Below are 72,089 nucleotides of genomic sequence, written 5' to 3' on the forward strand. Positions count from 1 at the left end.
CAACTGATACACAAGTGCTGTTGGATCAACGTAAAGTGAACACTCATCAACATAAATTTCTAAAAATAAAAATAAATTTCTAAAATTTTACGCTACCGTAGTGTTTAGGGAAAAAATTTATTTTTTTATTTTACTAAAATAAAAATAAATAAATTTTAAAAATTAAACCCTAAACCCTAAAATAAAAAAAATAAAATTTATCCCTAAATACTAAGGTAGCGTTTGGTAACGTTTACGTTTTTTGTTTATATTTATGAAAATTTTATAAACTGATTTTTATTTATTTTTAGAAAAACATAAACTACAAACGCGTTTGGTTTGAACAAAATGTTTAAAAAAAATTTAAAACATAAAATAAAAAATATGTTTGTTCCAGCCTAAAATATTTGTATTTATTTTTATTATTTATGATAATGGGATCACACATATTATAATTGAAAAAAATTTAATTTAAAAAAAATAAAAAAATAATTAAAAAATAATTGAAAAAAATTAATTTAAAAAAAATTAATTGATGTGTGATCCCATTACCATAAATTAATTTTTTTTATTTTTTTTAAATTAAATTTTTTTCAATTATAATATGTGTGATTATCATAAATAATAAAAATAAATATAAATATTTTAGGCTCGAACAAACATATTTTTTATTTTATGTTTTTAAAATTTTTTGAACATTTTGTTCAAACCAAACGCATTTGTAATTTACGTTTTTCTAAAAATAAATAAAAATCAGTTTATAAAATTTTCATAAATATAAACAAAAAACGTAAACGTTACCAAACACTTCCTTAGTTTTTAGGGATAAATTTTATTTTTTTTATTTTAGGGTTTATGGTTTAATTTTTAAAATTTATTTATTTTTATTTTAGTAAAATAAAAAAATAAATTTTATCCCTAAACACTAAGGTAGCGTAAAATTTTATAAATTTATTTTTATTTTTAGAAATTTATGTTGATGAATGTTCACTTTACGTTGGTCCAATAGCACTTGTGTATCAGTTGGTCCAATAGCACTTGGTTCACTTTACTTTATTTTTTATCAGCTATTGCATTTGTGTATTGAAAGCGTGGTTCACAACCACGCTTTCAGAAGAAAAAAAAAATGGTAAAAATCGTGGTTCAGAACAGCGATTTCAGAAGAAATTTTTTTTTAATAAAAGTATGGTTCAGAACAGCGATTTCAGAAGAAAAAAAAATTTAATTAAAAGCGCCTTTTATAACCGCGATTTCTTAATCAAAATCGCGTTTTGTAACTACGATTTTAAGACTTCCCAAATTTCACGCGAGACAGGCGCATACATGTTGAAATCGTGGTTGTGAACCACGATTTAGCCTATTTTAGGAATTCTTTCAAAACTAGGCTTAGTTTGGAAATTGATTTAGTATTTTGACTTATTTAGGGAAATGGCCCTCCTATTTGTCCTATACAGTCTGGTTCATTCACATTATTTAATCTTAGAGTTAGCAGTTTTTCTTAGGTGGAAAAGCTTTTGGTTGGTAAAAATGAGAGAAAAATAATGCAAATCCCAATATTATAAATCTTATTGTTAATAATAAAATTGCAATTCAAATTAACCTACTGCAATTTTACTGTTGGTAATAAAATTTTAAAAATAATGAAAGTTGATTTCAACTTTGTTCCAAATTAAGCAGAAAATTTAAATTCGTAATGTGAGGCCCACACGCTCGAATTGTTATTGGGTTTCTTCTAAGATTTTTTTTACATGTAAATCTTGTTTGGTGTATCTTATTGAGCCGTTTATAATTTGTTTATAATAAAAAAAAAAACAAGCATGTGTTAAAGTGTTTGCTGTAGGTTTTGCTTGTAGCTTATGAGATAAAATAACTTAAATAAATTAAAAAAATAATTATCTAGAAACTAAAAAGATAGTATTTTTATTTTTTTATTTTCTAATTATCAACTTTTCAATTAAAAAAAAAAAAAAAACATCATAAACATTAGTTGAGACTGGCTATTCAAATAGCCTAATGGCCTTTTTATGCATAATTTCAAGTGTGGATGGACTTTCCAGACAAAGAAAGAAGTCAGTTGAGCAAGGCAACCCAAACACCCAACCTAATATATATACATATATATATATATATATATGTATATATAAACTAGTCTGTTTATTCATATAATTGTTTTAGTCAATACCTGCTAAATTCACATGATGATGAGGGCATTCAATCCAACACATTAATTAAGGTTCTAATATATCAATGAAGGTTCTAACATTTTGGTAAAAAAAAAAAAAATCCAACACATTAATTATATATATAGTAATCATCATAATTTGAATAATTTAACTTACATATTTTGAACACCCAACTCAGCTACTCCAAACTTTGCACACCCACCTTATAACAGAAAAGGGTCCATGATTAGTTAAAAGTGATTATTAATATTCAATCAATTTAATTTTTTACATAAATAATCTTCTCAGCAAACTTTATAATATAAATGGTTTAAATTATTAAAGAGGGTGTGAGGTGGAGCCACCTAAGGGGCACAACACGAACTCTTTCTTTCTTATAATCCATTCACATTATTTTTTAATTTTGAATAAAGTACTCTCGTAAAAATAAAAAAAAAAATAAAAAAAAATTAAAAAAAAGTGTCCATAAAATGAAGTGTATGATATATGATGCGATACTTTAAATATAATATCTAAACTCTTTTGATAAATATAACTTATGCTAAATTAGAACACAAAATTAAAAATAAAATAAAATAATTTCAGGCTATGAGGATGTTATTGTCTTCTTCATAAGGTGTCCTTGGTAATTGATATAAAAATGGACACATGACACACAAAAACGAAATGATTTTTTTATTTTAAATACAGCAATTTTTTTTTTTTTTTTTAAATATAGCACACTACATGAGAACACATGTGAAATATGTAATTATATATATTGATTATATAACATATAAATATAAATAATTATTACATAATATACATATAAATATTTAATTTAATCAAATCTTATTTCTACCATTGAATCAAATGAATTAAACAACAATATCGGTTGTGGTGTTCATTTTTCAGACTGCACATATACACTAATACAACCTATTTTAAATATATAGAAGTAACATTTGACTGTAATTTAACCTTTCCAATACTGATACTAATGCCCAACATGTCTAACATTCTTCAGAAGTCTCTTCTTTTGTCTTGAGAAAGCAATGGAGAGCCAAGCTTTCTTCATCTTCTTCTTCTCCTCCTTTGCTTCACTACTTTCCTCAACCTTCTTGAAATTCTCCATTGCAGGTGATACCTTAGCTTCAAACCAATCCCTCCGGGACGGCGACACTTTAGTTTCCACCAGCCAAAGGTTTGAGCTCGGCTTCTTCTCTCCCGGCAGCTCCAAATTCCGGTACTTGGGAATATGGTACAAAGCCACCCCAGATACAGTTGTGTGGGTCGCCAATCGAAACAATCCAATAACAGGTTTACAAGGAGTCTTGACTATCAGTGGTAATAGATCACTGGTTCTTCTCAATGGAACACAGAGCATTGTCTGGTCATCTAACCTGTCAAGAGTCGAAGAAAGTCCAGTGGCACAGCTCTTAGATTCTGGAAATCTTGTTCTGTTTGGCAAGACAGAAACAAATTCTGATAGTATCCTATGGCAGAGCTTTGATTTCCCGTGCAATATGCGGATACCTGACCTGAAGATGGGAGAGAACAACAGAACAAGTCTAGATCAGTACTTGACATCATGGAAAAGCGCTGACGATCCATCTCCGGGAGAGTTTACTTACAGAGTTGATAATCATGGGTTGCCTCAACTAGTACTTAGAATGGGATCAAGAAAAAAGTACCGGACCTGGGTAAAACCCACATTCATTAATCTTCCCTTGCACAACAATCCGGCATTTAAAACAATGTTGGAGTTCAACAACAATAGATTGATATATATCTATGAACCATACAACAGCTCTGTCTTCACAAGATTAACACTAAACGAGTCGGGGTTGCTTCAACGCTATATACTGAACAAAAAGAACACTTGGGATCTTATGTTCACGGTTCCACGTGATCTGTGTGACAGTTATGGATATTGTGGTCCTAATGGTATTTGCAAAATCTACAAATCACCGTTGTGCGAGTGTTTGAAGGGGTTCATTCCAAAATCCCAACAAGAATGGGATGTTCTTGATTGGTCCAGTGGATGCGTAAGAAGTGTGCCATTAGATTGCCAGAATGGAGAAGGGTTTGTGAAGGTTGTACAGGTCAAGTTGCCTGACCTGTTGGAGTTTCGGTTAAACATAGGTATGAGCATCAAGGAATGTGAGGAGGAGTGTTTGAAGAACTGTTCTTGTATAGCTTATGCTAATTCAAACATTAGTGGAGGTGGCAGTGGTTGTTTGATGTGGTTTGGGGATCTGATTGATATCCGGGAGAGCTTCCAAGACAATAGTGAGCAAGATATCTACATACGCTTGCCAGCTTCAGCAATAGGTTAGTACATGGCTATGATCTACCAGGTTTCTCTAAACCTTCTAAACTCCTCAATACTTCAGCCCTTTGTTACTTGGAACGTGAATCATTTTGGTATTCTCTGTTTCAGAATTTACCTAGTACTTCAGTTCTTCATATTCTCTGTTTCAGATTCAATTCATGATTCAAATAATAAGAAAAGACTTGTGAAGATCCTACTGCTATCAGCAACTTTAGGAATACTTACCTTGGGCACAGTATGTGGCTGCATAATAATGAAGGTAAAAGCAAAGAGAAGAGGTAAGCATTCCTTATCCACTAAATATTCTTCTAATAATCGTTTCTGAGTTAAATCATAGATCCCAAGCATTAAACTATTACATAAAAATCATGTATAAAGCATTTCCCCAAAAAAAAGGTTAACCCGACTAGCCCTGTTACCAGCTCTAAACGGGAACAAAGAAAGCTTGGAATTACCTTTATTTGATTTCACAACTATTGCTGCTGCTACAAGCAACTTCTCCGATGCAAATACGATTGGAGAAGGTGGCTTTGGTCCTGTTTATAAGGTAAGATATGTTCAGTCGTGTAGTTAAGAATAGATCATATTGTATTGTTGTGCACCTTATATATGACACCTACAGGGCAAATTATCCACAGAACAAGAAATAGCAGTGAAAAGGCTGTCAAAAGGTTCGGGACAAGGTCTAGAAGAGTTCAAGAATGAAGTTACCTCAATTGCCAAACTTCAACATAGGAACCTTGTCAGGCTTCTTGGATGCTGCATTCAAGGAGAAGAAAGGATGTTGATCTATGAGTACATGTGCAACAAAAGTTTAAATTATTTTATTTATGGTTTGTGCCTTAACCCTTCAAATTTTGGATTTGTTTGGTCACCTGAATATCACTTTCCTACATGGTCACTAATGCATCTTAAAATTTACAAAGGGTCAACATGATGTGCAGACCAGAATAGAAGTACATTACTGGCTTGGCAAAAGAGGTTTGACATTGTTATGGGGATTGCACGGGGACTTCTATATCTCCACCAAGATTCTAGATTAAGAATAATTCACAGGGATCTCAAAGCAAGCAATATTCTACTAGATAATGATCTGATTCCAAAAATTTCAGATTTTGGCTTGGCAAGAATTTTTGAAGGAGAACAAATTTGTGCAAAAACAAAAAGAGTCATTGGAACATAGTAAGTTCTATTTACTTAAAATTAAATCAAAATTTTCTATCATTCAAAAGACTTTATGGTTGCAAATTCTTGCAGTGGCTATATGTCTCCAGAGTACGCAATTGACGGGAAATTCTCTGTGAAATCTGATGTATTCAGTTTGGGTGTGCTTTTGCTAGAAATAGTGAGTGGCAAAAGGAACAGAGGTTTTCATCATCCTGATCACCACCACAATCTTCTAGGGCATGTAAGTACTAGAAACAATAAAATAGTTATCTCTCTCTATAGATATCTGTGTATATCAATCTATCTATCCCTGTGGCTATCTAACTTGATGCATATCTACTGTTTCTTGAGGATGACAAAATATATGTTCTGTGAAGAAAATAAATAAACTAAGTGCATGGTTTGCAATTACTTTAGGCATGGTTGCTGTGGAATGAAGACAGGGCTTTGGAACTAATGGATGCATGTTTGAAGGATTCATGTGTGGAATCTCAAGTACAGAGATGTATTCAAGTGGGCCTATTATGTGTTCAGAAACTCCCACAAGACAGGCCGGCAATGTCATCTGTAGTGTTCATGTTGGGAAATGAGGAAGCAATATTGCCTCAGCCTAAACAACCTGGTTTCTTCATTGAAAGAAGTTCCATTGATGCAGATACTGCAACAAGAAGTGAAGAATTTTATAGGAATGGTGAAGTACCCATAACAATATTGGATGCTAGATAGAGTATTCATCACAGTTGTTAATATGATTTTAGAAATAGATGTTATTTCAACTTCAGTATTTTTGTAGACTTCATTTTATTTCTTAAAACCACGGAGCTCAAAAGTCTTAAATTTTCTATTTATTTATAATTTGGTTTCAAATATCAAAGCACTCTCCTCTACAATAAGCTGCAGTAAGTCCCATGGACTTTCGGCAAGTAAATTAAACATCAAAACATGATATGAGAAGCATCTAGATTTTCTGATGAGCCTAATTTATAACGTGACTGCGTCAATAACTAAAATGTAGGGCAAAGACTGATCAAGTATTGGCTCAGCACAAGCATTTCCAGTACCCAACTTTACATAAAGACTGTTCCATGGCCAAAAACATTGTGATTGGTTTTTGGCATGGTTTCAGTTCTTAAGTCTTGTAAAGTGGGCCAAAATCAAATCTAGACAAGCTTGTCAAGACAGCTCTTCTAGAAAATTCAAGGATAGTGTTCTACTAGTTCAAAAATGAAATTTTTAGGGAGGAAGATCCCCCTAGTATCATCAGATTAAAAAAGATTCCACTTCAACCAACCTCGAACAATCTTCATAGAAATTAATCAAGTTGCTACTAAAGCAACATAAATCATAGCTCAAATCACCTGAACAAAGGCTTGATTCCAATTATTTGGGGTTTATAACTACATAAAACAAAAATGACAAAAAAAGATCAGGAGAATAAAGAATTTCTTATAACTATATACCAAAACTAAGTAATATTTCAGTTTGAAATTAGTGGTATACCAATGTCACTTCCATCAGATGTGAATAAGTGGTTATGCTTCTGTAGTTAAAAACATCTTGACAAGTCACACTAATTTCCATTGCATACAAATATAAATACATATTCACAGTGATTTCTTGAACATCAATTTTATACCATGATATTTTTACAAACATCAATTGTGCAAAAGACAACTAAATATTTGATGACAATGCAGAGCTACAGGAATGAGGCTAATTAGCAATATCAACAGGTTTCCAGAAATTAAAATGGTCGAGAGAGAGAGTAGACAACATATGTATGTATATGTGCGCGCACACACACACATACACAAATGTCAACACACATACATAAGCACATTATGAGAAATTATATTTGAGAGTTCAAGAAAAGGATGGCAAACCGTAATTGCAGAATCAAAGCATTCACTTCTGCAATTTGCAGTCTGTGCGGAATCAAAGCGTCCAGTTCTGCAATTTGCAGTCTGTGAGGAATCAAAGCGTCCACTTCTGCAATTTCCAGTCTGTTTGGTCAATCTACATTTTTCCTTTTAGTTTGGTTACCAAGAAACTAGCAAGAAAAGGAGAGTGGAAACCTTTCATCGGCTGGCCCAATGAATCCAACAAACGGTGTTGTGTCAACTGTGTTGCCAATGCAGGAACAGCATCCTGTTTTGGGTTGGGCATTAATATTTTGAGGAGAAAATTGTTTTCGTTTTTTTTTTTTTTTTTTTTTTTTTTTTTTTTGTAACCAAACCAAACCAAACCAAGCCTTAAGTCTCATCAAATGGGATCGGTTATATAAATCCTTCTCTACTCGACTCTATCAAAGGCCATTTGGTTAGTCAAATTAAGGAGATTCATATATCTATTTACTACACTAACCCATATCAATCTAAGTTTGCTTCTTCCCCTAACACTTCCCTCTACCGTCTTTGTATCACATATCTTCATTACTGACTCTGTTGGTCTCTGTTGTATATGACCAAACCATCTCTCTTAGCTTACCTTCTATCATTCTTAACTATGTCTTTTCTAGTCTTGCCACACATCTACCTTAATATCTTCATTTCAGTAACACTCATCTTATCTAAATGTTGCTTTTTAGTTGCCCAACTTTAGATTTTTTTTTTTTTCTTTCTGTAATTTCAGAAATAAAAATAATGAAAATTTCATAATTGCCTATGATTTTTATTTTTTGCACAAACAAAGTTCCAAAAATTTTAGAAAATATCTTTTATATGTATCACACAAAATTTTATTAATTATGATGATAATCAATGAAGTTTTGCAAGCCCAAGTAAACAAGAAACAATGACTAATCATAGCATCCACCTTGTAGATGGGTATAAAATCTAACTAAATCCACCTAAACTCCAATGATTACAGGACTTTCCAAACTGATCCCAGATGTAATTCAAGTGAAAATTACAAAAAAGGGGAACTGGTTTATACAACTTAAACTGTCTTTGAATGCAGTAAAGATTTTCATTTTATTTAGTAGGTTTCGGGGCAAATAGTTTACATCAACACAATGTATGTTTCTATCGAGCATTTAATAGAGTAATGGTGATTTCATTGGCCGAAACTGTTGCATTCTTGCTTGACGAACAACCAGCCTCATGAACATTCCTTTCAGTAAAGAAGCCAGGCTGTTTGACTTGAGGCAATGCACCTTCACTATCTAACATCAGAACCACAGATGACATGCTTGGCCTATCCTCTGGACATTATTGCACACATAAAAGACCCACATGGATTGATCGCAACACTTCATTTAGGTAGCATGAGTCCCATAGAGCCTCATCAGTCAATTCCAACGACCTACCTTCTTTATAGAGTCTCCATACCTGAACAATCCATTACAATATTAATAGTACTTATTGGAAAACATACATATGCAAAAATAGCTTTAAGCTTCGTACACTTACATGCCCAAGCAGGTTGAGGCGGTGACTTGGATGATAGAAACCTCTGTTTCTCTTCCCACTCACAATCTCCAACACCAAAACACCAAAGCTGAATACATCAGATTTTACTGAAAATAGTCCATCCACTGCATACTCTGGAGCTATGTAGCCACTGCAGAGAAATGCTGAATGAAGAACCAAATTTTGAAGCAATATAAGTGAATTAGACTAAACATGTTATGGAGATTCTTACCGTGTTCCAACCACTATGTTTGTATTTGCTTGTGTCTCATTTCCTCCTAAACTTCTAGCCACTCCGAAGTCAGATATTTTTGGGTTCATGTCAATATCCAACAAAATATTACTAGCTTTGAGATCTCTATGAATAATTCTCAGTGTGGAATCTTGATGAAGATATGAAAGTCCTCGAGCAATCCCATTAATAATGTGGAAGCCCTTCGACCACTCTAGTAATGTGCTTCGAGTTCGATCTGGATTTTTTTGGGTCTAATTTAGTCCTTGCTCTTGCTAATTACATGCATGAATTTTTTTAAAAATCCCAATTTGATTTTTAAAAAAATCCCAGTTCATGCAAATGCACATGTAATAACAACCACATACAATTTTGGTCCCATAAAAAAGAAAGAAAGAAAGAAAGAAAGATTGTTGGTTGGTCCAAGGGTGGAAGAGATGTGCTGTACCAAAAATTGAAGTATTATAGTTTCAAGAAAGCCATACCAAAAATAAAGAAGTCCAGGCTTTTGTTGGGCATGTATTCATAGATCAGCATCTTTTCTTCTCCTTGAATGCAGCATCCTAGAAGCTTCACGAGATTTCGGTGCTGGAGTTTAGCAATACAAATGACTTCATTCTTAAACTCATTAAGTCCTTGGCTAGAATTCTTTGAGAGCCGCTTCACAGCTATTTCTTGTCCTCCTTCCAGTATACCCTAGGAATTACCAATATAATTTATAGAATGTTCTTCCCTTAGAATTGAAAAGGACCCACTTTTTTTCCCATTCTTATTATTTATATCTTTTACTTTTTTGTGTCTCGTTGGTTGACATTGGTACAACAGGAACAGTCATGACCAGTGATTTATGTAACAACATTACCAAACACATACTTCAAAGACATAATTACAGAGATTTATAAAGTTTCATATGTGAGAAAAGATGCATAAAGCCAATTGTAAACTTTGAAAATTGAAGGAAAAATGTACTATGTGATGCCAAATAACACCTAGGTTGTGTGATAAGGAAAGGGCAGATGATGCATTACTTTGCATGAGTGAGTGTGAACAGGTGGAGGGGAATTACAAAGTTAGAACTTCTCTACAAGATTTTAAAGGTCAGTCTCAATAATTTTTCACATATAAATATATAAATTAGAATAAACAATCATTTTTCCATATTTTTCATATAGAATACTTAACTAGATAATGACATTTTTGAAATAAATGCTCATCTATAGGCATTTTGATTTGAATTTTCAACAACCACATCATTTGTATAGCTTTTGAATATAATTTTTATGCATTTATGACATTACTCAAAAATAAATAAATAAATAAATAAATAATAGAAACAAGAAACGAAGTACCAACCTATAACTGAATAGTCATTCAAAAAAGCAAAAAAAATGAAAGAGTACCCATCTAAATAAGCTTGTTGATGAGCCCATTTCCTTCTTTTGAATAATGATGGTGTTAGTTTGTTAAGAACAATACCTACTCAATTTCTTTTTCTTTTCCTTTTTTTACAAGAACCTGTACCGGTATTTAATTATCTTATTTTATAGAGAGAAGCAATTAATTATTTACCCTTCTTATCTTATGCTACAATATTTAGAAGAGGGATTACTATTTCCCTTATTTGTGACATATAAGCCGTTTAGAATCAGTAGCATGATAAGGTAGAATAGATTCTGAAGGAGTACAACAATTTTAGGTTTATTTAGGCTTCATTTATGAGTGAATTTGAAATGAAAAATAATTAAGGTTAAAATTTATAAAATCGTAGGCAAGTTAATTATTGGACGTAGATGATAATTATAAAGTGTAGGATTGAATAAAAGATAACTTGGAAGAACTAAAAAGAAAGAAAGAACTCACTAGAAAGCAAGCTACTTTCAAAACCTTGAATTAATACCTGGTCCGAACCGGATAGAAAATTCCTTACTAATTTTATTAAGATCCTTGCTTGAGTAAAATAAAATAGAAGGATTTCAAATAACTATATTCAGTATCAAGTTGTTATAGATTGCACAAGTGTGTCTTTACATTGTTACCTTGTAAACGGGTCCAAATCCACCCTCTCCAAGCTTGTTATCGATTGAAAAGTTATTCGTGGAATTAGCTATTACAGCTAAGTCAAACAATGGTAACTCCAGATCTTCCTTCTGGCTTTTGTCATTGTAACCTTGTTCAGAGTTGTGCATCAGATTTCCTGTAATGCAGGGACGAAGTGGATGTAAATGAGATGAGTAGATCTAACAAAGTAATATACCATTACCGGGAAGAACACATCAACACATAATACAGAATATATATATATATATATATATTTGTGTGCATATCTTTTCTTTTTTCCTTCTAAATTAAGTTTACCACATAATAACTCATCTCACATACCTTCTCTGTTCAGCTGTAAATTCTTCTTCTTTTTTCGGAGATACAAGGTTATGCTGATACCCAGCAGAAGAAGTCCAAATAATAATGCCAAGATCACTCCAACTATCTCTTTTTTCTTGCCACTGAAGCCAACTTGTTGAATCCTCAATTAATGGTTAATTCATTCAGGTAATACAACCATGAGAGTACAAACATATGTATAATGTCAATTGCTATACATATAATTAGAAAATAAGTAACAAAATACATTCAACCGAGGCTAGTAACATAATGAGGTCAAGCCAGGCCTTTGAAGATTCTGTGATGCAGTCACTTTTAACCATGATTGGTATTAAGGGAAGCCGCATTTGAAGGAGAAACCTCCCCTTAATTTATGAACATTACTATACACTCAGTAGAAGAGGTTATCAATTTTTCAAAGATCTAGGGCCTCTGCAAGTGGCCAAGCTGTAGTTGCTGCCTCTTGATTTTACAGCTGCTTTGTTGGAAAGTTTGCAAGCCTGGTTTACTTCAATTTATACCCTTCACAGTTAAACTGAAGGAACAGTTTAGGAATAGAACTTTATCTCTGCTTCTGATTCTAGATTTTCCCCTATGAAGTCTTCTCCCAACTGCAGCTGAGTGCATTTTATATGGGTGGTGTCATGGTATGGTGGTGTGTGTAGTGGCAAAAAATAACATGTGGGGCAGAAAATTCAGTGCAGTCATGTGTTCTAATGGTATGCGATGGTATGGTGGTGTGTGTAGTGGCAAAAAATAACATGTGGGGCAGAAAATTCAGTGCAGTCATGTGTTCTAATGGTATGCGATCGTGTGGTTACTTTGTGATGTAACTTGAAAAAATCACAGAAATACAACAATTTGCAGTCTATTTATTTCACTAAAACACAAATTTTAGATACAATAGATAATAACTTCAGGGATGAAGAGACACAAGAGGGGACAAACCGAAGAAGTCCACTAGGGGCCTTGAATTCACAAGGAGAATAGAGAGGAGAAAGAAAAAGGGGGAAACCCTAGAGTCCACCAAGGGGCTTGAACCCACAAGCACAAGGGGAAAGAAGGGGGAAGGATACATGGAGCCACAACTCTAATAAACCCAAGGGTTACTCACATGTTGACCCTGTCTGAACTGACCAAATTGAGCCATATTTATAAAGTCTTCAAAACCTTAAAATGCAAAATTACCAAAATAATCCTCGCACAAAAAATACAATAACAAATAAGGCCATTATAATTTTCCCAATAGACCACATCACATCACTGTCTCTACTTTTCCTTATTAACGGTCGCATGCCTCGCTATTATTAGATGGGCACATGGCCAAGTGGTGTTCCTAGTGCACCAAATAACTGCTCGTGTAGTGGGGATTGCAATAGAGAGTCTTGATATATTCTGTATATGTGGCAGCCAAAAGCTCTGGCACTTGGCAGTGAAGGTAGTGCCTGAAAGGTGCATGAACCTATTTTGGGATAGAATTGATGATGAATTGCATGATTCACGATTCGATTCACATTTTACGATTCATGTGATTCTTAAAACTATCGGATTTGATAGATTCCGACCCCATCTTACCTCTTTTGACAAAAATGAAACTTAAAAGATTAAAATGACATAAAATGCATACTAAAAGAACCATACATATATTTTGTCGTAAAATATAATCCAATTTTATAAGCATCATCATTTGTATGCCTGTAAAATCACTAATGTATGTGTTTGGCAGTCAAAGAGAGCATCAATTAGTTATAATGTAAAACCACTAATCTATGTGTTTGGTAGGAATTCTTACCCAACTCGGAGGAAGCCATCCTTATGTAAATGTCTTGCCCATTTTCATTGAACTCTCTCATGTCAATCAATTAATCAAACCAAAGCAAGCAGCCACTTCCACCTCCTCTTATGTCTAAATTTGTGTAAGCTGTACAAGAGCAGTTTTTCAAGCATACCATCTTGCATTCCGTTAAGGTCATGCTCTTGTTAAACCAGGAATATCTTGTGTCTGGCATTTTACAATGTGAAAACTTGAGAAATCCATCTCCGTTATGGCAATCCAAAGGTGTCCTCTGAACACACCCATCAGACCAATCTCCATTTTCCCATTCCTTCGGATATTTGGGCACAAAGTTACTCAAACAACCGCATACTGGTATGCTTTCAATGTTACAGCTACCATATGGACAACACCGTTTATGCTGGAAATTTGTGTTAATGTATATAATAAGATAGTGGCATGTATAGAATATGATAGTGGTGTTGGTGGAAGATAGTGACATGTATATAATATGATAGTGGTGTTGGTGGAAGATAGTGGCATGTATAGAATATGATAGTGGTGTTGGTGGAAGATAGTGGCATGTATATAATATGATAGTGGTATATAGTGGTAATATATAATATGTAAGTGGCATATAATGGGTTATAATGATGTTTGTAATATCTCCTATATAAGGAGTGTCATTTGGTCTTGTAAGATAAGAAGTTTTTGAATATAACAGAAATATATTCCTTCTTCCCCATATTTTTGGAGTTCTTCTTCCTCATATTTTCTAAGTTGGTATCAGAGCAACAAAAAACACAACAGCCCTAAAACCATCATAGCCATGTCGGAAGTCACGTCTGAAACCACTTCAACCCCTGCCGCTGCCATTCCAGTGAAAACGTTCACCTCTCACTCTGTCCAAATCACCACCATCCGCCTAAATGGTGATAATTTTCTCCACTGGTCACAATCTGTCCGGATGTATATCCGTGGGCAAGGAAAGATCGGTTACATCACTGGTGACAAGAAGGCTCCTGCTGTTAATGATCCGCTGTTCGACAGTTGGGACGCTGAAAACTCCATGGTTATGACATGGTTGGTCAATTCCATGGAGGAGGATATAAGCTCTAATTACATGTGCTATACTATTGCACAAGAGTTGTGGGATAATGTTAGTCAGATGTATTCTGACCTAGGAAATCAATCTCAAGTTTTCGAATTAACTTTGAAGTTGGGAGAGATTCGTCAAGGAGATGATTCCGTCACCAAATATTTCAATTCGTTGAAAAGGTTGTGGCAGGATCTTGACATCTTCAACACATACGAATGGAAATCGGTTGACGACTGCAACCGCCACAAGAAAACTGTGGAAGACAGCCGTATTTACAAGTTTCTTGCCGGCCTCAACATTGAGTTCGATGAAGTGCGAGGAAGAATTATTGGCAGACCTCCTCTCCCATCCATTGGCGAAGTATTTGCCGAAGTCAGAAGGGAAGAGAGCCGAAGGAGCGTCATGCTTAAGAAAAAAGGTACTGGTGAATCAATTGAAATTTCTGCTTTAATTTGCGATGCTGCGGCCAACAAGGCTGCAAATTACCAGCGCAGGTTTGATGATAAGCCACGGGTCTGGTGTGATTTTTGCAACAAGCCTCGCCATACAAGCGAAACGTGTTGGAAGATCCATGGCAAACCTGTCAACTGGAAAAGCAGCAAACAAGGAGAGAAGAATCGTGGCTTTCCTACCGCTAATGAAGCCGATTCAGGTCCCTTCAACGAAGAGCAGATTGATCAACTCTTAAAGCTGATAAAATCCAACTCCTCATCCGGTACTCCTAGTGTTTTGTTGGCACAAACAGGTAGAAATCCTAAAGCCTTCTCTTGCCTAAACTTCTCTCCGTGGATCATAGATTCCGGTGCCTCCGATCACATGACTAGTTTTTCCCATTTATTTAGTACCTATTTCCCTTGTTCTGGTCATGACAAAATCAGAATAGCCGATGGTAGTTTTTCACCTATTGCAGGAAAAGGATTTATTAAACTAACTGAGAAAATTAATCTCAATGCTGTACTTCATGTACCCAACTTAGCCTGTAACCTTTTGTCTGTCAGTAAACTATCTAAGGATTCTAATTGTCGTGTTACATTTTTTCAATCCCATTGTGAATTTCAGGACCAAAACTCGGGGATGATGATTGGGCGTGCTAGGATGCTTGAAGGTCTTTACTACTTTGATGAAGTACCTGTTAGTAATAAAAAAGCTCAGAGCTTTAATAGTACTAGTTCAATCTCTGTTCGAGAAAAAATAATGCTATGGCACTATAGGCTAGGACATCCTAGTTTTCTTTATCTGAAACATTTATTTCCAGAATTATTTAAAGGGATTGATTGTTCTTCTTTTCATTGTGAAAGTTGCATTTTTGCAAAATTTCATCACTCTACTTATTTGCCAAAACCTTACCAGGCTTCCAAACCTTTTTATTTGATTCATAGTGATGTTTGGGGCCCTTCTAAAATCACTACTCTTTCTGGTAAAAGATGGTTTGTTACATTTATTGATGACCATACCCGCTTATGTTGGATTTATTTGATGAATAAAAAATCTGACGTGAAAAATTTATTCACAAATTTTTACAATATGATTGAAAACCAATTTCAAACCAAAATTGGTATTTTACATTCTGATAATGGAACAGAATATTTCAATGAGCAGTTGGGTGAGTTTTTGGGAAAAAAGGGAATTTTTCATCAATCTACATGTCGGGATACCCCTCAACAAAATGGCATTGCAGAACGAAAAAATAAACATCTACTTGAAGTAGCACGTGCTATAATGTTTTACATGCATGTTCCTAAATATTTATGGGGTGAAGCAATTTTAACAGCCTCTTATTTGATAAACAGGATGCCTACAAAGGTGTTAACATACAAAACACCTTTTGATTGTCTCAAAACTTTTTTTCCTGACACGAGGTTGTTTTCTGATTTACTCGCCAAAGTTTTTGGATGTACTGCCTATGTTCATGTTCCCAGTCAATTTCGTTCAAAACTTGACCCCCGTGCTATAAAATGTGTTTTTTTGGGTTATTCCTCAAACAAAAAGGGGTATAAGTGTTTCGATCCTCAAACCAAGAAATTTCATGTGAGTATGGATGTGTCATTTGTGGAAACAAAATCCTATTTCCCCAACACTTCTCTTCAGGGGGAGACACGTGGAGTAGAAGACCGTTTTTGGGATATTTCTATCCCGCTCCCCAATGTCATTTATCCTACACAAAAACCACATCTGTCTGATAATGATCACTTAGGAAAACCAAGTTCTATGGTGCCTAGTCAAGAAGATTCTTGTTTAGGGGGAGAAGTACTACAAAATGATCTAAATCCTGAGCTTCAGGTTTATACTAGGAAGCGATTTCATCTGAGGAATAATGACCCGAATGTCCATCCTAATGACCCGAATGTCCACCCGAGTTCTGGCATCGAAATTTTAGGTAATCCTATTCCTTCTATTTCCGACCTTGATGTTCCTATAGCAATTAGGAAAGGTGTCCGAAATTGCATTAAACATCCTATTGCAAATTACCTCTCCTATCAAAGACTGTCTAAAAACCATAGAGCTTTCACATCTAGGATTTCACACTTGTTTGTTCCAAGGAATATACAGGAAGCATTGGATGATCCGAATTGGAAATTAGCAGTCATGGAGGAGATGAATGCTTTAAGGAGAAGTGGTACTTGGGAGATAGTTGATCTACCCAAAGACAAGAAAACAGTTGGGTGTAAATGGGTGTTTACGATAAAATGTAACGCAGATGGAAGCGTTGAGAGATACAAGGCGAGACTGGTGGCTAAAGGCTTCACTCAAACTTATGGGATCGACTATCAGGAGACGTTTGCTCCTGTTGCTAAAATAAATTCCATCAGAGTACTGTTATCTCTTGCAGTAAATTCAGATTGGCCTCTACATCAACTTGACATTAAAAATGCATTTCTCAATGGTGATCTTGAAGAGGAGGTGTTCATGAGCCTACTGCCGGGATTTGAGCAGAGACTTGGAAGCGACAGAGTATGCAGATTGAACAAGTCATTATACGGCCTCAAACAATCACCAAGAGCGTGGTTTGAACGCTTTGGGAAGGCAGTTATCAGTTGTGGCTTCTCGTAGAGTCAAGCAGATCACACAATATTTTATAAACATTCAAAAGACAGTAAAATTGCAATTTTGATTGTTTATGTTGATGACATCATTTTAACTGGTAATGATGAAGCAGAGTTAGCAGCCCTCAAAGAGAAACTCGCAAAAGAATTTCACATTAAGGATCTGGGAGCCCTCAAGTATTTCCTCGGAATGGAATTTGCAAGATCCAAGGAAGGTATATTCGTTAATCAGAGAAAATATGTTCTTGATCTCCTTGGAGAAACAGGTATGCTTGGTTGTAAGATGGTGGAGACTCCAATCGAGCCTAACTTGAAGTTACAAGCTGCTAAGGCTGAAGAAGTCAAAGAGAGGGAACAATATCAGCGACTTGTAGGGAAATTGATTTACTTGTCTCATACGCGGCCTGATATTGCCTTTGCAGTCAGCATGGTAAGTCAGTTCATGCACTCACCAGGGGCAGAGCACTTTGAGGCCGTTTATAAGATCTTAAGATATTTGAAAGGAACTCCAGGGAGAGGCTTACTGTTCAAGAAACATGGACATCTTCAAGTTGAAGTATACACAGATGCAGACTGGGCAGGAAGTGTTGCAGACAGGAGATCAACATCCGGATACTGCTCCTTTGTAGGTGGGAACCTAGTTACATGGCGGAGTAAAAAACAGAATGTGGTAGCTAGAAGTAGTGCAGAAGCAGAGTTCAGAGTTGTTGCCCATGGAATCTGTGAAGTAATGTGGATTAAAAGAATTCTTGAAGAATTAAAGCTTTCTCACCCGACACCTATGAAGGTCTATTGTGACAACAAAGCAGCTATATCTATAGCTCATAATCCAGTTCTACATGATCGCACAAAACATATAGAAGTGGATAAACATTTCATCAAGGAGAAAATCAATGCTGGCATAATCTGTATGACCTACCTTCCAACAGGTGAACAATTAGCTGATGTGCTAACGAAGGGACTACACAAGAAGCAATTTGATAAGCTGACTAGCAAGCTGGCTATGGAAGATATCTTCAAACCAGCTTGAGGGGGAGTGCTGGAAATTTGTGTTAATGTATATAATAAGATAGTGGCATGTATAGAATATGATAGTGGTGTTGGTGGAAGACAGTGGCATGTATATAATATGATAGTGGTGTTGGTGGAAGATAGTGGCATGTATAGAATATGATAGTGGTGTTGGTGGAAGATAGTGGCATGTATATAATATGATAGTGGTAGATAGTGGTAATATATAATATGTAAGTAGCATATAATGGGTTATAATGATGTTTGTAATATCTCCTATATAAGGAGTGTCATTTGGTCTTGTAAGATAAGAAGTTTTTGAATATAACAGAAATATATTCCTTCTTCCCCATATTTTCGGAGTTCTTCTTCCTCATATTTTCTAAGTGTTTATAATAATCACAATTATCTGTCGGTGTAGTCAGGTAAAGGACCCATTCCTGGGTTCGATCAATCCATGTCAAGCGCTGCATAATGCCATTATGACTCAGAGAAAACCTTGAAACAACTGAGTTGTTAATGAGTTCATAACCATAAAACACCTCCTCCTTGGTGAAAACCAATCCATATGTGTAGATGGAATTTGGTTTAAGGTTTGGTCTTCCACTGAATCCAAGACCATTCCATGGCCCAGTTCGGTACAGCTCAATGGAACCATTGCTCAGAATAAGTTGCGGATATCCTTGGGGATCACACCGAAATGCAAAATCACCTTGACCTGGATCATCAGAGCTCTTCCATGATGAAAGGTGCCTCTCTAGGCCACTTACAAAGTTTTTTCCAAGTTTCATGCCTGGTAAAAGAGTATCACATGGATGATCAAAACTTTGCCAGAGAAAATGCTCTGGGTTGTCATCATTGGCATCTCTCACAACAAGATTTCCTGACTCTAAAAGTTCACCAATAGGATCCTTTACTGTGGATCTTGTCACATTGGCAGACCAAATGACACTGCTGGTACCATTGAGAAGGGCCAGAATTCCAGGGTCGATTACCTTCAAGACACCTGATGAAACGATGAGTGGGATTTCTCTGTTGGCAACCCATACAACAGTCCTAGAAGATATTTTCTTGTACCATATTCCCAAGTATTGATTCTGGGAATTGCCCGGGCTGAAAAATCCCATCTCAAAGCTCCCATCAATTGAAACTATGGTCTGGCTGCCTGTAATGAACTGGGTTTTAGTCATTATGTCTACTGCACTGGACATTATTAAGATGGAAAATAAAGAGGCAAACAGAAAAGAAAGTTTGAGGCCTTCCATTGATGGTCTAATGTCCAATTCACGGAATTCATCTGTTTTTCCATTATTTATTCCATTTATAAATGAACACTCAGGAACTCTTGCAGCACAGTGATTCCTCAGTTGGACTTGGAGTCAATAAAGGAGACATGGAATTCCATGGCGAGTCAATGCTAATTCCACAGACATTATTTGGAGTCAGTCTTCCTTTCCCCTCATTGGGTCATTCATTGCAATAAGTCTTCCTTCCCCCTTCGTTGGGGGCATTATTTAGAAAAGCATTAGAAAAGCATACTTTCTAAATTCTAAATGTACCTTTCAGTGGGAACTTGGAACAACCAGATAGTGGGAATCTTTGATAATAAAATTCATGGACCAACATAATTTTGTCCCCTTCTTTTGGTTGTCCATTTTTTATTGGGTAAATGCCCTGATGTCTTCTCTGATGGGGCATGACAAAGGTGTTATCACTGAAACTGAAGAAGTTTCAAACACATCTGTTCGTTAGGAGAAAACAAATTTAGGGAATGATGAGAGTATCATTCCATTTTTATATTGATAATATGCAGCTCACAACAGAAGCCTTGAGGCACAAATACGGAAAAATACATAATAAGAAAATAACAGCTAATGATAGCTAAATAGAATAAGCAATACATAATACCTAAGATATTATTCTAAAGGGGAATTACATCCCAATGGGAGAAAAAAAAAATTTACACAAACATGTAAGTGTGCAAGTCACACTTGTACGTGTACCCCATCACAAAGCCACTTGCACCCCACTGTTTTTAAATTCTCCCTTATTCTAACACTCACCCTCAAGCTGGTGCGAAGATATCTTGATAATTTTAGAGAATACCAAGATTAGGAAATGATTGTGATATCATCCCCTTTATATATTAATGAAGATTAATAATTACAAAGGTGCCCAAGGTCATAGAATAATTACAATTGAACAATAACCCAACTAATAATTAACTATACTAACACTTCCCCTCAAGCGGGTGCGAAGATATCTCTCATGCCCAGCTTGTCAAGGGTGTCATGCAATGGCTTACTCCCAACTCCATTGGTGAGGATGTCAGCGAGTTGTTCACCAGAGTGCACAAATGTAGTACATATTGTGTCACTAGTGAGTTTCTCCTTAATGAAGCGGCGATCAATGTCAACATGCTTTGTCCTGTCATGTTGAACCGGATTGTGAGCGATGTTGATGGCGGCCTTATTATCATAGTATAACCGCATGGAGTCCATCTGATCAATACCTAGATCACTTAATAATAACTTGATCCATAAGAGCTCACACACCCTTTGTGCCATAGCTCTAAACTCAGCTTCTGCACTCGACCTGGCAACTATATTTTGTTTCTTACTTCTCCAAGTAACTAGGTTGCCGCCAACAAAGGTGCAATACCCTGAAGTCGATGTCCTATCAGTTACTGATCTAGCCCAGTCAGTATCTGTATAGGCTTCCATACGAAGATGATCATGCTTTGAAAAATAAAGACCCTTACTAGCAGCAGACTTCAAGTACCTCAAAATTCTTATGATAGCCTCGAAGTGAATCTGATGAGGAGCATGCATAAATTAGCTAACCACACTGATAGCAACAACAATATCAGAACGGGAGTGAGATAGGTAGATAAGCTTACCCACTAATCGCTGATAGCTCCCCCTATCAACAGCTGCTCCTCCTTCATCATCCCCCAGTTTTTGATTGGGTTCCAGTGGAGTGTCACAAGCCTTGCAGCCAAGCATCTCAGTTTCCTTCAACAAGTCAAGCACATACTTCCTCTGTGAGATAAATATCTCATCCTTTGAGCGAGCAACTTCAATTCCTAGAAAATACTTCAAGCTCCCCAAGTCTTTGATTTCAAACTCACTTGCTAAATATTTTCTTCAACAGAGGTATTTCCTCACTATCATCACCTGTAAGAACTATGACATCCACATAAACAATGAGTGTTGTAGTCTTGCCACGTTATGAATGTTTCACTCACAAACAAGGTGATCTGCTTGACTCTGTTTGAAGCCATATTTAAAGATCGCTTGAGTGAATTTCTCAAACCAAGCCCTTGGAGACTGTTTAAGACCATATAATAACTTCCGAAGTAGGCATACTTTACCCTCTGTTTGATGATCCTCAAAACCAGGAGGAATGTCCATATATACCTCTTCTTCTAAGTCACTATGGAGAAAGGCATTCTTTATATCAAACTGATAAAGTGGCCAATCTAGATTAGCTACTAGAGAGAGAAGTACTCTGACTAAATTCATCTTAGCCACGGGTGCAAAGGTTTCCTGATAGTCAACGCCATATGTTTGAGTGAACCCTTTTGCCACAAGTCTAGCCTTGTAACGCTCAATAGAACCATCCGCTTTGTGTTTCACAGTATACACCTATTTGCATCCCACAGGTCGTTTGCCCTTACGTAACTCAGTCAATTCCCAAGTGTCATTCTTCCTAAGTGTTTTTATTTCCTCAATCATGGCAAGTTTCCACTCAGAGGTAGCAAGAGCATCCTGAAAATGGTTAGCAATGCTAATAGAGGAAATATTTGACACAAAAGCTATATATGAGGACGACAAATGAGAGAATGACTCAAAATTTGAGATAAGATGTTGAGTACAAGATCTCACACCCTTTCTCTTAGCAATAGAAACATCAAGATCAATAGGAGTATCAAGATCAGTAGACTAAAGAAGTTCAAAGTTATCTGGACTCTCATCAGAAGCAGGAGATGGCAATAGGTGAACAGAAGTGGTCTTTTGTATCCAGTTAACTTTTTGTCTGTCTTTGTCCCTGACATAAACTTGCCCTTCCCTATCCTTGGTGACATTGGGTTCTGTAGTCCCAGTAAGAGGTGGTAGTGCAAGAACAACTGGTTCCACCATAGGAATCACAAGCATCACTTCACACCAAAGAGGCATCACTTCACACCAAAGCTCCCCCTGAAGAGAGGACTGTGACATCGAAGAGGACAATAAATAGGACTGTGACTCAAAAAAAGTGACATCCATGGAGACAAACCACTTACGAGAAGGAGGGTGATAACACTTATACCCCTTTTGAGTAGGAGAGTTGTGAGACTATATTGTGTATATATGGCATTATGTGTATATATGGCATTGTGTATATTACGAATTAGGCAAGATTGTTGTATTTCCTTTTTCAGTCATAACATTTAAGGCTATATAAACTGATGAACTTTTTGTAAATAAACAAGTTGAATATATAGATCATTCAGAAATCCTTACATGGTATCAGAGCCTGGTTTGAAACCCAAGCTTTCAGAATCGAAACCCTAGTCGCTGTAGTGGATTTGCTTCATCTGGTTCTTCATCTAACTCAAAGGAAATAAATCAATCTTGCCTAATACGTGCCTAATTCCTAATATACACAATGCCATATATATACAATATATTCTCACAAGAGTATCCAAGGAAAACACATTTGAGGAAGCGAGGGTCTAACTTACCACAAGTAGGAGAGTGATTGTGGACAAAACAGATACAACCAAATATTTTGGAAGGAATAAAAAACAAGGACTCGGCATCTAGAAGGACTTGAAGGGGAGCTTGTTTTTGCAAGACCTAAGTAGGAACACGATTAATAAGATGGACAGCGGTGAGAACGTCGCGCCAGTAAGACCGAGGCACACTTGTAGAAAAAAACATGCACGGAGCCATGTCAAGAACATGACGATTCTTGCGTTCCGCCACCCCATTTTGTTGAAGGGTATTGGTGCAAGAGGTTTGATGGATAATGCCATGAGCAGAAAAATATTGCCCTAACCCAGAATCTATGTATTCACCCTTATTATCAGAACGAAAGATGTTGACAATGGCCCCAAATTGAGTACAAATCATCTTATGAAAATTGCGGAACACCGAGAAAACCTCACTCTTGTCTTTCATGAGATACACCACAAGTAATACAAGAAAAATCATCAATAAATGTAATAAACCATCGATGACCTTTCACAAACAGAACACAAGATGGGCCTTAAACATCAGAATGTATTAATGAAAAAGAAACTAAACTTTTATTAAAACTGGGAGCAAAACAAGCTCTGTGTTGTTTCCCAAGTTGGCAAGACTCACAAAGAAACTCAGACACATTATTGTTTGCAAAAACAGATGGAAATAAATGCTTAAGTAAATAAAAAGAAGGATGTCTAAGGCGCCGATGCCACAGCCATAAATCAACTTTGGCAATAGGACTCGTGGTGGAAGAATGAGCAAGCTTGTCCGGTTGATCCAGGAAGTAGAGACCACTTTCTGCACTACCATTGCCAATCATTCTCCTCGTGACAAGGTCCTGAAAAAGATAATGATCAGGAAAAATATGTCACACCACAATTTAAATCCTTTGTAAGACGACTCAAGGATAACAGGTTAACAAAAAAATTAGGAACATGGAGAACAGAAGATAGAGGTATGGTAGGAGTGACATGGACTAACCTTTCCCAAAAATAGAAGAAACAGTACCATCTACAATCCTAACTTGTCCTGACCTGAAGAGGGCTTATAGGTAGAGAAAAGGTCAGAGGATCCAAACATATTTATTTGAGGCACCAAAATCAATAATCCAGGGCAAAGACTTATGAGAAAGGAAAACACGAGGAGAAAATGCTAAGTTACCTGAGCGGGCAAACGACGATGAAAATGTACTGAGAGCAGTAGAAGACCGGCGGTCCAGCAAGTGACGCAGAACAACCTCAAGCTCATGAGTAGTCATGCCAGAGAGACCATCAAAATCTTGGCCAACGGAAGCGGAAGTAGAATCAAGTGTATCAACGGCACTAGACTGATGAGCCCGTGGATGAGAGCCACGTCCTCTAGATTGGCCTGACTGACCTCCTCTAGAACTAGACCGATCACCTCGATCCCCAGATGGAATCCCATGAAGCTTCCAACACGTCTCACGAGTATGCCACAGCTTGCGACAGTAATCGCAAAATACAGACTCCTTGGCGGCAGACGAAGGGATGGGAATCAGGCTGAGGCCATCTCGAGGGGTAGACAGTAATGCGAAGCGATCAGTAGAGACAGGTGACATCATAGCAGACCGGCGACTCTCCTCATTCTGTACACAAGCGAATGCCTCCTGAAGTGAAGGAAGAGTGTCCATACCCAGAACCCAACTCCAAACCGAATCATACTCCACATTGAGACCTGCTAGAAACTTGAAGACCCTTTTCTGTGCAATAAACTTTCGGTACCCGACTAAATCAGCAGTGCAAACAGGCTTATAGTCCTGTAGGTAATCAAGGCGTTTCCAACCGTTGGTGAGGAAGGTAAAGTACTGAAAAACAGTCTGTTCCCCCTGAACAGAGCTCTCAATAGAGCGGCACAACTCAAATTCCTATGAAAAATTCCCTTTGTGGGAATCGGTGGCAACCACAGCATCCCAAATATCCTGGGCAGTCTCCATAGATAAGTAGCCCTCACCAATGTCTGGTACCATCGAATGAATAAGCCAACCCATAATTAAAGAGTTTGTAATCTTCATTGGTCATAACCCGAATCAGTAGTGCTGGGTGCCTGCATCCTGCCATCAACATACCCCATCTTCCCTCTGCTTTTCAAAAAAATTGTCAAACTCTACGACCATGCTAGATAGTTTTGACCATTAAATGGAGAGGTGGTGATTTTAAGGCTAGGGTTGGGGTTATTAGTCATAGTAGTAGGTATAATGGAACTATCACTCCTAGGTGTCTCAGAAGTAGTGGACACACTGGTGGAATCTGCCATGGATACTATACTACCGAACCCTCAACAAAACTAATGCCAATAACAAACCCGGAAGGTGGTGGTGGAAGAAAAGACACAACTGCCACTATAAAAGCAAAGAATTAAGAACTCATAGAGTTTTTTTTTTTATATATATATATTTTTAAGAGAAACAAATAAACAAAGGACTATTCAATACCTCATGACTAAGGCAACAACAGATAGAAAGACGAAAGACGACAATAGACGACAAAAAGGAAAGACAATAGCAGAGGGAGACCAGAAGCTATCAACGATACCAGAGGCCGTCGCATGAAGCCAAAGGAGGTATAGGAGGGAGACCAGAAGCTATCAACGATACCAGAGGCCGTCGCATGAAGCCAAAGGAGGTATAGGGGCTGTCGACTGGGTCGACTGTTGAAATTTCATAATAGACTTTGTTTACCGTATTGTTCTGACTTGAGAAAACGTGTTATGACTGAGCCTCACAATTCGAAGTTTGTTATGCATCCGGGTAATACGAAAATGTACAAGGATCTAAAACAGAATTTCTAGTAGCCTGGCATGAAGAAAAGCATTGTTGAATTTGTAGCCAGAAGTTTGCATTGCCAACAAGTTAAAGCTGAACATCAAAGACCCACTGGATTACTTCAGTCGCTTCCAATACCAGAATGGAAATGGGAGCACATTACCATAGACTTCATTGTGGGATTGCCTCGCTTCTCTCGAGGTATGGACTCTAACTGGGTCATAGTTGATCGTTTGACTAAATCTGCTCATTTTCTGCATGTTAAAACTTTTTACAATGCGGATAAGTTAGCTAACATTTATATGAATGAGATTGTGAGATTGCACGGTGTGCCAGTATCCATTGTATCTGACAAAGATTCTAAGTTCATATCAAGATTCTGGCAGAATTTACAACAGGCTTTGGGAACTGAACTGCGACTGAGCAGTGCCTACCACCCACAAATAGACGACCAAACAGAACGAACCAATCAAACTTTGAAAGATATGTTACGGATGTGTGTGTTGGACTTCCAAGGGAATTGGGAGACTTACCTTCCTCTGGCCGAGTTTGTATACAACAATAGTTATCATTCAAGTATTTGAATGGCTCCTTATGAAGCTTTGTATGGTAGAAAGTGCCGATCTCCGATTTGCTGGGCTGAGGTAGGTGATAGACCATTGTTGGGACCAGAACTTGTGCAAGAAATAACTAAAAAAGTGAAACTGATCCAACAACATTTGAAAACTGCACAAAGCCGCCAAAAGAGTTATGTGGACATCCAGAGAAAAGACAGAGAGTACAAGGTCGGTGACTATGTATTTATAAAAGTAACTCCAATGAGAGGTCAAACACGATTTGGGGTGAAAGGAAAACTAGCACCAAGATACATTGGCCTGTATGAAGTCTTAGAGAAAATCAACTCAATAACATACCGAGTGGCCTTACCTCCGATTATGGAGAATATGCACAACGTTTTTCATGTTTCAATGCTTCGGGATTATTTGAGAGATCCATTGCACGTTATTGAGCCGACACACGTACTTTTGAAGGAAGATTACACATATAAAGCACGGCTAATCCAAATTGTTAACCAAAGAATCAAAAGATTAAGAAATGAGGAAATTCCGTTGGTGAAAGTTGATTGGCAGGATCATGGTGGAACCTATGCGACATGGGAAATAGAAGAATATATGATGAAGAGATACCCTGAGTTGTTTCCTTTGGACCCAGTATTCTTCAAAAACGAAGGTACTTCGAGTTTGGAGGACCAAACTCTTTAAGGGAAGAAGACTGTAACAACCCCGACCTCTGATTATCTGATAAACTATGATTAAGTATGCCTAATAAGTAATTAAGATGAAATCCTGAGTTAATTACATGTGCATTGCATTATTTGTGTTTATATCTGTCTGCTGTGGGAATATTTGTTTGTGTTTCTGTTTTGTTTTACGAATTGAAGGCCTTATAGCATCCGATCAAGAAATTGGCTTGATTTCTGTGTTAGTTAGAATTTTTAGAATTTTATGGTAGGTTTAATTGAAATTCGATTCGGAACGAAATAATTGGAATAATTAATGCTCATTTGTTTAACGGTAAGCCAAATTAATTAACTTCCCTAATTAACCCTATCTAAGGCAATTGCTGACTTAAGGGCCATCACTTACAACCTCAATTCTCATCTTTTTGAGTTCAAACGTGGGAGAGAGAGAGAGAGAGAGAGAGAAGAATCGAGTCTAAGCTAGAGAATTAGAAAGACATGGAAGGGAAATTAAAGAATTAATTTGTGAGCTCAAACTTCTACACATCTAGGCCATAATTGAGCACCTAAGGTAAGAAATCAAATCCTTAGTTGTGTAATTAAGTTTTTAGCGATCCCGATTTCGATTGGGCCGATCGGGGGTCGAGCTACCCGGTCAGCTCACGGGGGTCCAGGGAGCAGCGCCCCTTGGCGGGTCCTAGGGCAGCGCCCTGGCGGAGTTGAGGGGCAACGCCCCCAAAACAAAAATGCAAAATGCATTCGAAGTTGCTTGTCCGCTTGAGCGGAGAATGTTTGGTTTCAAAAATGACCTGTCTGTAAAAGTACTGGGTTAGTGTATTTGATGCTCGAGCGGGGCATTCCACGCTTGAGCGGACCATGCTATATCAGTTCGTGAATCTGATATTTCAGATCACTTTTTCAGTCCTCTCTCTCTCTAAAACTCTCCAGAATTCCAGATCGGGAGCTTCTCTCTCTAGAAGTCATCTTCTCTCTTTGATTTCTCCAAATCCATTGGGATTTAGACCTAAGTTCTTCACCAAAGTTGGTTATCATCTCGAGGGCTTCATTGTGTACGGTGAAGATCGAGTTTCGACACCGTTGATTTTGGGGGTTCCATCTCATTTCTTCTTCAAAACTTGAGGTAGGGATTTTCTTAGAGTTATATATATGTTTTTGCAAGATCTAGATGATTTTCGAAATCAACCTTTGATTAGCTTTGAGAAATTGATTGTTGATTTTAAGAAGATGAGTGATTTTGAAAGAGGGTGTAATTTCTTTTCCTTTTAAAATAGAAATTGAAGTTTTGAACCATATTGATTGAAGAAAGATGATTTTGGGGAGATTCTTCTAAATATTTTGGAGATGAATGGTTTTGGTAAGAAAACCTAAAAATTGGGTCTTTTCTTTGAAAGATGTTGAAAATCCTTGGAAGATGTTGTCATATTTATTTTGTATACCAAAATAAATGGATGTTTTGAAAATTGTTTATTTATATATAAATGACGAATTTTGTACAAAAAATAAGAAATGTTGTTTATTTTGGAAATTATTGTCAAAATGTTGATTTAGTCTTGAATTGACTAAATTGTTGAGATTGCTCGAAATGTGGGAATTACGTTATTCTCTTGAATGAATTGGAAAGAAAAGTATACATATATATATATATATATTCATTTTGTGGAATTGTGTTGAAAAGAGGATTGGGAATTTTGATCACAATGGTATATTGTGTGGAACAATTGAATATGGAAGAAATGTTGCATTGCATTATTAAGCATACATTGGCATTTCAATTTATTGGACTATGTTAAGCTTTGGAAATTTGCATTGAGAAAAGAATGTTGGGAAATGGGTTTTCATGAAATGGTTTTGGGGTAAATACGGTGGTAAGTCTTGATAGGCGGTGTAGATGAAATTGTTTAAATTGGCCCGAGTGTCCTTGGTGAAAGACCAGAAAGTCACGTAGACAGGTGTCGAGCCTTTCGGTTAATACCGGTAAAAATGACAATTGGTAGTACTTGTATAGTCTACTTGCAAACACTGACCTAGGGATTACCAGAGTTGTATTTACCGCCCCTTGAATTAAATTGATAAATTTTGAACAGTTAAAGTTGCATAACATCATTGAGCATGATGGTTTTTAAAAGATGATGTGTTTTATTTTCAAAAAGGCATGGCATGACATGTGCATTCATCTCTTGAGACTTGTATAAAATGTATATACTTTGTTAAGGATTTCCTACTGGGCTTTATGCTCATCCTACCGGATTTTTGTACAGGAAAAGACGTGGTGAATCCGCCTAATTGAGGGCGTGAAAATGTGTGTGTTGAGAGCACTAAAGTTCTCATTTGTTGTGATCTTATTTGTAAGCCAAGGGCTATGTATGTGTGGGTTTGAATAACCATTTTGTGTACCGGGCTTAAGCTTTGGAAGATTGTAAACCCTTGGAAGTGCTTATTTGGTTATTTACTTGTTGTTGAATCAATGTAATATAATTGAAAAGCGTAGCCCACACTTCTCCTTAAAACCCAAGTATTATGGAGGGGGAAACTAGAGCCTTATAACCAACTTGGATGGGGCAATTCCAGGCAATGTGGGACACATTCCAACAGATATGGCCCAAAAGAGCATGTTTCAAGCGTTAAACTCACGGTTTGCATCTTGCACAACAATCTGGAAATTCCAGGTTCTGCCTCTCCCCTCAAGCGACAAATCCTGCGCTCGAGTGACCACACTATATTTTGCACCTCCGCTTGAGCTACCAAAAGTTGGCTCGAGCGTAAAATGCATGCTCCCAGAAGTTCACATGTTTTGCAGACTGCTCGAGTGACAAGAGTTGCGCTTGAGTGAAGGCCTCAGCCTCAAGCTCGAGCATGCGCCGAGCGGAAAAATCAAACAACCAGTACTTTTGCAAGATTTACAAATCGCTCGAGCAAAGGAAGTTGCGCTCGAACGGCCACACACATGTTTAGACATCCGCTCGAGCGAAGGAAATTGCGTTCGAGCGAGGCCCCTATTTTTAGCATATTTTCCTAAGGCCTTATTTATCATAACCTTAGAAAAGTCAAAAAGTCAAAAAGTCAAAAAGTCACTATCCTATTTAAGTCACATCATCTTATTTAAGTCACATCACCTCTCTATCACATCACTTCAAACCCAACCTATACCCAACCCATATTTCTTAAAAAGTCAAAAAGTGCACTTATTTAGATCATCTCAAACCACCGCTAAGTGTTGACTTGCATATTTTGGCATCCTCATTGCATCCTAGGCATTCCTAAGCCATGATTAAGACATAAGAAGGAGGATAAGACTTAGAAACACATTAAGAACGAAATGAAATGAGTTAAGTTTTATCCGAGTGTGTTTTTCAAGTATGTATCTGTTCTATTTGTGTAGGTCACGCACCGTAAGCTCTTTGATTTGTCTGCTCTGTCTGTTTGCTTCTGAAGCCATCTGTGAGTAATAACTTAGTAAAGCTATGTTTAACTTTATTTATTTTTTGTATGATGAAATAAAATCTGTTTTATGAAATGATATATTCTGTACAATGAATGTTTGTCTAAATTCTGACAAGTACTCGTGGCATCCTTAGCACAAGGCCTTAGCCCGGGGGTAAGAATACCGTGGTCTATGAGCACAGGGCCCTTTCTCGGGGGTAATAATACCGTGGTCTCAAGGCCCTTGCCCGGGAGTAATAATACCATGATTTCATGGCCCTTCACCCGGGGGTAACAATACCATGGCTCAGGTATGTTACAAGTTCTCGGTACCGGAGTTTCTTTATTGGAACTGGCAAGCATGACCCTTTATGCTTTGTATTTGATCTGTTAACACTAATGAATGTACCATGTATGATTAAGCATGAATTCTGATTTGTGTATAAGATTTGAATAAGAATATGATTATGAATCTGTTTCTACTTTCTGAATATGATATGAGACATCATTCATTTAACCCTTTACTCTGTTATTATTCACTGGGCTTCCGCTCACTATTTATATTGTGTACGTAGGTGAGCAGGAGCGTGACTAGGCCTAAGCTGCTACCTAGAGAGTTTTGGGTCAGCCAGCTACCGTGCCTCCCAGGGAGGTTCCCGCCTAAGAAGTCAAGTTTTGTGAATTATGTGAAAAATGTATTCGTTTTGTTTTTGTCTAACTATACATTGGGCTAAGTGCCTTATGATACATCTGTATGGTGATACATGACGTATGGAAGTTTGACATTATGTGGGTGTTTGGAAAATTGCTATTTTAGTTTTTGGCTATTTTAGTTTTTGGCTATTTTAGGAGGCTAAAATTTTTGTATTTGAGAAGATAGTTGGATTTTTTTGTAGTTGGATGTGATATTTGTGAGAGAAAAAGTGAAATGATAATGGATTTGATGTGACATTTTGTCTTATTGATTATTTTAGCCTATTTTGTTTTTTAGTGCTATTTTAGCCAAAAAAAGCCAAAAAAGCTACTTTCCAAACACCCCCTATATATATATATATATATAAGTTTTGCAGCCCTTTATATTTTGTTATTCTGTTCAGAGGCCTTTGGTAATTCAAGGATTATTAGCCGGTTACGATGCTAAACCTATAGGGGTAGGTTTGGGTCGTGACAAGCCTCCAAGATAATAGTGACCAAGATATCTACATACACTTGCCAGCTTCTTCAGCAATAGGTTAGTGCATGGCTGTGATCTACCAGGTTTCTCTTAACCTCTAAACTCCTCAATACTTCAGCCCTTAGTTACTTGGAATGCAAATCATTTTGGTATTCTCTGTTTCAGAATTTACCTAGTACTTCAGTTCTTGATATTCTTTGTTTCAGATTCAATTCATTATTCACATAATAAGAAAAGACTTGTGAAGATCTTACTGCTATCAACAACTTTAGGAATCCTTACCTTGGGCACAGTATGTGGGTGCATAATAATGAAGATAAAAGGAAAGAGAAGAGGTAAGCGTTCTTATCCACTAAATATTCTTCTAATAATCGTTTCTGAGTTAAATCATAGATTCCAAACATTAAACTATTACATAAAAATCATGTATAAAGCATTTCCCCAAAAAAAAAGGTTAACCCGACTAGCCCTGTTAACAACTGTAAAAGGGCAGAAAGAAGGCTTGGAATTACCTTTCTTTGATTGCACAACTGTTGTTGCTGCTACTAGCAACTTCTCCGATGCAAATACGATTGGAGAAGGTGGCTGGGTCCTGTTTATAAGGTAAGATATGATACGTCCAGTTGTGTAGTTAAGAATAGATTGTATTGTTGTGCACCTTATACATGACACCTACAGGGCAAATTGTCCACGAAACAAGAAATAGCAGTGAAAAGGCCGTCAAAAGGTTCGGGACAAGGTCTCGAAGAGTTTGAGAATGAAGTTACCTCAATTTCCAAACTTCAACATAGGAACCTTGTTAGGTTTCTTGGATGCTGCATTCAAGGAGAAGAAAGGATGTTAATCTATGAGTACATGTGCAACAAAAGTTTAAATTATTTTATTTATGGTTTGTGCCTCTAAACCCTTCATATTTTGGATTTGCTTGGTCACCTGCATATCGCTTTCCTACATGGTCACTAACTTATGCATCTTAAAATTTACAAAGGTTCGAAATGATGTGCAGATTAGGATAGAAGTGCATTACTGGCTTGGCAAAAGAGGTTTGAGATTGTCATGGGGATTGCACGGGGACTTCTGTATCTCCACCAAGATTCTAGATTAAGAATAATTCACAAGGATCTCAAAGCAAACAATATTCTGCTAGACAATGATCTGATTCCAAAAATTTCAAATTTCGGCTTAGTAAGAATTTTCGAAGGAGAACAAATTTGTGCAAAAACAAAAAGAGTCATTGGAACATAGTAAGTTCTATTTACTTAAAATTAAATCAAAATTTTCCATCATTCAGAAGACTTCATGGTTGCAAATTCTTGCAATGACTATATGTCTCCAGAGTATGCAATTGACGGGAAATTCTCTGTGAAATCTAATGTATTCAGTTTGGGTGTGCTTTTGCTAGAAATAGTGAGTGGCAAAAGGAACAGAGGTTTTAATCATCCTAATCACCACCACAATCTTCTAGGGCATGTAAGTACTAGAATAGCTATCTCTCTCTATATATATATATCTGTGTATATCTGTCTATCCCCGTGGCTTTCTAACTTGATGCATAGGTGCTGTTTCTTGAGGATGACAAAATATATGCTCTGCGAAGAAAATAAAAAAACTAAGTGCATGGTTTGCAATTACTTTAGGCATGTTTGCTGTGGAATGAAGACAGGGATGGAACTAATGGATGCATGTTTGAAGGATTCATGTGTTGAATCTCAATTACAGAGATGTATTCAAGTGGGCCTATTATGTGTTCAGAAACTCCCACAAGACAGGCCGGCAATGTCATCTGTAGTGTTCATGTTGGGAAACGAGGAAGCAATATTGCCTCAGCCTAAACAACCTGGATTCTTCGTCGAAAGAAGTTCCATTGATACTGTTAGAATTTACTACTCACACTCACCTACTACACTCCACTACTCCTCACCTACTACCCAAACCCTCTCCTATATAATGCCACTCTGATTTGTAATACAAAATAACAATCTATCAATAACAATCAATAATACAGTATTTTTAACATGGTATCAGAGCAAGGTTAAGAACCTAGTATCTTCGCTTCACCGGCGGGCGGCAGTCTCGCCTTGGCCGCCCGCCGGACCTCTCATCTTCCAACTATTTCTGCATGCCGGATTTTCATCCATCAAAACCAACCCAGGTACCATCTTGCTTTGCACTCCCTTGAGGACCACTGCCTTCAGCCGTGATTTGACCAACACCACCTCGCTGCCGTCATCCACTTCTCCACCACCACCTGCAGCTTCATCTCCGCCGCTGACATCTCTCTCTCCCTGCACCAGCCATCGACGGACCACTGTTTGCGGAGGTGGATATTGGCAGCAGCGACTCTGCGCTGATGGTTCGAGTCACCGTGGTCCAATCCATGAAACATTATTATGCTTTGGAAGCTTTCCAGATTTCTGGGCATTGAAGAACATGAGGGCTTTGCCGAGCGCGATGGTGTAATTGTCCGGCGGCGAATGAGAGTGGTGGTGGCGGGGCACAGTTTTGACAATAAGAGTAATAAACCCTACCAGAAACCCAGCAGCGAGAATCGTCCCGACAGTCCACACAAACAGCTTCCGACTGACAATAATACAACCCAGATCCACATACTTCTTCTTCTTCTGCTCTCCCGGACCTAACAACCAGCTCTGCGGCGTCTCGTCCAGCGGCCTCGACAGCGCCGCCTTGTCAAACTCCTCTCCTCAACTGCCCCTCCACACCGCTCTCCTGGAGTGGCGCCACCTCCGTCAGTGGTGTCGCGGCCACCGCCGCCGCCGACGGTTCTGAGGAGTCCAGCCAACTCCCTTTGAACAGGAGTCCAGCCCACTTTCATCATCAACTAAGCCAGCCAGTCAGATCTTTGCCTCTCCAAACATGGAGCCCTCACTATTCACATCATGAAAGAGAGTGCATTAAAGACTCCACTACTTATTTATTTATTTATTTTTTTCTGTGGGCTTGTCTACACGCCCTCTTGTTCCCCACTTATATTTTTTTTCTATTTCTTTTACTCCTCCTTTTGACAAGGACACGCACCACACCATCCCTTTCTTTTCTTTTCTTTCTTCTCCACTCCCAAAACCTTATCATCACCTTTTGCACCTCACCCGTTGCTCCACTTTCTTTCTTTTCTTTTCTTTTCTTTATTTATTTATTTATTTTATTATTAAAAAAAAAAAAAAAAAAAAAAAAAACCAACAACCACGGAGGAAGAAGACGAACTGCAAACTCATTTTATTCATATCGGGCCTCACCCCGATCACCATTTTACACACACACACAAAAAAAAAAAAAAAAAAAAAAAAAAAATACACACAAAACAACCACACCCACAGTGGGATTTTTTTTTTTCTTCTCTACTCTGCTGCAGGTCTCTTCTTTTTGCCTCCGTCCTGGGCGGTCCTTGACGGTGCTGCCTCCGTGCTTCCTAGTCCACCGAGCACGTTCACTCCCCCCTGCTCCTCCACTACAGCATATGGAGGACCTCCAAAACGGAACATCACGGTGGCCTTCCGCTTCAGCTCCTTGTTTTCTGCCCTTAGCACGCTTATCTCTGCTCGCGCATCCTTATACATGCGTTGGAGCAGAGCCAGTTGGGAGTTTAACTGCTGCACCTCATTTGTCCTACTCTGCAGCCGGTTCGACAGGTTTGTGACCGCCGTCATGCTTTCCACACATACCTTCAAAGTATACTGATTGGCCTCCACATCCGACAGCACTGCCATTCTTTGCTCCACAGACCGCATCGGAAAGTTCAACGGAGTATACCCAGCGGTGCTTGGTTGAGGTTCCAGTGCCACCGCACCAGTTCTCTCTCTCATTGACTCGTTGAGGTCGGGAAAGAGGGTGAGCAGCCCGCGGGAAGACGATGAAGCCATTTTCTAGGCACCAGAGTGTTACACAGTATCTCTCTCAGAATTCTCTCTCAGAAAACAGAGTGTTACAGAATCTCTCTCAGAAATCTCTCTCAGAATATCTCTTGCAGGTTTTTTGCCTCAGCCTCAGCCTCTGTCTTATAGCCGAGGCAGCCACGCGCATCGCGCGCCTCTTACCGACAGACGACAAACGGGCGCGCAAGCCAAGGCGCCCACGTGCCTCGCCATCATCATGTCCGGCACACCTTTTTATGGATTGGGCACGCCTTTTGATGGCACGCCTTTTGAAAATTGGGCGCACCTTTTGAGGATGCGATTTTTAAGGGGTCCGACAAGACTCTATAAACTGTCCCGACATTGATTCCGGTTAGCTCCTTTATGGGTCCGACAAGACTCTGTAAACTGTCCCGACATTGATTCCGGTTAGCTCCTTTATGGGTCCGACAAGACTCTGTAAACTGTCCCGACATAGATTCCGGTTAGTTTCTACAAGGGTCCGACAAGACTCCGTAAACTGTCTTCTACAACGGTCCGACATGACCCCATAAACTGTCTTCTACAACGGTCCAACATGACCCCATAAACTGTCTTCTACAACGGTCCGACATGACCCCATAAACTGTCTTCTACAACGGTCCAACATGACCCCATAAACTGTCTTCTACAACGGTCCGACATGACCCCATAAACTGTCTTCTACAACGGTCCGACATGACCCCATAAACTGTCCTCTACACCGTTATGGCACCACCATCCAGTGTCCTCTACCACGTTATGGCACCCCCTTTCAGTATCTTCACCAACGGTCTGTTAGAATTTACTACTCACACTCACCTACTACACTCCACTACTCCTCACCTACTACCCAAACCCTCTCCTATATAATGCCACTCTGATTTGTAATACAAAATAACAATCTATCAATAACAATCAATAATACAGTATTTTTAACAGATACAGATACTGCATCAAGAATTGAAGAATTTTATACGAATGGTGAAGTAACCATAACAACACTGGATGCTAGATAGAGTATTCATCACAGTTGTTAATATGATTTTAGAAATTGATGATTCAACTTCAGAAGTTTTGTGGACTTCATTTTGTTTCTTAAAAGCACCGAGCTCAAAGTCTTAAATTTTCCGTTTATTTATTATTTGGTTTCAAATATCAAATCCCTCTCCTCTATAATAAGATACGGTAAATCCCATGGATCTTCTGTAAGTAAATTAACCACCAAATCATGATATGAGAAGCACCTAGATTTTCTGATGGGCCTAAGTATAACGTGACTGCATCAATAACTAAAATATAGAACAATGACTTATTAAGTAATGTTTCACTCAGCACAAACATTTCCAGTACCCAAACTTTACATAAAGACTATTCCATGGCCAAAAGTTTGGCATTGTGATTGGTTTTGGCACGGTTTCAGATCTTTAGTCCTGTAAAGTGGGCCAAAATAAAATTTAGACAAGCTTGTCAAGGCAGCTCTTCCAGAAAATTCAAGGACGGTGTTCTACTAGTTCAAAAAATGAAATTTCTAGAGCAGAAGATCCCCCAAGTATCATTTGAATTCAAGAGAGAGAAAAAATTCCACCCTCAAACAATCCTCATAGAAATTAACCCAGGTTACTAAAACATAATAAATCATAGCTCAAGTCACCTGAACAAAGGCTTGATTGCAATTATTTGGGGCTTTAGAATTACATAAAACTAAAACGACAATAAAAGATAACGAGAATAAAGAATTTATCATAACTACACACCAAACTAAGTAATATTTCAGTTTGAAATTAGTGGTATACCGATGTCACTTCCATCAGATATGAACAAGTGGTTATGCTTTCTATAGCCTAAAAAACATCTTGACAAGTCACACTAGTTTCCATTCCATCCAAATATAAATACATATTCAAAGTGATTTATTGAACAATAACCCAATATGCCATCGATATAAGTACGAATTTGATTACATTGGGATTTTGAAAAGAAGTATAGTTTGAATAGCCATGGCAGAGGCTGGCCATTTGCTCCAATTCACATCATTTTATGCTTTGATTGAACAATGATAGAAATGAAAAAAACATTGTGTCACCAATTATATGGGGGAAACCATTTGAAAGTTTTAACACTGCATAAAATTATCTGTCAGTAATTGTTATCAATGTCACAAAAATTTCAATGAAATGAAAATGAAAACAAAGTAAGTCAGCGAGTCCACTATTCAAAATCACAGGCCTTTCATCATGAGGCTCGAATTCAAGTTAAATGGACCACAAATTTATGCCATGATATTCTTACAAATATCAATTGTGCAAATGATAGTAAACATTTGATGGCAATGCAGAGCTACGAAAGTGAGGGTCATTAGCAATAAATATAACAGGGTGCCACCAATATGTAAGGGTCAAGCGACAAAGTGTAGACAGCATATATATACATATGTTTTTAGCATTTTCCTATATATACATTGGAGAGTTTGAGAAAAGAATGGCAAACCGTAATTGCGGAATCGAAGCTGTCAGTTCTTCGATTTGTAGTGTGTTCTGTCAGTCTACATTTTGAGTCAAATTTGATTTTCTTTCAGTTTGGTTGCTGAGAAACTAGAGAGAAAAGGGAGAAGTTATTGGTTGGTCTGGACACCGCCAGGTGGTGACCATGGTATTGTGATTGACGGAGTTGGTGGTGCTTAATTTTGTGTGTAGGATGACTGAGAAGAGGAGCATGGTGGATGGTGGATTGTGATTGACGAGGGACATTGCCACATGGCGCCCTAAAAGCACCAAATAATTTTTCACGAAAAGGCAGGTGTACACTGGGAAGGCATCTCTCGGTTGACGATTAAAACCCAAAATCGATTCCGAGCCGCAGAGTAGTCACTCATCCCAAGTACATTTATGAAACCTTCCGTATCAGTCTTAAGTAAAATTATAACTAAATTTTTTTACTCTTATTATTAGATAAATTATAAATATATTTTTTAAGATTTGTTTAAAATATAAATTATCTCTTATGATTTAAAAAATTATAAATGTCTTTTTGTCAAAATTTTTTATTTAATAAAATTAATTAAAAAAGTAAAATTTCTAATTATTCACTTATACAGTAATAAAATTATATGAATTATTAATTAAAATAAAATTTTAATATTATTAAAAACTATTAATTAACTTGATGATTTGTTAATAAAATAATATATTTGTTATAAAATTAGAAGTCTTGGGGGCATAATGTAATTTTTAAATGTAATTTAAATAAATCTTAAGAGGTGTATTTATAATTTATTCTTTATTATTTTAGTTAGCATTTATTTACATATATATATATATATATATATATACTTATCAGGCTCTTTATTTTAAAATTTAATTTTATAAAATATTCATTTTTTTGAGTGATCAACTGAATGAATGACCGAGTGATCAATCAGTCGATGAAAATTGTCAACTTTAAGAGACACTAGACGGTCAATCGGGTGGAAACTAGATTTTGTTAATTTTGTATTGTTTATCTACATATATGCTGTCATATTCTTTTTAAAAAATATATTTAATAGCCAACCGCGGTTGTTTGGCTAGACAAAAGAAAAAAAAAAGTATTTAAAATTTGTATTGTCCTGCTATCATATTCTTTTAAAAAAATATATTTAATAGCCAACCACAGTTGTCCGGCTAGACAAAAGAAAAAAAAAGTATTTAAAATTTGTATTGTCCCCCAAAAAAGTCGTGCTAGGGAGCTCGAATCTGAGCTCCCCGAATCCCCCTAATCCCAAAAACGATGTCGTTTTTGCATTTTTTTTTTTCCTGGTTCAATCAGAAACGAAGAAGATGAAGAAGGAAAGAGAAGAGAAGGAAGGAAGGAGGAGGAGGAGGGAGGAGGACTGGAGGGGGCCCTAATTACAGGGGGAGGAGGAGGCGGAGGCGAGGCAGAGGCGGGGGCTGCTGGAGACGACGATCGGGCTGCGGAGACGGCGATCGGGCAAAGGCGGCGCCTGCCGGAGACGACGATCGGGCGAGGCGACGCCGGGTGACGCTGCGATGAACTGCTGCGAGGACGCCGGGCGACGATCAGGCAGCGACTGCGAGCCCTCTTCCCCTCTCTTCTCTCTCTCTCTCCCTCCTGAATTTCGGGGGATTCGGGGGGAGGGGTTTCGAGCTCCCAAGCTTTATTCAAAAAATAAATAAATAAACAAATAAAGAAGAAGAAGTAGTTTTAATCCACCACTTGGTGAAAATTGTCAGTTTTACTTTTGGGTAGTCGATTGGGTGGTCGACCACTTGATGAAAAAATAATAAAATAATGTATAAATTGTAAACAAGCAATGTACTATAGCAATTGCAAATTTTGAAAATATGTAGCGAGGCTATTGGAGGCAGATTTTCCTACATTTGCTCTATATTTTGGTCTAGAAATAAGTTTTGACGAGATTGATGTGGATGTTCTTGGCGGGAGATCAGTAAACAATGTAGCCGTTTGGGATAAAGGTTTGGATGAGGTTGGGGCTATTTTAACTGTTACGCCTGGAAAATTGGGCATGATATATCTATTTATGCAACAAAACCCACATGATGGACAAACACATATATATATATAGCCAACTAATCCATACATCCATTTCCATTAAATCCCAAATGCCAAATACATGTTGTTTACATCTTAATGCCCCAGTTCTAATCTCAAACATGCATTTTACAATAAGTATGAAATGGAAGCCAAACAGATGATGGAGTTTCAACTTACAAATTTATCCAAGAACATTCTTAGTTACAAAAACTGGAGTTTCAACTCAATACAAATACAACCCTGGGCTTACATTCAACAAATAACAATAAAACAAAAATGAAGCCTTAGCTCCGAGTCCTCCTAAGTTAATGCCTTGGCGGAGGTATAGCACCTGTACCTGAAATGATTTCCTTTATAGGATGAGCCACAGCCTAGTAGGGATATACTACACAACATATGAACAATGACAAGACTAAAGAGGAGTATGCGCATGCCATGCTCATGATAAAACAGTTTATCTCTCTTTTTATAAAGCATGCAATGTTGAGATGCACAACAAATATAAAACCATTTCCATTTTAAACCATATCTGTTACATGAATACGGGCCTTGTGAATCTCTGGGTGAGTATCTGCAAGTAGGCTCTAATGCATTACAACTGTCATTTTTACCAGTAACTCGGAAGGCTCGACACCTAACCGCACGGTTCCATACCCCCTGCCCAGATTCATCAAGTATTCATCTTTTCACAAATAGATACATTTCCAAACATTTCTAAAAAACAGATACATTTCTAATTAAATGAATGTAATGCAATGTCCAATGCAACAAATGAGAAATGTGGTTCGATTAACCTAAGTCTCATGCATTTCTACAACAATCATGGCTATCCTCCACCGATAGCCCAAAACAGATATTTCTAAACTAATATTTAGACAATTAAATTTCAAAAATTTTGATAAATACAATCTATTCCACATCTCATCAAATATGAACAACTACACTAGTTTTCATATCACAATCACATCCGGTAACCTCCCAAGGTCCATTTCTAACCGTGTCGGTTTTATTCCAACAGATACATTAAGCAAAATAATACCGTTAATACCCAAGAAAACATCATTTTCTTTCCAAACTCATTCTCCAAGCATTATTCAACTATGACATCCTATTTTGATCAAAAACTCCCAAAATTAAATGTAGTTCCTTTGTTTTCTTTAAAAATGCTCTTTTGGTCATAAACCGGTAAAAATTTCAAAACCAATCGAGCCAAGGTCCGTTTTTGTTCAAATTTAAAACATAAACTCTTTCATAACCTCACAAACATATTCCAAGTTTACAATTTCGCAATTTGGTCATCAACTCTTTATTTTTCTCAAAATTTCTCTATTAAGCAAATAAATCACAAATTTTTTAAAAATTCTAATTAAATTTTTGTCACGACCCAAACCCGCCTCTGTAGGTTTCGTACCGTAACCGGCCAGTAATCCGTGGATTACCAAAGGTCTCTGTATAGATTAGCAAATAATAAGGGGCTGCGGAAGCAAAAAAACAAAATAGACAAGGTCCAATGAACTGTGATAACGTACATGGGACAGAACATATCAAAACTTATTTATATATATAAAAACATGCCAGTCAAGGACACCAATATTTACAAAATAATTACAGAAGTGGACTTCCCAAGATCTGACTCTACAAACTGTTACAAAGACTAGCATGAAAACAAAAACAGCCATGGCATTAGACTTCGATCAGAACCTCCTCGGTAGGCACATCAGTTGGCTGACAAAACAATACAGAAGGCCGTTAACTCTGGCCCTAGTCACACGCTGGCTCACCTACATACATAATATAAACAGTGAGCGAAAGCCCAGTGAACAATAACAGAGTAAAGGGGTTTTATGAATGAGTCCATACAGATTCAGAATTCGTAATTCAGTTTCGTATCAAAATCATAACTTGTCTAGATCATATACAGACAGAAATCATAAGCCTTGTTTAAGTTTACGTGATGCATTCTTTGCACTAGTAAAAACAGTTGACCCATAAGGGACAACTATAAAGGCATACAGTTGACTCACGTGCACGGAGACGATACAGTTGACTCATGAGACGTACAGTTGACCCATAAAGGGACGTAAGGATCCATAACAGTTGGCTTATGAGACGTACAGTTGACCCATAAAGGGACGTAAGGATCTATAACAGTTGGCTCATGAGACGTACAGTTGACCCATAAAGGGACGTAACAAAACAGATAAAAATTATCATTTGAGGCTAAGAATGTCACGAATACATTTCAGAAACATTGGACAACCATTCATTCATACATAAAATATTATCTTAGAAAACAGATCATCTTATATCATTCAAAAAATACTTATAATTGAACATAACTTTACAAAGTTATTACTCACAGTGGGTCTTGAGACAGATAGACGGAGTAAGCTTGGTCAAACGATACGTGGCACGTGACCTACACAACACATAACCAATGCACACTTGAAACACATGTTCTAATTGCACAAAACTTATTTCATTAGCTCTTAGTGTGTTTCTAATCTCTTATCCTCATTATGGGATCTTAAACATGGCCTAGGAATGCCTAGGATGGAATGAGGATGCAAAAATGCCTTTGGAAGACATTTTATAAAATTTGTTGAAATAAGGTCCACGCTCAAGCGTGGATTTCCCTGCTCGAGCGGACATGCAGATAAAGGAGCTTCGCTCGAGCATAAACTTCCTCGCTCGAGCGGACTGTAAAATCGATGAAAGTACTGGATGCATGATATTCACGCTCGACGGGCGCTTGACCCCCACTCAAGCGTGTGACACAGACCCTCGCTCGAGCGTGGCTTTCCTCACTCGAGCGGACTGCAAAACACACAAACTTCTGGGTACACGCATTTCATGCTCAAACGTGACTCTCGCCGCTCGAGCAGAAGTGCATGTACTCAGGCTTCACGCTCGAGCGTGAAAGTCCCCGCTCGAGCGTGGGTCAAAATTCTGGAAAATCTAGATTGACCTCCAAGCATGAAACTCGACCTTCAACCAACCAAAACTCATTTTTCTGGGCCAAAACTTTGGAAAACACTTAGTAACCCATAAAACAACATGTTTAAAGCTTCAATTCAAGAAATCATGGCCCAAGAGCAACCCAATTTGTGCAAAATCAACACGAACTCCATGAATATGCTATGAATCCAACATGCAAGGACCCCCCTTGAGTTCAAACCTTCCAAAACATAACCAAACTTAATAATTCGATGGAAAATAAGTTGAATGACCACAATGTGAGTAAAATTAACACATGCATGGAAGAAACTCTGGAAATCATGTTCAAAATGTGAAGAAATGCACATGCATGCATGATTTAAGCCTCAACTCCACCTTTTGAGCCAAACTAGACTTTAATCTACAATGTTTCTACGAATCAAGCAAGCTACAACTCAATATCATAATTAAGGAGATGAATTCACTACCTTAGGTTTGAATTCCAAGCTTAGTAGCCTAATCTTCCAAGTTGCCTTCAATCCCTCCAAATTCAAGCAAAATTCTAGATGATTCAATTTTGTTCTCTTATTCTCTCCCTCTTCTACGGTTTGGTCTCCCAAAGAAGGCTGATGAGAGATGCCTCTAAGTGGCATAAGTGTAATAATTCAAACTAGTGTAATTTAATGTTATTTAATCCAATTTAATCATACCAAAACAATTTGTAATTAAACCTACCATAAAACTCTATAAATCCTAATTAGCACATAGCACAAGTCAACTTCTGATTCGAACGCCGATAAGGCTTCCAATTCGCTAACCGAAACTAAAACGTGAACAGATATTTCCACACCGAATAGATAGAAACACAAAATCATGCAATCACACATGCAATTTAGTTCCAAATCCTTCCTAAATTATTGTTAGGCATAATTGACTACGAATTAATCTGGGGTCGGGGTTATTACAATTTTATACAACTCTAAACTCCATATAATCAAGTAAAAGTGCATAAAGAAATGTAGGAAAAAATCCCTACCTCAAGCTAGAAGAGGAAACAAGCAAAATTCAAATTTTCGATTTTGCCGGATTTTGATATCCACCGATCAAAATGTTGCTCTCACCAAACTCTTCACTTTGGCCTCAAGAACAGGTTAAAGGAGATACCACTTCCATAGTGTCATTCCCAAGATCCTTTCCACCCATAAAGAGAGCGTTCATACATACCATGTAGTTGTTTTTATCCTCCATCACATTGAACTTTCTAAGAGCAGAACTGATGCATTTGTTATGACATTTCTTGGTGGTGGGCCAAAATGATGAGTGGCCTGGTAGAGAGCCAACTCGTAAGATTTAACAGCCTCCTCAGATGCACAAAGAGATGAGTCATCACATACCAAAATTGCAGTTAAATTAGATATACCTTCAAGTTCATCTAACTCAATCTGTTGCTTAGATACTACAAGATAAAATTTGTAACTCTATCAGGCAAATAACCACCAACACGGATCACATTCAACAAATTTAAATGGTACTCCAAAATTTTCCCTGCATAGTTTTTCTGGAACATTTGGGCAAAAGTTCTGTTTTCTAGGTTTTGAAGTTTCGAATCTCTAAATCGGATGTATAAGCGATTTAAAATGTGAACTGTCCACTTTTTTTTTTTTTTTACCTTCCACCATCCCCATGATTTCTTGAGCTCTGGATCAGCAGGTTGGCCTTCTACTGGGACAGGCCTCTCCAATATATTTAAGAAAAGAACCATTCAAGCATTGAAGACATTAGGATCAAATAACTGCTTTGGAATCTCCAAATATATTGATGACCATAATATTTTGCAGATTAGCTTGATCAAGTCTGTTACTTCTAGTGGAGGGTTTACAATTTGATCAAGCCTGTCAAATATTATAAGCAAATGAGGAAATGTTTCTTCAACAATGAGATAAACTGGTGCTCTCTCTTCATTTGACTTGAACTCATATTTTCTAGACAGAATCCTCAAAACAAGCAAAGCTCCAAAAACCTGATGATCTTGTAAATTATGCTTCACCCACAGTAAAAGACTCAACCATTGCTCCGGGTAATCTGTATTGATAATGGTCTTGAGGCACTCATCCAGTTGTACTCCAAACAAAGAAGGGACTCGGTCTATAAAGACAAGAATGTTCTGCTTGATCATATCTTTGTCATTGGGCAAAATCTTCGATTGCTCATGTGGTTCATGGGGTGACCAGTTCTTTGCTATGAAGTTCTTGAAATGAATACTGGCGACTTGTCGTACTGCCATGTCGCAATTCTTATCTACTATGATCTGCAACTATGAAGGGGTTCAGTTGCGGTTCTACAAATTTGAAGGGTTGTCTTTGAAACGAAGGGGTTTGACGCGAGAGAGAGAGAAAGAGAGAGAGAGAGAGAGAGAGAGAGAGAGAGGAATTGAAAGCAAACAAGGATGATGAAATGGATGGATCTGTGAATTGATTGAGCGAAGATGATGGTGGAGAAAGAGAGAAAGAGAGAGATAACTTAAACAAAACTTTCCACTCACTCTTGTCCCAGCTTTTTCTCTCTAAAGAAAATATTCCATTGCCCCACACATTTTGATCCTGATCTTTTCTTTTCTTTTTTTTTTTAAATTTAAGGTCATCACAACCTTCCCTCCTTAAAGAAATTTCGTCCTCGAAATTTAAACAAGTAATGTAATGCATCCTACTGTCATCCACAAACTCCCTCAGGTACTTACCAATGCATCAACAAAATTCTTCGACTACTACATGAGTCCCAACTAGTCACACCGATAACGAACAAAACCATTACTTTTGCACAACAATTGATTATAAAAACCCTTACTAGTATAAACTATTAAGTGATTCTTCTATCCACATCGATAACCTAAAGCAACCAAAATAGGATCTAATCCCTTAAGCATAACACAAATTTTGACGAAATGACCCCTCAAAATACCAAGACACCATACCTTATTGGTGAGAACCCAACTTCAACGAACTATCTCCATCGCCTAATGCATAATACTTCTCAAGGCCAAAATAACTATCATTACTCCGAGACCTTAACAAAACGAAATAATAATTCTTCGAAAGCACTAACCACAAACTCTTATGAAACATAATGCAATCATGCCAAACACGCTATTCGAAAATTCTCAGCCACAACATTAATTGCCCAACTAAGCAGTTTCTGTATTTTTTTTTTAACTATCCACCCTATTTCTTTCACTCGACGAACTGACTAACAGTTTATGCAAACTTGTCTACATTCACAATTTTACTCCAACATAAAATTTACCCAAACGCTCACACAATGCACCTCGAGTCCACATAGAATTTATCAAGACTAGATATACATTATAACAATACTAAGATATTCCCAACACGATTCTCATTCTTTAAAACCCAAGCCATGACACCAACTCCAAAGTTACAACACGATTCTACATCACACTAATATTACGATAACCCATGAGATCAAACCCAAATTGAACAACTCTTACTATACCAACTCATTTATAGACAAGAACTAATACTGCTCTTGAGGCCAGTTAACTGAATAGCCAACCTCTCACCCTAGAAGTATACAAAACCAATCACGTTAAGACAAATATAAAGATTAACACTGAAGCAGTTCTAAAATTCCCAAATAGTTAATAAATAGATTAACCTCGCTGAATTAAAATCAATTACAACCGTAGAAACATAATCATGGCATGATAACATAGCCTCCCAATTAAACATAAGAGATTCACCCTACTCCATAACATATACTATGTACATCCTAATATCAAAATAGCATTTCTATCACAATTCCCAAACATCGATAAAAAGGTTCAAATACTTCTAAAGGACTTCAACCTCACGTTCCCAAGTCGCCTCTTCAACCCCGTGGTGTCTCCATAGCATTTTCACCAAGGGACAAATACGAACAAAAGATACACAAACACATTTGGAGAATATGTCGTTACTGACAAGGAATATTCTGTCTATGGACGTCAGCCAGCATATGCCGTTACTGCGACAGAATATTCCGTTAGCTGACGTCATCGCGTATAAGCAACACACGCAAAAAGGAAAGAAAAACACGAATACAGGGATACGGGGTTTCGAACCCCTAACCTCAAGCTTAACCTCTCCATCCTTAGACGCCGAACCAGACCACTTAACCAAGTCTCTCTTGTGCCAAAAATAGTCGAATAAATGTATATAATGCGTAAATATACAATATAGATACATATGTGTACAACTTTCCTGCTTCTCTCTCTTCCTTCGAACACTGCGTCTGACATGCGGCCTTGCTTTTGCGTCAATTAGCTGACAAAAGCAGACCTCCTCGATTTGTAGGCTCGCCTCGGCTCTCTCTCCCTCTTTGTCTTCTTCTCTTCCGTCTTCTTTTTTGTCGGCTGGTCGACAAAAGCTATCCTCTTCGATTCTCTTCCATCTTTTTTTTTTCTGCTTTTCTGCCTCGACTCTCGCTTTCTCTCTCTCTCTTTGTCTTCTTCTCTTCTTCATCACTCTCTTTCGTCTACTTAATCACTCTCTTCTCCTTTTTCTTTCTCATTCCCTTTGAAAGAGACAGAACATCGAGACTGAGCGGAGAAGAAAAGCTGCCCCAAAACTCAGTCTGTTCTCTGCTATTTCTCTGACTCTCATTTCTTTCTCTTTACATCTCTCACCACCATGGCCTCATTTCGTCCTCTCACTGTCATGACCTAAACCCGCCCCTAAAAGTTTGGGTCATAACTGGCTAGTAATTCGTGGGTTACCGAAGGCCTCAAACGAACATACAAGATATTTATGTTAATAGGGCCATAACAGAAGCATATAATGAGAAGGAGTCCATTAAGCTGTACATACATGCTATGATCAGAAACATACACATTATATCTCACATCACACTTCATGACATATGCCATAACGTTCACACACATACATTGTATATACATAACCTATAAGCAAAACTTATAACATCATAGACTATACAAAACCTAAGCATCTCAAGCTTGACCAAAACACCACCAGAGTCCCGATGTAGAGGTGCAACTTGGGTGGCTCTATAAAAGGCTGACTCCGATGTGGTCTCTAATGTGGAACTCCCTGATGCTCACCTACATACATACAAATAAACGGAGTGAGCTAGAAGCCCAATGAGTAATCTCTATAAAAGGGATTAAATTGATGAGCCTTATGTTTCATTTAATCAATATAATATTTAAAAATCGTTTCGAAAGCACATAGTATCAAATACCATTCATTGATCCTTCCATAGCTTACCAAATAGCGAAGTTCATACTTTTCTTTTAATCACATTTACGGAATGGCCTCGGGCTCAACATATAACAAAACAGCCTCAGGCCCAACATATAACAAAATGACCTCGGGTCCAATATATCAAAACGGCCTCGGGCCCAATCATATATCAAAACGGCCTCAGGCCCAACATATAACAAAACGACCTCGGGTCCAATATATCGAAATGGCCTCAGGCCCAATCATATATCAAAACGGCCTCAGGCCCAACATATAACAAAACGACCTCGAGTCCAATATATAAAAACGGCCTCAGGCCCAATCATATATCAAAACGACCTTAGGTCCACATTGCACATGTCATATAACTTTTATGAATTTTATTCATTTCGATCAAAACACAACATTGACACAATTTACCATTCATGGCTCAAGTACACAACGAAGAACATATCTGTACAATACTATAGAAATTGCTCACCGTGATTTAGGCTTTAATTAACTTGCTAAATTACCATACAGGACAATCGTCAAGATTGACATCATACAGAATGTTTATAGTGAATCATCAGCTTATACAAAACATCCAAGACGGACCATAGACCAATAACAGTTACTAAGGATCAAAGCACATTTTCCCAATTTATCATAATCATTGCTTAAAAGGAAACTTCTTATCTAAACATTCTTTTGGAAACTTGCCATAGTATAATTACTCGGAAGATTTCAAGCATATTTTATCATTTTGGAAATGCTCGTCAAGGCACATAATTTATGCAAAGCATAAGTTTCACAATTCTAGAGTATTTCATATGAAAATATTGTTACAAAGAAAATTACTCACAGTGCTTGTTCGGATGACACTCCTTAATGACTCAGCCTGTAGAAACATAACCAAGCATAACATTTCAAAACACATTACTTTCAATTTCAATCGATTTATTCATCACATATCCGTTCACTCATTCTTCATTCTTTAATCCCTCTCAAGTGTTTAATGCTAAACTTCTCTACATGTGATTCATGTACAAAGCTTGTGTCACGGATGTATTTTAAACGGCCATAAATGTTCATGACTTAACTTAATGTCTCCTACAACAATCACATATGTTTTCCATTGAAAATATCATGTTTACATATTTAAGGTTCAAGGAAATAGCAAGAAGCGAAAGGGAACTAAGTTAGGGTAGAAAATGGCATGAAACATTTAAAAGAGAATAAACAGCCTTCACTAATTTGAGCATATCTATTTGTGTACTTAAAATTTGGATGTGAGACCACCACCATTAGAAATTAGACTTCCAAGGCTTGAATTTAGGCTCAAGAATTATCTAAAACGGAGTCCAGATGAGGGAGATATGCTTATTTGAAATTACCAGGTATAAGCTGAAACAGGGCTGGCCGCACGTGCGCCCACTTTGACCGCTTGTGCGACCCAAATCCGCTCCAGCGGAAAAATCGGCTGCTCGCATGCCCAAAGAGCAGAATGAAAACCTCTTTTTTTCTTCATGTTCCGCTCATGCGGTGCCCCGTAGCCGCTCGTGCGGTCTGGGCAAAATCAGACAGTCCGAAAATGGTTCAAAGATGCAAACTTCCTAAACTCATTTCCAAGCCCAAATTCATGTAAAAACAACTCAAAAACATGATAACTAAGCATGATACAAGTGTAATCCCTCATTAAACATATCAATCTTGCATCAACAATAATTTCATGGTCTCATCTTTTCACAATTTCATACATTACATACACAAATTCAAAATACATGATGCATGAGCAATCTTTCAACAAATCTTGTTTTCATGAATTATTTAGGGTTTGTTTCATATATTATTCACAAGATTGAACTCTAATCATGAAAAATCAAAACATTCAAGTTCCAATTTCTTAGTTTAGCTCAAATAAACACATAACCCAAAACCCTAACCCAAAAGGGTTTCAAATCTTCAGATTTCTATATGTTTTCAAGCAATAGATGAGTTATATACAAGAATTCCAAGTAAATTTCTATACCTTAGCTCAATCTAGGGTTTGCCGCTTGAATCTCCACCAAATCTCTTGCTTCTCCTCTTTTTCTCTCTCTAACTCCTCCTCTAGCAAAGCTTTCCCAACCAAAAATAATCCACTCAAGAACTAGAGAGGTATAAATATAATATAGGTTAATTAAAACATTACGAATCGTAATTTTAAAAAATTCTATTGTGGGCTCTAAAAATCATTCTAATCACAGATATGAAGTCAGTTTTGGTTTATCGCGCCTCTATGACTTTCAATTTTCAATTCAAAGTTCTAATTGCAATAGATTTTCCTACATTCAACAAATATAAAATCCAAAATCACATATTTCACATACTTAACTTGCAAATTCATATTAAACACATAAATACGTGTATAATTAAGCATAATATGGGTTGGGTTATCACATTCACTCTCTTTCCGGACCTTAATGATCCAAGCTCTCCTGGACCGAGTGTCCCTGCTCCTACTGTAACGCCCTCAAAATAAATCCATAATATCATACATTCACGATAAAGAAAAGAGATCTCATATTGCAATCATCAGAGTATTCTTACAAAAGGTATTACATGTTGACAACAAAAGTAAATGCCCTATAGGCTTACAACTTTCCAACTCAACACTTGGTTACAAAAGAGAGTACTAACTCTACATAAAATAAGCCATTTGGCTTGATATACATGTAATACAACAAAAAACAACAAAAGAGTCTAACAGCTTTAAGCCTCCCAAGCTACGTCCTTGGAGGTGGCATAACACCTGTACCTGAAAATGATGTCCTATATTGGGTGAGCCAACGCCCGGTAGAGATATGCTAAACATAGTATGAGCAATGACTAAAACATTAGCATTCGATAAATGTTTAACTCATGTGTACCAACTGATAACACATTTCAATTCCATGACAAATATGTCCATGTCTCATTTCATTTCCATTACTTATCAAGTTCTCAATTTATAAATAAGGCTCAGAACCTGGCCAATAATTTAATGAGACTATAACTCGTATCAACAGTACTTCCATACTTCACAATAGATACACATGTTTGCTGTATCAATATCACATAAAACACTTCCATACTTCACAATAGATACACATATTCGCTGTATCAATACTTCAATAGATACACATATTTGTTGTATCAATAGAGTCCATCCCCTATCTCCTCTCAACTAATATCCGGTTTAGGAGTCCATCCCCTATCTTTCCCTAAATCGTGGAGTGCATCCCCTATCTTCTCCCACACAACGCAATGTATATAAATACATGTCATATATATAATCATTCAATACATAAATTTGATGTATTATTCCATCCGCCATATCAAATGACCTATTCAATTGATTAGTTTTAATTCACCTAATCATCATGCAATGTCTACAACATTCAAAACTATCCTCCACTGATAGCTCAAAGCAATTTATTTCTAAATAGATAATAAACGCATCAACAGATAATTTGACAACAATTTCATAAGTGAGCGATTAATAAATCCAACTCCACCATTCCCTCTTATAAAGAGTCAATTTCATTATTTCCAACTCAATTCCATATATCCATATCATTCCCAAATTAATTATATCAATTAATTCATACACAATTTAGGGCTTTCTCCCCATTTTCTCGACAATGACCCAAAGGTCCCATATGTCATCAACAACATCAATTTCATCATTTTAAGACCCAAGATACACATTTATGAGTCAAATAATCCAACCCCTCTTTATTCATTTTGAAACCCTAATACCCAAAATTACCCAACTTCAACATTACATCAAAATGACCAATAGTTTATGTCAAAGACCATAAAAATGAGTAGTTATCCCTACCTCAAATTCGGAGCTCAAGAGAAGAAGATGAAGAAATTCGAAATGCTCCAAACCCTAATATTTTTGGATCAAAATGTAGCCCTCAACAAGCTCCACACTTTTTACAAAGGCCCAAGGGTAGAAGATCACTCCTACTAGATCAAACCCTAGAGAGAAGTTGGAGTTTTAGAGTGAGGTGCTCTCCAATGGAGGTTTTGAAAAGTAAGAGAGAGAAAAAGAGTTGAAAAAGTGATCCAAAAAGTCGAACTTCTGACTGATGTACTGCACTCCCCGCTCGAGCATCAGACACAGACTCACGCTCGAGCATAAAAAGCGCCGCTCGAGCGTCGATTGCACACTTCCATAAGTTTTGCAGACCATGGTCCCCGTTCGAGCGTCAAACTCCCCGCTCAAGCTAAGGAACAAAAACGAAGGGTCACGCTCGAGCGTCAAAATCCCTGCTCGAGCGTCCGATGACCTGCAGAGAAAATACTGGGAGATGAATATTCATGCTTGAGCGTCAAAACGCCCGCTCGAGTGTCAAAAGTCCCGCCCGAGCGTAATTGCCAAAATCTGGGCATCAACTTTTGGTTTTTAAATACAACCAACCTGTTACAAACCTACCCAACACAACCCAAGACTCAAATACAAAGGGTAAATGGTGAAAATGAGAATACGACATCAACACACTCATGGAACCAAGTCCGGAATACAATAAACAAAGGAAAGGAAAGCCGGGATCGCTATAACTCCTACTCTTCCTAACCTTCCTGGACCGAGTGCCTTTGCTTCTACCCTTCTTACCTTTCCCATGATGTTAGTTGAGCAAATCATAGCCGCTCAATCTGACATTGAGGTCAACCACTTCACATTGAGATCTTGCATGGAGACAGTGACTGCGGTTACCAAATTATCTCACCGGCTGCAGAATAGGACCAGTGAAGTACAATAGTTAAATGCCCAACTTTCTCTGCTCCAGCGCATGTACAAAGATGTGCGAGCAGAGATTTGCGCACTAAAGGCAAAGAATAAAGAGTTGAAACAGAAGACCACAGTCATGACTCGATTCGGAGCACCTTCGTACTTTGCCTTTGGCAGCCAGCAACGAGTCAACTCTCCCGGCGGTCTTGTACACACTAAGGCAAGGCCTTCAAAGGTCACCCAAGACGACAAAAAAAGAAAGAGCTCGGCCGGAGAGTCGAGTAAGTGAAGTCGGCATGTGGCTGTTATAAAAAAACAAGATTTTTTTTTTCTTTTTTTATGTTGTCTCCGCAATCGGGGATGTCATCCCCTAACTTCAATAAAATCAAATTTTTTTTTTCTCTTGCACATCAATGGCGTAACTGGCATAACACTTTGAGCTTGAAAACAATTTTGTTTGACTAAATTCGAGAATGATTAAATTTTGAACTCTGAACTAGACATTGATTCCATACTGACCTGAATCAAAATCATGGCTTAACAAAAGAAAAAAAACGAAGCAAAACAATCCAAACATACTTATATACACTGATTGATATTAACGAAAGAAGAAAAAAAACTGTGTAAATCAATACATTGGCAATGGAATTACAGAACAAGAAGGTACTTCTCACAACCAAAGGTGCTGGCACTAACTCTAGCATGGTAACAACATACATATGCCCAATAGGTCTTTAATCCACTTGTTCCCCTCCTTCTACGCCGGAATCTCATCCAGTATTGACATCTCGTGCCTCCTGGGCCTACCATGCTTACCACTCCCCCTTCCACGTCCTAACATCCTAATAAAGGTAATACTTGAGATTGGCACAGTCACATTTGTGTCGAAAACTATGAAGGGGTTCAGCTACAGTTCTACAAATTGGAAGGGTTGTCTTTGAAACCAAGGGGTTTGAAGCGAGAGTTAGAGAGAGAGAGGAATTGAAAGCAAACAAGGATGATGAAATGGATGGGTCTGTGAATTGATTGAGCGAAGATGATGGTGGAGAGAGAAAGAAAGAGAGAGATAACTTAAACAAAACTTTCCACTCACTCTTGTCCCAGCTTTTTCTCTCTAAAGAAAATATTCCATTGCCCCACACATTTTGATCCTGATCTTTTTTTATTATTATTATTTTTTTTTAAATTTAAGGTCATCACATTAACCACAAAAAGACAAAATAGATTTTTTAGTCTTTAGGTTAAAAGTTGTCACATCAATTCATAATCATTTCTATTTTTCTCTCACAAAAGTCAAAAAAGTCGAAAAATTCGTCCCAAATGAGGCTATTTTAGCTAAAAGGCCAAAAAGTCAATCCACGTCCCAAATGAAGCCAATGATGCACTTGGCCAAACTTTGTTTGGTAACCTAGAAAAGAAAATAAAAGAATTGAAAGAAATCAAATCAAATGAAAATAAAAGAAAATAATTTTACCAAAAAAAAAAAAAAGATAAAAGAAATGAAATGATTGTGTAAGTTAAGAGAGAAAAGAAAATAAAATATTGTGAAAAGGAAAAAAATATGAATTTCTCTCTTAGATTGTTTGATTAAGTTATATATATAAAAAAATGAAATGAAATGTCATGTTATATTATTAAATTAACCTATTGATGTTGGGTTCTTTTTTTTTTTTTTTTTTCTTTCTATATCTACAAGAGTAATTTTGATATTATAATAAAATAGTATTTAGTTAGTTTCTTTTCTCTCAAAATCTCTCCACTTTTAGAAACATTCAAAATAAATTTTTTCTCATTTCACTCCATTTCTCCAAACGAGTGATGCGGACCGAAAGAAACACATTTGTTTTCTTTTTTTCCTAAATCACCCAATCTAAATGGACAAGGTATACTAATGACTCGAGTTCATTCCAAATGAGCAATGTTAGGCATCCAAATGAATTACTAAATATTTACATAGATATGGAAACTACACCACTAGACCACACACTCATATGAGTAATATTTGGTAATTCATTTAGGTTCTTAGTATTTTTATTCTCAAATCTCTACTCTTGAAGATACCCAGGGCATATGATTAATAATTATAGAAAGTGTTGAGTATCTCTTAAGTTTAAATTTAAAAAACTTAAGAGAATTTGAGCACGGTCTCGTTTAGATAATCTAAACTATTCATTTTGTAAGACACTATTCACGTATGTTATTTATGAAAAAATTAAACTAATTTGATAATTATTATTTTTATTTTATTGTGTTTGTCTTAAAAAAATGAATAGTTTATTTTTAAAAGTATACTTATAAAATGAAAATATTATGATTATTGAATCGACTTAATTTTTTTTATAATAATATACACGAAACTGTATGTGTATGGATAAATTATTCAATGGGTTAAGTACATCACATTATTATGATGATGTGTGGTATGTCAAATTAATGAAATTTTAAAGAATGTGATACTTATTTTTTTGAATTAAGAATACACTAATAAAATTCGTAAAATTACTCATTGTGACTTTTCCCCCCTATATATTGTTGGAAAAATTATCAATAAATCTTATTTTAATCTTAAAATTACTATTGAATTCTTTCAAATTTAAATATGGACAACTAAAGTCTTCTTTTTCTAAAAGTTTAATTCTCCATAATGGGATATGTTATCCCAATTTTATCCTTCATTTAATATGAATAACAATTTCATAAATAATTTTAATTTAACTAAAATTATATTTTTAAATTATAAAAATTATGAAATTATATTAAAAAAATAAAAACCCATAATGGCAAATCAAATTTAAATATGATATGGACAACTAAAGTCTTCTTTTTCAAAAAGTTTAATTCTCTGTAATGGGATATGTTATCTCAATTTTATCCTTCATTTAATATAAATAAAAATTTCATAAATAATTTTAATTTAACTAAAATTATATTTTTAAATTATAAAAATTATGAAATTATATTAAAAAAATCAAAACCCATAATGGCAAATCAAATTTAAATATGATATGGACAACTAAAGTCTTCTTTTTCAAAAAGTTTAATTCTCTGTAATGGGATATGTTATCTCATTTTTATCCTTCATTTAATATAAATAAAAATTTCATAAATAATTTTAATTTAACTAAAATTATATTTTTAAATTATAAACATTATGATATTATATTAAAAAAAAATCATAAACCACAATTGCAAAAATTATCAATAAGTTTTATTTTGTTTTGAAAATTACTATTGAGTTATATCAAATTATTAACAAATAAGTCTATTTTTTAAATTTTAATTTTAATTTCAATATTAAAAATTTTATTTTAAATTTAAAATTATTTATAAAATTGTTGTTTATAGTAAAATTAAAATAAGATACACTATTATGAAGTAGTAAATTTTTTGAAAACATTTTATGATAAAAATAGGATTTAGTTGTTCATATTAAAATTTAATAGAAGTCTTACACACAAAATGAGATTTATTGATAATTTTCCTATATTGTTTCCATTGGTCAGAAAATTGATGATGCCGAATTCCAAAATAAATTATATGGGTTTAGATTCTCTCAAATTTGATAATTAAATTATTGATAATTTTCCTATATTTGTTTCTATAGGTTTAGTCATCCTAGTTTGATATAATGCTTGAGCTTGGTAAGTTGATTTTGGGGTTGATCTCAGTGATTTGAATTGTTCATTTTTTTTATACTCGTTAAATAGAATATTCATGTAAAAAATTAAGATGATCATATATGGTAGCTATATGTTTGAATTACATTTGTATGATAGAAAATGAATGGCTACTCTTAAAATTATAATTGTCGTTCATTTTTCAAATAGAGCTTTTTTGATAAATCCACTTTTTAAGAGTTTTATTCCATCCAACCCATATTCTTTTTAACTATTCCATTAGGTCCTATTTGAGATAAGAAGACCAAAATACCCTTTTCATCTACTTATGTTCCATTTAATTCACATTATTTTCTTATGTTTCAATAAGTCCTATGGGTGACATAATTACCAAAATACCCCTAATGTGAATGTTCACACCGTCAATGTGAATGTTCATATCGTCAATGTGTAGGGGCCCGGCCCATGTCGATCCTCGTGGGTGTCCGGAAAAATTCAAGTCGGGGCGGGGCGAGCCCGGTCCATTGACAATGTGAATATTCACATTGACATGTTAACATTCACATTAATAGGAGTATAAAATTGGCCCGCGTCCCGTGGCGGCGCGAAACTCGCCGGCGGCCCATGGGCAGCCTGGGCGGGCCCGATCCGGCCCGGTCCAGCCCGTTGACAATGCGATTATTCACATTGACATGTTAACATTCACATTGATAAGAGTATAAAATTGGCCCGCGGCCCATGGGCGGCCAAAAGCCCGCCTGCGGCCCGGGACGGGCTCGGCCCAGCCCGTTGATAATGTGAATATTCACATTGACATGTTAACATTCACATTGATAGAAGTATAAAATTAGCTCGCGCCTCGTGACTGCCCGAAACCTGCCCACGGCCCGTGGGTGGCTCGGGATGGGCCCGACCCGGCCTATTGACAATGTGAATATTCACATTGACATGTTAACATTCACATTGATAAGAGTATAAAATTGGCCAGCGGCCCAGGGCTGGCCCGGCCCGTTGACAATGTGAATATTCACATTGACATGTTAACATTCACATTGATGGGAGTGTAAAATTAGCCCGTGCCTCGTGGCTGTTCGAAACTTGGCCACGGCTTATGGGCGGCCAGGGGCGAGCCTGGCCATTTTTTTTTTAATTCTTTTTAATTTTTTCTACCAAAATTTTATTATTTTCCACCAAAAAAGACATTAGACCTCGGCGCGGGCCGAGTCTTGAATGGGCCTTAATCGGGTCGATGGACCGGGCCGGGCCGGGCTTCAAAGTGATGGCCCAGGCCCTAGCCTAGGGTCTCGGACTAGGCTCGAGCCTAGGCCCAAACGAGCCATTCTCGGGCCGGGTCGAGCCGGCCCACGGGCTAAAAAATTAGGCCCAGGCCCTAGCTCTGGCACAAGGGTATTCGGGCTTTTGGATGGGCCGATGGATCGAGCCTCGGGTCGGGCCGGTGGGCCTGGGCCTAACCTTGAGCTTAGGTCGGGCTTGAGCGGGCCTGGCCATTTTTTTTTAATTCTTTTTAATTTTTTCTACCAAAATTTTATTATTTTCCACAAAAAAGTACATTGCGCCTCAACACGGGCTGGGCCTTGGATTGAGCCTTGAATGGGCCTTAAGCGGGCCGGGCTTCAAAGTGATGACCTAGGCCCTAACCTAGGGTCTCGGACATGCTCGGGCCTGGACCTAAACGAGCCTGCCCCGGGCCGTGGGCGGGCTTTGGGCCAATTCTACATTCCTATCAATGTGCATTTTAACATGTCAATGTGAATATTTACATTGTCAATGGGACGGGCCGAACCTACCCCGGGCCGCGGGTAAGCTTCGAGCAGCGGGCAAATTTTACACTCCTATCAATGTTAATGTTAACATGTCAATGTGAATATTCACATTGTCACGGGTCGGGCCAAGCCCGCCTCAGGCTGCGGTCGGGCTTCAGGCCGCCCACGGGTTGCGGGCTAATTTTACACTCTTATCAATGTGAATGTTAACATGTTAATGTGAATATTCACATTGTCCAATTTTATATTCTTATCAATGTGAATGTTAACATGTCAATATGAATATTCACATTGTCAACAGGGCGGGCCAAGCCCGCCTCAGGCTGCCTACTGGCCGTGAGCGGGTTTCGGGCAACCACGAGGCGTGAACTAATTTTATACTCCTATCAATGTGAATGTTAACATGTCAATGTGAATATTCACATTGTTAACAGGTCGGTCCAGGCCCGCCCCGGGTCGCCCACGGGCCGTGGGCGGGTTTCAGGTAGCCACGGGGCGCGGGCTAATTTTACACTCCTATCAATATGAATGTTAACATATCAATGTGAATATTCACATTGTCAACGGGCCGGGCCTGCCTCGGGCCGCAGGCGGGCTTTTGGCTGTCCATGGGCCGCGGGCCAATTTTATACTTTTATCAATGTGAATGTTAACATGTCAATGTGAATATTCACATTGTCAACGGGCCAGACCGGGCCCGCCCCGGGCCACCCATAGGCCGCGGGCGGGTTTCGCGCCGCCACGGGATGCGGGCCAATTTTACTCTCCTATTAATGTGAATGTTAACATGTCAATGTGAATATTCACATTGTCAACAGGCTGGGCTCGCCCCAGCTCGCGGGCGGGTTTCGGGCCGCCTACGGGCCAATTTTACATTCCTACCAATGTGAATTTTAAAATATGAATGTTCACATTATAAAATTGCTAACCGTTCAAAAAATATTTATAAGGGTATCAAAATATAAGGGCATAAGTGTTCAAGAAAATAGTGTAAATTAAGAAAAAAGATTTTAGGGAATAAAACTATACAGACATGGGACTAAATGGGTTAAAAAATTCCTTCATGGACTTCTTGGGTTAAAACACTTCTAAATAGAATTTATCAATAATTTTCCCTTTTTCAAAAAGCAAATATAATTTAAACATATAGTTACTAATATTCGATCATCTTAATTTTTTGTATGAATATTTTACTTAACAAACTTTAAAATGTCAACAAATCAAATCATCTGAGGTTTCAATCCCAAAATAGATCCACACCAAACCCAAGAAGTCTCTCAAGTTAGATGAATCCAATCCCAATTATATGGACTACACATCCTCCAACAAGCACCCACTTGCCGCCACCAACCCCTCCCCCTCTCCTCCTCCTGCTGCGCCTTCCACCAACCGCTGGCAGTTTATTTATATTTTGGAATCTTTGTGAGTTTCCTAATATGAAAACTATTTGCCCTCATAATCACTTTCTTCTAGTACATGGGTACATGTTCTTTGATAGGGCTTGGCAAGATGAGTGTCTATTTCACTTAGGGCACAAGATGGGTGTTTTTGGAAAAAATATTCCGTGTCCCATGTGGCATTGCCTCAAATGGATTGTTTTGTGGAAAATTCTATTTCCACGCACCTCCTTATCTCAGTACATATCATTTTTCAATACACAAACTTATTAATTTGATTTTTTGATTATTTTTTTCATTCTACATACTTAAATGTTCCAATTATACCTTAACTCATATCTTGTACACACCACCTAAACCCTCCTTTCACACACCTTTACCCCATTTACCAATCTTCCTTCTTTTCAATAACCACAATTTCTTTGCTATCAGAGGGGTTCCCAAACTGATTAATAATTGCAACTTTCATGGCATTTTTATAACATTCACCAAATTTCATTTCCATTTCACTGCTCTCTTGGGTTTCTCAACAATTAGGTCTAGGCTTTGGGGACGAAACAGTTGATGTAACCTCTCATTTGGTTTGTTTTGAGCTAAGAAAGAGTGTTGTTGCTCAATTTCAGTGTTGTGCTTCATGGGTTTGTGAAACTAGGGTTATTAATTAGAGTTTTTCAATTGAATAACTAGCAAGATGACTAGGCAGTTCCTGTCAATTTTGATCAAATTCCAACTGCTCTGGTTATTCAACAAGTTGCAAATAGTGATTCTTCAAGCAATAAATTGTCATAGGAATTGAAATTGGGCTCTAAAGCTGCTGTTTGGATGAATTGCCCCCGAATTCGGCATCCTATTTGGATGAATTTGTTAGTTCAGGCACCCCAGCCCTCACTGCCCGCGCCATTTCACCCTTGCCAACCACTATATTTGTTCCCCCAATATGTATATATATATCGATCCATTGCAAGACCATTGTGTTTAGTCCAAAATCAACAATACCAGATTATGAGCATGTATAAACTTAAGGTTCCCAACAATCAATCAGTCCAAACATCCATTTTTTAAGAATCGACAATCATTAAGCAAGATGGCACAGTATGTATGTATATATATATATATATAATTAATAATAAAGAATAGAAATCACAGTGTATTGAGATTTTTTTTGCTTTAAAAAGATGTGTATAGAGAAAATTCCGATATAATATTGTGGGTGTGTTTTGATGTCTATTATAGTAATTTTATTTTAGGGCACAATTGTCATTAAAATAAAATTTCATTAAATGTGTGCATAGAGATAAGTAAGTGTGTGGAAATAGAATTTCTAGCATGTGGGCAATGAATAATTGTCTGTGTTTTTTAAACCATTTGATTTGAGTCTGCAAGCTGATACCATTGTATTCTTTTTAGCCTGATGGTAGGCAATTCTATTCTACTATTTTATGGTCGCATTTGGTTGTGGCGTGGAGGAGGGAGAAGGAGAGAGACATTTTCGTTGAGTTGATTTTTATCCTAGCAATATCGAAATCCAATTCAGATCGTTGATTTGATGCCATGATTACGATGGCAATCGTGAAGAGATCAGAATCTGTAGAAGCGAAGACTATTCAAGTCAAGCATTCAAACAGACAGTAGAATTCCTAGTCTTCTATTTAATAACCGGCACCAACTGAAAGGTACATACACAGAAAAGACCATGGAAGACTTGGGTCTGTAGGTCTTTTTCTTTTTAAAATTGGACATCTTTACAAATCGAATAAATATTGGAAAACACAGATGAATTGCATGAAATTAGAGATAAAATTGTTAATGGAAGGCCTCGAAATACCTTTATTGTTTTCCTCTTTATTTTCCATCTTAATTATCTCCAATGCAACAGACACCATAACCAAAACCCACTCCATTTATAGCAACAATACCATTGTTTCATCTGGTGGAATCTTTGAAATGGGTTTTTTCAGCCCTGGCAATTCCCGGAATCAATACCTTGGAATATGGCACAAGAAAATATCTGTCAAGACTGTTGTATGGGTTGCAAACAGAGAAATCCCACTCGTCGATTCATCAGGCGTCTTAATGATAATCGACCCTGGAATTCTGGCCCTTGTCGATGGTACCAGCAACATCATTTGGGCTGCCAATGTGACAAGATCCACACAGGATACTGTTGCACAACTTATGGACTCTGGAAATCTAGTTGTGAAAGATGCCAATGATGATAACCCAGAGCATTTTCTGTGGTTTTGATTATCCTGGTGATACTCTTTTGCCAGGCATGAAGCTCAGAAAGAACTTTGTAACTGGCCTAGAGAGCAAACTCTCGCCATGGAAGAGCGGTGATGATCCAGCTAAAGGTGAGTTTACATATTGGTGTGATCCTGAAGGATATCCACAATTTATTCTAAGCAGCAATTCGGCTAAGGTCTATCGAACTGGACCATGGAATGGTATCGGGTTTAGTACGACAAGAGACTTGAATAGTCGCTTCTACACATTGGAATTGGTATTCACTATGGACGAGGTGCATTATAGTTATGAGACCCTAACAAGCTCAAAATTTTCAAGGATTGTTCTGAGTCATGATGGCGTTGTACAACAGCTTATATGGATTGATCGAACACAGGAATGGGTCCGTAACCTGATTTCACTAACAGACAACTGTGATAACTATTATTTGTGTGGTGCAAATGGTATCTGTAACAATGGAAACTCAACAGTATGTAGTTGTTTGAGTAAATTTGTGCCCCAGAACCAAATAGAATGGGGAAATGGAGATTGGTCTAATGGGTGTCTTCGGAGGACACCGTTGGATTGCCATAATGGAGATAAATTTCTCAAGTATTCTGGCAATAAATTGCCGGACACACGGTATTCCTGGTTCAACAAGATCACGACCCTAAGGGAATGTGAGAAGCTATGCTTGAACAACTGCTCTTGTACAGCTTACACAAATTTACACGTACGACGAGGTGGAAGTGGCTGCCTGCTTTGGTTTGATGAGTTGATTGATATAAGACAGTACACCTGTCCTTCTCCAATCAAACATGTGTACTCAATTGTAGAACATTAGTGCACAGCTCAAGGAAGCTTCTACTTTTTTAAGATTCTTCAGTTTCAATTTCTTCACCCACTCATCAATGGTAAAACTGACACCATCAAAGTTTGCTGTGACCCAAAATGCCTCTTGGACCTTGATTACATCAATTACCTCACTTCAATAAATTTCATTATGATTAAATAAATATACATCATTCCTTGTTAACCATAAGCTATACAAAACAGCAGAAAATAAGGAATCCCAAAATTTTCTTCTAATTTTGTTAGTTATTTGCTAATTAATTACATATATAGCAACTTGTTGGGATATACCTCCTTATTGGAGTGTGGGACCCAGTTGATTTATTAAAAGAGGTTTAATTTGGCTTGGTTTAGTATAATATATTTTTATATATTATATTTGAAGAAACCCAATTCAATTGGGATACAATTAGGTTTTGAGAAGAAAACCCCAGATTCAAAATATGATGTGTATTGTTTTTCCCAAGAAAATAAAAACGCAGCCGTAGCAATTCTTTTTCTTCCCGTGAGAGTGATTGGGGTATCAATCAATTTGGTGGAATCAAATTTTGGGTGCTTTGGCTTTTGTTCTTGGAAGCACCATTAGTGTGCTTGTTCGGCTGCTTCGTTTTGAAGATAGTTTGGTTCGTTATTTTGGGTCTTCTTCAACTTTGGTTCTGAAGATTTTGGTTCATCTATTTGGTGAGGTCTTTCCTCTTGTTTATTTGTGATTATTTGGAATTCACCTAAGGGTGGTTTTGTGAGACTATTAGTGTCTCGTTTGTAATCGTTTGAAACTTATTTGGTTGATAGTGGAATCGGATTTCGATCCCGTGGACGTACCTCACATTGAGGGAACCACGTAAAAATTCTTGTGTTGCCTTTGATTTAATTTTTTCGCATTAATTTTTATTCCCATTGATTGATTTACTTGTGGGGAATCACATCGATTTTCCCTAACAACTGGTATCAGAGCTTACGATTTATTTGGGTTTAGTTATTTGTGTAAATCAATGGAGGGGAATGTGGGTCGTATGTCTAGCTTCAATGGAAGTAATTGGGTAACTTGGAAAACTAAAATGGAGGACCTATTATTTTGTAAAGATTTATATGGACCCATTGAGGGTGCTAGTGGCAAACCCGAGGGTATGAAAGATGATGAATGGAATAGGCTTAATCGAAAAGCCGTTGGTGTTATCCGTCAATGGATTGATGACAGTGTGTTTCATCATGTTGCTACTGAAACTTCAGCACATGATTTATGGAAAAAATTAGAGGGCCTTTATGATAGGAAATCAGCCACAAATAAAGCTTTTCTGTTTCGTAAGTTGGTTAATTTAAAATATAAAGAGGGCAGCCCTATTCCGGAACATCTGAATGAAATAAAGAGTATTGTTAACCAATTTGCTTCTATGAAAATTGTTTTTGATGATGAGTTGCAGGCTTTGATGTTACTTAGTTCTTTGCCCGAAAGTTGGGAGACTTTGGTTGTGACCGTCAGTAATTCGGCGCCCGATGGAGTTGTCACAATGGGCCAAGTCACTAGTAGCCTGTTGAATGAAGAAACTAGAAGAAAATCAGCCGGTTCTTCTCATTCGGAAGCATTTGTTGTGAGAGGCCGAAGCAAAACAAGGGGGAGGAGTAAGACTCCTCATGGTCGTGATCAAAGCCGTGACAAGTCAAGAGATGGCTCTTTTTCAAAGAAAGACGTTGAGTGTTATTATTGCCATGAGAAAGGGCACATGAAGCGAGAATGCCGAAAGCTCAAGAATAAGGAGAAAAGGCGTGATAAAAGTGTAGATAAGAAGCAAGAAGACACAACAGCAGTTACTACCAATGGTGATCTCATGGTCGTTTGTGAAGATGATTGTATCAATTTTGTGGGCCAAGAGAGCAATTGGGTGATTGATTCCGGTGCTTCTTTTCATGTGACTTCTCGAGTTGATTTCTTCACTACCTACACTGCAGGAGATTATGGTTCTGTTCGAATGGGTAATGAAGGTTTGTCCAAGATTATTGGTATGGGTGATGTTTACTTGGAAACAAATTTGGGCTGCAAGTTGTTGCTTAAAGATGTGAGGCATGTTCCCGACATTCGCCTCAATTTGATCTCTACTGGGAAGCTAGATGATGAAGGCTTCAACAACAAATTTGGTGATGGAATATGGAAGCTCACAAAAGGTTCCTTGGTGGTGGCTAAGTGCAAGAAGACTCATACACTTTATTCGATGCAAGGAAAAATTTGTAAAGGTGTTGTCAATGCACTTCAAGATGATACTTCTACCGAATTATGGCACAAGCGGCTTGGCCATATGAGTGAAAAGGGGCTGCAAGTATTGTTCAAGAAAGAGCTTCTACCCGGTTTGAAAGGTACACATCTTAAAACTTGTGTTCATTGTTTGGCGGGTAAACAACATAGAGTTTCTTTTCATAAAAATGTTGTTTCTAGAAAAGAAAATGTTTTGGAGTTGATTCATTCGGATGTTTGTGGTCCTTTAAAAGTTAGAACACATGGTGGTGCACTTTATTTTGTTACTTTCATTGATGATTATTCAAGGAAAGTTTGGGTTTTTCTACTAAAAGCTAAAGATCAAGTTCTAGAAGTATTTAAGCATTTTCAGGCCATGGTTGAAAGAGAAACAGGGCAGAAATTGAAGTGCATCCGATCAGACAATGGTGGTGAATACATTGGGCCATTTGATGAGTATTGTTGCAGCCAAGGTATTCGGCACCAAAAGACAGTTAAGAAAACTCCTCAACAAAATGGAGTTGCCGAGAGGATGAACCGCACAATTGTGGAAAGAACAAGGTGTTTGCTTTCACAAGCTAAATTGCCAAGATCCTTTTGGGGTGAGGCATTGAAGACAGCGGTTGACGTGATCAATTTGTCTCCTTCCTATCCTTTGAATGGTGATGTTCCAGAAAGAGTTTGGACTGGTAAAGATGTATCTTATGAGCACTTGAGAGTGTTTGGTTGCCGAGCTTTTGTTCACATTCCAAAAGATGAGAGGTCCAAGCTTGATAGCAAGTCAAGACAATGTATTTTTCTTGGCTATGGGCGTGATGAATTCGGGTATAGATTGTGGGATCCGGTCGACAAGAAAGTCATTCGAAGCCGTGATGTTGTGTTTCTTGAAGACCAAACAATTGAAGACTTTGGCAAAGGTGATCAACCGGTGCCAAAAACTAGTGATCTCATTGACATGGATTCATCTCCTTCATCTTCAGTTGATGATGAAAACGGGGGAGATGTGCAGCCACCTATTGAAAATGTAGAGGATGATGCTAATCCTAATGAAGATGAGCCAGAAATTGAGGAAGAGCATCCAACTCAAGTACCGTCACCACAACTTGAGTTGAGGAAATCTACAAGGGACCGACAACCTTCAAGAAAGTATCCTCCCAATGAATTTGTGTTGATTTCTGATCAAGGGGAGCCTGAGAGCTACCAAGAAGCAATTGAGCATGCAAAGAAAGGTGATTGGAAAAAGGCCATGGAAGAGGAGATGAATTCCTTAGTTGAAAATCACACTTATGATTTAGTGAAGTTGCCTAAGGGGAGGAAAATTCTGAAAAATAAGTGGGTTTTCAAATTGAAGAATGATGGCAAGAATCTGAGGTACAAGGCACGTCTTGTTGTGAAAGGGTTTGGGCAAAAGAAAGGTATTGATTTTGATGAAATTTTCTCGCCAGTTGTAAAAATGTCTTATATTCGGGTTGTACTTGGTATGGCTGCAAGTATGAACCTTGAAGTTGAGCAACTTGATGTGAAGACCGCATTTCTGCATGGTGATCTTGAAGAAGAAATTTACATGGAGCAACCGGAAGGATTTGTGGAAAAAGGGAAAGATAAATTTGTTTGCAAATTGAAGAAAAGTTTGTATGGCCTCAAGCAAGCCCCGCGACAATGGTACAAAAAATTTGACTCTTTCATGATGAATAATGGTTTTTCTAAAACCACTTCGGACCATTGTGTGTTTGTGAAAAATTTTCCAGATGGTAAATTTATTATTCTTTTGCTTTATGTTGATGACATGTTAATTGTGGGTCAAGATTCTACCATGATAAACAGGTTGAAATTGGAGTTAAGCAAGTCTTTTGCTATGAAAGATTTGTGACCGGCAAAGTAAATTCTTGGTATGAAAATTGTTCGTGATCACAAAGAGGGGCTGATTTGGTTGTCTCAAGAAAGCTACATTGAGAAAGTTCTTGAGAGGTTCAATATGGAAAAAGCAAAGTCGGTTGGTTGTCCACTTGCGGGTCATTTCAAGCTTAGTTCGAATCAATGTCCTACAAGTGAGAAAGACAAGGAAGAGATGCAGAAAGTTCCTTATGCTTCAGCAGTTGGTTCTTTGATGTATGCCATGGTTTGTACAAGGCCGGATATTGCTCACGCCGTTGGTGTGGTGAGTCGTTTTCTCTCTAATCCGGGTAAAGAACATTGGGCAGCGGTAAAATGGATTCTAAGGTATCTTCGAGGGACTTCGAAGGTGTGTTTGTGTTTTGGGGATGGTAAGCCGATGCTTGATGGGTTCACAGATTCTGACATGGCTGGTGATGTTGATTCTCGGAAATCTACTTCGGGGTATTTGATGACTTTTGCAGGGGGAGCTGTGGCATGGCAATCTAAATTACAAAAATGTGTTGCTCTCTCAACTACCGAAGCTGAATTTATTGCTATTACAGAAGCTTGCAAAGAAGAGTTATGGTTGAAGAAATTTTTGCAAGAGTTGGGTTTAAAGCAAGAAAAGTATGTGCTTTATTGTGATAGTCAAAGTGCTATTCACTTGAGTAAAAATTCTACTTTTCATTCGAGATCGAAACACATTGATGTGAGATACCATTGGATTCGTGATGTGTTAGATTCGAAATTGTTGCAACTCGAAAAGGTTCACACAGATAATAATATTTCAGATATGTTGACAAAGACTTTGTCGAGGGACAAACATTTGAAGTGTCGAACTTTGGCGGGTATGGTTGATCTCTCCACCTAAGTCGGTAGGGGGAGAATTGTTGGGATATACCTCCTTATTGGAGTGTGGGACCCAGTTGATTTATTAAAAGAGGTTTAATTTGGCTTGGTTTAGTATAATATATTTTTATATATTATATTTGAAGAAACCCAATTCAATTGGGATACAATTAGGTTTTGAGAAGAAAACCCCAGATTCAAAATATGATGTGTATTGTTTTTCCCAAGAAAATAAAAACGCAGCCGTAGCAATTCTTTTTCTTCCCGTGAGAGTGATTGGGGTATCAATCAATTTGGTGGAATCAAATTTTGGGTGCTTTGGCTTTTGTTCTTGGAAGCACCATTAGTGTGCTTGTTCGGCTGCTTCGTTTTGAAGATAGTTTGGTTCGTTATTTTGGGTCTTCTTCAACTTTGGTTCTGAAGATTTTGGTTCATCTATTTGGTGAGGTCTTTCCTCTTGTTTATTTGTGATTATTTGGAATTCACCTAAGGGTGGTTTTGTGAGACTATTAGTGTCTCGTTTGTAATCGTTTGAAACTTATTTGGTTGATAGTGAAATCGGATTTCGATCCCGTGGACGTACCTCACATTGAGGGAACCACGTAAAAATTCTTGTGTTGCCTTTGATTTAATTTTTCCGCATTAATTTTTATTCCCATTGATTGATTTACTTGTGGGGAATCACATCGATTTTCCCTAACACAACTGACACTATATACATATGTCTGTGCCCTCGTGGTTGTATTACTTGAATGAATTGACCATTACTTTAAAGGGATTGAGGATTCAACAGTTCAACAAGTTGGCTTCAGTGTCGGCTTCAGTGGCAAGAAAAAAGAGATAGTCGGAGTGACCTTGGCATCATTATTTGGACTTCTTTTTCTGGGTATAAGTGTAACGTTGTATCTCCGAAAAAGGAAAAAGAAGAATTCACAGCTGAACAGGAGAAGGTATCTGAGATAAGCATTCTGTGGTAAACTTATATGCCTTTGTCTTAATTTAGAAAGAAAAAAGAAAACAAAAGCTCACTCATATATATAATCTGTAATCCGTATAATGGTATAATACTTTGTTAGATCTGGTCATCTCATTTACATCCACTTCATCCCAGCTTTGCAGGAAATCTGATGCACAACTCCAAACATTATTACACTTACAAAAGCCAGAAGGAAGATCTAGAGTTACCATTGTTTGACTTAGCTGTAATAGCTAATTCCACAAATAACTTCTCTATCAACAATAAACTTGGAGAGGGTGGATTTGGACCCGTTTACAAGGTGACAATGCAAAGACATTCTTGTGTAGTCTGTAGCATGTGACTGATGCCCAATCTTTTTTATCCCTGTGTTTTTCGTAAAACCTTTTAATGCAGAACCCGCCATTCTAAATGTAAAATTTGGATAAGTACATCTGCTTTGAGAAGAAGAATTTTATCTTTAAGTTTACTCTGATGAAAAATGTTTAAGACTGACCATTTGCTTAGGAGTGACGGGAATGAAAGGCTATCTTATCTAAAATAGTGTAATTCCCTATATATAAATGGATTTCTTAATAAGATTTTCATATCACTCAATAAAAAGTAATGGGCACACATTAATAAATGCGCGTAAGACTCATTGGGTAAGAAATTACACTATCCTTTAAAATCTTTGTAAAGTAGTTCTAAATCTCTAAATCCCCTCCATCTGCGGGCACTCGCCCACGAAGAACAAAACATTCACTGCCAAATTTTCTTATTACACAACCCTGGTATTTTCTGGCATTACATGTGATATTTTTTTCTTTCAGTTTTCAAAGTAGACAATTGGTTTGATGCATCTTTTCTCACATATGAAATCTGTGTAATTATGTGGAAATAATAATGTAATATAAATTATTGGTCATACTCATGAGTGCACCTGTTTGGAACAATGTCAGCCAGAACAACAAACATAAAAAAGTTTTAAGAACATAATAATAGGAATGGAAAGGGAAAAAGTTCTTTGTTTTATGTTCTAATAGAATGATATTCTACCAATCATAATGGTGATTTCCAGGGCATTCTAGAAGAAGAAGAAATAGCTGTGAAGCGGCTCTCAAATAATTCTAGCCAAGGACTAGATGAGTTCAAGAATGAATTTGTGTGTATTGCCAAACTTCAACACCGAAATCAAGTGAAACTTTTGGGATGTTGCATTCAAGAAGAAGAAAAGTTGTTGATCTATGAATATATGCCCAACAAAAGCCTGGACTAGTTTATTTTTGGTTTGTCTCGCTTGAAACTATACTGTATATAGCGTAAATATTTTATTTCTGCTCATACAACTAGTTCACTCTCCGACCAGCCAGTATCCTTTCTTTCTTTCTTTTTTCTTCTTCTGTTTTTTTTTATATATATATATTTTTTTCCAGTCATTTCAGTTTTATATAAGCTTTTTGATTTACTTGAAAATGGGGCAAAAAATTGATGGTAGTGCTGTACATGTGCATATGCATGAACCTGGTCTAAGTGGTCTTCCCCCCCCCCCCCAAAAAAAAAAGAAAAAAGAAAAAAAAGAAGTGATTTTACATTGGGGAATCATTTCAATTCATGCATCTTACTAGCTGGAGGATGGACTAACTCAAACATGTTTGGCAGATCGGACTAGAAGCACATTACTTGATTGGCCAAAACGCTTCCACATTATTAATGGGATTTCCCGAGGGATTCTCTATCTTCACCAAGATTCTAGACTTAGAATTATTCATAGAGATCTCAAAGCTGTTGGATATCAACCCATTGTAAGGGTGGCAGCCACATGGTAAGGGTGGCATCAACCCACTACCCACATGGTGGTGGGGTAGCTTCCAACCAACAAAAGAGAAAGAACAAGCTGGCAACAAGCTGGACATATGCAAGGCCAGCTTTCCTCTTCACCTTCTCTTAAGTGTTTAAATAGAGATGGTGAAGAGAGAACGAAGAGATACACAGACAGGCTGAGAGCAATATACAAGAGTAGTGTATACTCTGTGTGTGTTATCAGAGTGAGAGGGAATAAGCTATATAGAGAGGCAGAGAGTGTGAGTTGAGTGTGTAATCCTCCTCTTGTTGATATATAGTGATATCGCGCCCGTGTAACCATTTTCTCTTGTTTAATGGTCATTATTTTTTGGTGTAAGTTGTAAGGTCCTAGTGGCCTATAAATAGTTCCTCTTATCTACTATTTTCTATACCAACACACACCAACTATTTTCTATACAAGAGAGATTATTACCAAAGAAGGGTGTTTTTCTTGGTGGAGCTTTAAGTTCACCATCTTGTGCAGAGTTGGCCTGAACCATACAACAAGTGGTCGGACTGTTATATCCTGGAGGGAACAATTCATAGTTTTGTGACTGCTGCATCGGTATTGGGGTTCTTCCTACCGCAGTGGGCTTGATCTCTTTAAAGAAAATGAGATATCCGTGCCTCAGCCTGATCTATTTGTATCTCATTTTCTTTACATCATTTATCAATAAAATATAATTTTTTCTGGTTTTTTCACCAACAATTTTAAGGAGATCAACCATGGAACAAGTACTAAAAAAAACCAATGATGGAATTGGAGATCTCAACAATCCTTTCAAGTTCAAGGGAGTTCATTTTAAAAGGTGGAAAGGAAAAGTTCTTTTTTACCTCAGCCTTTTAAAAGTTGCATATGTTCTTACTGAAAAGAATCCAAACAAAATCCCAACCGAGGAGATCAATGATGAAGATTACGAGGCACATGAAGCAAAAGTGGTTTCCTATAATACAGATAAGTAGTCAATTTTATCTCTTAAATTTCCTTGCTAATTAATTTGATGATTATTACTATGGCACTATTTACATGTTGTCTACTATTAATTTTTGACATGCTCGCTTGTGTCATATTAACAGTAAATATGTGGGAATCATGAGTAGTTTAGGATTAATTCCTAAAGTGACAAAA

The 72,089-nt window shown here is 37.2% G+C and overlaps 2 protein-coding genes and 2 pseudogenes across 3 annotated transcripts; 3 read left to right on the forward strand and 1 right to left on the reverse strand.

Moving 5' to 3' along the window:
- Positions 1 to 2,859: 2,859 nt before the first annotated feature.
- Positions 2,860 to 6,495, forward strand: LOC114268583 (G-type lectin S-receptor-like serine/threonine-protein kinase At4g27290). 2 transcript variants are annotated; one of them, XM_028209775.2, is made up of 7 exons: positions 2,860 to 4,475; positions 4,626 to 4,754; positions 4,899 to 5,023; positions 5,099 to 5,309; positions 5,421 to 5,658; positions 5,734 to 5,884; positions 6,061 to 6,495. In XM_028209775.2, the coding sequence occupies exons 1-7, from the start codon at positions 3,197 to 3,199 to the stop codon at positions 6,367 to 6,369; spliced, it is 2,442 nt and encodes an 813-aa protein (XP_028065576.2). In that variant the 5' UTR covers positions 2,860 to 3,196; the 3' UTR covers positions 6,370 to 6,495. The 2 variants fall into 2 exon arrangements, 1 of the variants encoding a protein (XP_028065576.2); XR_014336484.1 differs by having other exon boundaries at positions 3,115 to 4,475; positions 5,751 to 5,884.
- Positions 6,496 to 8,357: 1,862 nt separating this feature from the next.
- LOC114268597 (G-type lectin S-receptor-like serine/threonine-protein kinase At4g27290) lies at positions 8,358 to 33,585 on the reverse strand. Its single transcript, XM_082880014.1, is given in 10 exon segments — positions 8,358 to 8,972; positions 9,054 to 9,204; positions 9,286 to 9,523; positions 9,771 to 9,981; positions 11,322 to 11,479; positions 11,665 to 11,779; positions 13,428 to 13,858; positions 18,987 to 20,312; positions 32,472 to 32,631; positions 32,727 to 33,585. Coding segments are annotated over 8 exon segments (2,481 nt in total). The 5' UTR covers positions 19,858 to 20,312; positions 32,472 to 32,631; positions 32,727 to 33,585; the 3' UTR covers positions 8,358 to 8,666.
- A 28,493-nt stretch (positions 33,586 to 62,078) lies between these two features.
- On the forward strand, positions 62,079 to 62,378 carry LOC145796340 (G-type lectin S-receptor-like serine/threonine-protein kinase At4g27290 pseudogene; annotated as a pseudogene).
- Positions 62,379 to 62,406: 28 nt separating this feature from the next.
- On the forward strand, positions 62,407 to 70,394 carry LOC114268943 (G-type lectin S-receptor-like serine/threonine-protein kinase At4g27290 pseudogene; annotated as a pseudogene).
- Positions 70,395 to 72,089: the final 1,695 nt, after the last annotated feature.

This window comes from Camellia sinensis, chromosome 7, assembly GCF_055761805.1.
Source record: "Camellia sinensis isolate YWXY chromosome 7, ASM5576180v1, whole genome shotgun sequence".
Classification (NCBI taxonomy): Eukaryota; Viridiplantae; Streptophyta; class Magnoliopsida; order Ericales; family Theaceae; genus Camellia; species Camellia sinensis.

What these genes read in the sequence shown, in the direction of transcription:
- LOC114268583 (XM_028209775.2), top strand. Translation starts at nt 3,197, where the DNA reads ATGGAGAGCCAAGCTTTCTTCATCTTCTTCTTCTCCTCCTTTGCTTCA. An exon ending in GGTAAAAGCAAAGAGAAGAG is followed by an intron (nt 4,755 to 4,898) that starts GTAAGCATTCCT and finishes CCCTGTTACCAG; the next exon opens with CTCTAAACGGGAACAAAGAA. An exon ending in TTTAAATTATTTTATTTATG is followed by an intron (nt 5,310 to 5,420) that starts GTTTGTGCCTTA and finishes CATGATGTGCAG; the next exon opens with ACCAGAATAGAAGTACATTA.